The 72089-nt window shown below is 42.9% G+C and overlaps 2 protein-coding genes and 1 non-coding gene across 4 annotated transcripts; 1 reads left to right on the top strand and 2 right to left on the bottom strand.

The window, feature by feature from the left end:
- Positions 1-19793: 19793 nt before the first annotated feature.
- Positions 19794-21336, bottom strand: LOC104587809 (uncharacterized). Its single transcript, XM_010245534.2, has 3 exons — positions 20637-21336; positions 19982-20459; positions 19794-19848 (listed from the first exon to the last, which is right to left on the bottom strand). Exons 1-3 carry the CDS (start codon positions 21334-21336, stop codon positions 19794-19796), a joined length of 1233 nt encoding a protein of 410 aa, XP_010243836.2.
- A 61-nt stretch (positions 21337-21397) lies between these two features.
- LOC148802367 (small nucleolar RNA R71) lies at positions 21398-21504 on the top strand. Its single transcript, XR_016083268.1, has one exon. It is a non-coding gene; the product is annotated as a small nucleolar RNA R71 (small nucleolar RNA).
- A 16233-nt stretch (positions 21505-37737) lies between these two features.
- LOC104587804 (cyclin-dependent kinase C-1-like) lies at positions 37738-59301 on the bottom strand. Of its 2 annotated transcripts, XM_010245529.3 has the most exons (13): positions 59161-59301; positions 58784-58927; positions 57577-57658; positions 57367-57457; positions 57219-57248; positions 56870-56979; positions 56705-56777; positions 56493-56613; positions 56243-56360; positions 52743-52882; positions 52551-52608; positions 38810-38880; positions 37738-38710 (listed from the first exon to the last, which is right to left on the bottom strand). In XM_010245529.3, exons 2-13 carry the CDS (start codon positions 58891-58893, stop codon positions 38170-38172), a joined length of 1545 nt encoding a protein of 514 aa, XP_010243831.1. In that variant the 5' UTR covers positions 58894-58927; positions 59161-59301; the 3' UTR covers positions 37738-38169. The 2 variants fall into 2 exon arrangements, with proteins under 2 accessions (XP_010243831.1, XP_010243830.1); XM_010245528.3 differs by lacking the exon at positions 59161-59301 and having other exon boundaries at positions 58784-59110.
- Positions 59302-72089: the final 12788 nt, after the last annotated feature.

The following is a 72089-nucleotide window of genomic DNA, read 5'->3' as shown; positions in this document are numbered from 1 at the left end:
CGAATCCTTGTTATTTTGTTAATGGCTCGGCAGTCCACACACATACGCCATGTTCCTTTTGACTAAGATAACCGGAACCGAACATGGGCTAAGACTCTTCTTTACAAAACCCTTTTGCACAAACTCATCCACTTGCCTTTGTATCTCCTTTGTTTCCTCGGGATTAGCTCTATAAGCAGGTCGATTTGGTATGACGGAACCGGGTATGAATTGATTCCACTGTAATATATATCCATTTGAATATGGCATATCTCCAATATGGAAAACTATGTTAATATTGTTTAAGTCCTTGATAAGCTGGTCTGTAGTATTAAGCGAGCCTGGCTAGTAATTGTTATATTCATTAGAACCATCACGCTCTGCCTTTCCCATGTCTCCAAATATGATGATTTGCTATAATGAATTCTGCCCAGGGTAAGGGGACGACTTGAAAGAATGAATCTTGCTCCAAATGTATGAGCCATTAAATAATCGGTGACCAAGCTTGTAAGTATACACTGAATTAGGCCATAAATCTCTCGGGAAACTTGTATGTATAAAACTAGGATCACGCCAACCAACTGCCCGTGCTGGTGCACAACACATGCCGTTCCGCTGAAATGTCAAGAGTTCTGCGATTTGATATGGCGGAACTAGGTATGAAGTCTATTTGATACTCAATAACTCTTAAGGGAGGTAATCAATGGGGAATCTCCTCGGGAAATAGGTCATCAAACTCATTATCCTTCACATGGCATATTGTGTGAAAAATATGCTCACGTTGCTCTTCATCACCATCATCCTTAGGCTGTATACTTAGGGCTCTCCTTGTAACAAGCAAATCACCATGAACGAGTTCTGCAACTTCAACATCAGAACAATCCTCCAATGGTGGCATCTCATCCTCACTTGAGCTAGCACTTTCTATTTCTCCATTCTCCAGCACAACCATAACTCTTTTGTTTGGGCATTGAGAAGCAATATGCCCGAATCCCTGGCACCTAAAACACTTGACATCACGTGACTTAGAAGAAGTTTTAGTTTCGGTTTTACCTTTATGAACAACAATCAAATCCTTTTGCTTTGTTTCCTCTTTTGTTTTTGAGACAGCCTTGTTGTCCTTCCAATTAGGTTTCCATGAAGGACCAGATCTGTACCCTTTGGATTTGATTTGCTTCTCCACTTTAATGGCTTTGTGCAACAGCTTCTCCATCTCCACACAGTGTTGTAAATCCACCACATTAGCAATCTCCTTATTTAAGCTGCCAATAAATCTAGCCATTGTTGCTTTTTGGTCCTCCTCTATGTTTGCTCTAATCATGTCTATCTCCATCTCTTTGTAATAGTCCTCTACACTCATGGAACCTTGAACCAGCCCTTACAACTTTCTATGCAAATCTCTATAGTAATGGCTAGGTATAAATCTCTTGCGCATTACCAATTTCATCTCTTCCCATGACCGAATTGGCCTCTCTCCATTCCTACACCTATTGATCACCAATTGATCCCACCATATGCTTGCATAATCAGTGAACTCCACGACTTCTATTCCACTTTCTTCTCCTCGGAGTAATCATGGCAATCAAATACGTGTTGAACCTAGCGTCACGCACCGCCCGGCAACGCGCCACGGTACAGTCTCCCAGCCGCACGCCTAGCGGCATGCACCGCTCGGCAGCGCGCCGCGGTACAGTCTGCCAGCCGCATGCCTAGCGGCACGCACCGCCCGGCAGCAGCATGCACCGCATAGCAGTAGCACTCGATAGCAGCACACACCACACGGCAGCGGCACGCACCGCACGACAGCAGCACACACCACACGGCAGCAGCAAGGTGAGACACGCACGCGCCAGTGGTAGAGCAGGGCCCACATGACAGCTCATCCAGGTGGGTCCACACCTATCCAGCCACAGCAGCCCTGCTCGCCAATGCTAGCTATACCTTTCCCTTATCCCCTATTTTTGTGTTCCCCTTAGAAGTAGGAGTTTGAGTTTCGATAGAAGTTTAAGTTGCGATAAGAGAGGGACTACCCTAGCTGAATACAAGAAGGAAACCCTCCTATAATCTCCTATTTAAAGGAGTTTTGAATTTGGAACAAGGCATTGAATTTTCGATCTTTTCAGTCCATCTTTCTCACACTTGTTGTTCCAAATCTGATGTTCAATTACAGGGATTAATTCGGCCCACCTGTAAGGCCCAGTTTTAAAGGGTTAAAACTGCAAAATCCCACTGCTGCGAGAAAAGCTGTATGGGCCGAACTGCTAACTGTGATTCAGCCCATACACCTAATCGACATTAATTGTTAATGCTAGGTATTTAAATGGGCTTTACAGCAGTTGATTGATTGGATCAATTCCTCCTTTACATGTGATGACTGGATGTTTGATGTGCTGTGACCATGGGCCATAAGCACTTGGCCCATGAAGACTCGTTAGTGGCTCTTGCACACACCATGGCTGAATGCACATCATTGCCATGGTGTCCCTTAAGGTCATTGGATGACCCCTCCTTGCTTGGTGGGCCCCACAACCCTGAAAAGGGATGCGTACGGAACCCCTAGCCGATTAAGGGCCACCAGAAATCTGACTTTGTGAAAGTCAGTGGGAGCCACTCTGGTTTGACCTAAATTAAAACTAGGGCGTAATCTCGTTCCCTCCAGCAAATATGAGTGCAAGCGATAGGGAGATCCATATGATGGACTCTCTAAAGGCCTTCCGTCATTAGCACAATGATGGGTCCTTTAGTAATGAGGAAACACACCATAAAATTGGGCTATCCATTTGCTATTGGATCTGTCAAAGTGTTTCATATGATGATAGGGGCGTCATAGACCGATGTGGGAGAGGCTTCACCAGAAAATGGGAACTCTCTCACGGTACCTTGGCGTAACCTGAATATGATGGGTAAGCACTCACTGGACAGAAAGGTTTACTTGAAAACGGCTCTGAACCTTGTCTAATAGAGGCCAAAGGGAAGCTCATTTGATGAGTGGATATGATCTGTCACAGAAAGGTGGTGGGGTTATGCAGCTGAAACAGTTGGTTTCACGCACCCCATGTGATTTCCCACATTTCCAGAGACATTTCGTCGTCTTCGTCGCTGAGAAAGGAGGGAAATCTCAGAGATGAACAAATGGGAATGGAACATAGATTAAAAGTCATGTCTATGTAAGTAACATGAATCAATCTAAGGTTGTGGACTAACGTCTTTGCTATTTTATCAGAAAATGGCAAACGGTCAATTCGCAAAGCTTTTAGATGATAACAAGCTTAAGGGCCCAAACTATGCCGACTGGTACAGAAATCTTATGCTGGTCCTAACTTCCGAAAAATTAGATAAGGTAGTGAAAAATCCTGCCCCGGAGCATCCGGGTGATAGGGCTTTTGAGGCCCGTAGGAGGGATTACCAAGATTGGGAGGACAAGAACTCCCTAGTCCGCTGCTTTGTCATTGCCTCATTAGACAACTCAATACAGAGGCAGTTTGATCAGATCGAACTAGCCAAGGACATATTGGACAGTCTAAAGACAATATATGAAGAGCAGAACCGTTCTACTCGACAGAAGGTCCTGAAATTGTTCATGACCGCGCAGATGTCCAAGGGGCAGAAAATTCATGACCATTGTCTTCGGATGATGGGATACATTAACAAACTAGAAGCTCTTGGATCCGGGCTAGATCTTGGCACACAAGTGGATGCCATCCTAAATTCTTTACCCTCTTCCTTCATTGCGTTCACAATGAACTACAACATGAATAAGCTAAATGTCAGCGTCCAGAAACTCTTTAATATGTTGCAGAGGGCCGAGGGTCTACTCAAGAAGGATGAGCTTGTGGTTATGCTTGCTGAAGCTAACAAATCGGGCAAAAAAAAGAGAAAGGCAAAGAAGCCCCAAAAGAAAACTGCCAAGCCTAAGAAGCAGAAGAAGAACAAGACATCTGATGTCTGTCACTTCTGCAAGCAGATTGGCCACTAGAAGAGGAACTGTCTTGCCTACCTGGAATCTAAGAAATGTAACATCGAAACTTGTGTCATAGAAACTAATATGTTAGTTACTTCTGTGTCCTGGTGTGTTGACTCCGGGGCTTCAATTCATGCGTGTAACTCACTGCAAGGGTTCAAAGTTAGCAGAAGATTGAGTGAAGGCGAAGTGACACTATTCTTGGGAACGACTACAAGTGTTGCAGCTGCGGCGATAGGAACCATAGAATTAGTTTTTAGAGAAGGAGTACTTGTACTTAAAGATTGTCTGTATGTACAGAACTTGAGAAGAAATTTAATTTTTGTTTCTAAACTGTGTGCTGATGAATATACTGTTTATTTTAGTAATATGATTAGTATTAAATGGAATAACAAATTCATCGCATGCGGGGAACTGGAGAACGGTCTCTATGTTCTACATCCTTCTTTGGAAACTAACTTAACCAAAACTATGTCGGTCGAAAATCCCAAGAAAAGGAATCGTGATACATTAAATCCCACATGCCTCTGGCATTACCGACTTGGCCATATCGATGTTGATCGAATCACAAGGCTGGTAAAGGATGGCCCTTTGGATTTTCTAACCGTAGAAAATCTTCCCACTTGTGAAACTTGCCTACAAGGCAAGATGACTAAGCGGCCATTTGACAGTAAGCCTGAAAGATCTGCTGGCACACTTGACCTAATACATACTGATGTATGTGGTCCCCTGAGTGTTAGGACACGAAATCAACACGTGTATTTCATCACCTTTACAGATGATTTTTCACGATATGGTTACGTGTACCTAATGAGACATAAGTCTGAATCTTTTGAAAAGTTCAAAGAGTTCAGATAGGAAGTCGAGAAACAGTTAGGGAGAGAAGTTAAGGCCCTTCGATCGGATCGAGGTGGCGAGTATCTCTCTGACGAATTCAGGGACTTCTTGAAGGACAATGGGATAGTGTCACAACTAGCTCCTCCTGCTACACCTCAACTCAACGGTGTTTCAGAGAGGAGGAATAGGACCTTGTTGGACATGGTCCGGTCACTTCTCATACGCTCAGAATTACCCACATCCTTTTGGGGATACGCATTAGAGACTGCTATCTACGTGCTGAATCGGGTTCTAACCAAATCAGTACCGAAAACTCCATATGAACTTTGGACCGGAAGGAAGCCAAGTGTAAGACACTTGAAGATTTGGGGTTGTCCTGCACACGTTAAAAGAATAAGTGCGGACAAGTTGGAATCCAAAACCAGTCGTTGCCTGTTTATAGGCTACCCAAAAGATTCGGTGGGTTATCTATTCTATGACCCAAGTGAGTAGAAAGTGTTCTGCAGTCGAAACGCTCAATTCTTAGAAACCGAATACATCCTGAACACCCATCGTCATGAAATAGTTCTTGATGAGGAGAGCTCAGGAGCAGTGGGAGATGTCCCACAAGTTCCAGGTAGTGACCAACCTAGAAGGTCCACCCGGGTATCCAGACCACCAGTCCGATATGGTTATGACCAGGATAGTTACCTGGTGGAAGCCTTGACTAGTGAGGAAGATCCCGTAACTTATGCGGAAGCTATGTTAGACATAGATTCCCAGAAGTGGGTGGAGGCCATGAGAGCTGAGATGGACTCAATGGAGACCAATGGAGTCTGGACTCTAGTAGATCCGCCCTCCGGGGTAAAAGCAATTGGTTGCAAATGGATCTATAAGAGGAAGAAGGGCCCCGATGGTAGGATTGAGACCGACAAAGCTCGTTTGGTGGCGAAAGGGTATACTCAGAAAGAAGGCATCGATTATGAGGAAACCTTTTCGCCCGGGGCCCTGCTTAAATGCATTAGGATCCTGCTAGCTATAGTAGCGTACCATGACTACGAGATTTGGCAGATGGATGTCAAAACCGCATTCCTGAATGGAGATCTTAATGAAGATATCTACATGCAGCAGCCACAAGGCTTCAATTCTACTAGTCAAGAACACATGGTATGTAAACTCAATAGATCTATATATGGACTTAAGCAGGCTTCTAGGAGTTGGAACATCCGTTTTGATTCAGCCGTCAAAATGTTTGACTTTGAGCAGAATCCGGATGAGCCCTGTGTTTACAGGAAGTCCAGTGGGGATAAGATCACCTTTTTGGTGTTGTATGTGGACGATATCTTACTCATTTGGAATGATGTAGGAATGTTGACTTCGGTCAAAGTATGGCTGTCACAGTAGTTCTCCATGAAAGATCTTGGAGAAGCTTCATATATACTGGGTCTTCGACTCTATAGAGATAGATCGAAGCGGATAATTGGATTATCCCAGGCTGCTTATATTGACAAAATTGTCAAAAGATACAGCATGGATAACTCCAAGAAAGGAAATGTTCCTTTCAGGCACGGAGTCACTCTCTCCAAGAAGATGTCTCCCAAGACTTCTGAGGAGATTGAGGGCATGAGAGACGTTCCCTATGCCTCAGCCATAGGGAGCATCATGTATGTCATGCTGTGCACTCGCCCGGACATTGCTCAGGTAATGAGTGTGGTAAGCAGATTCCAGGCCAACCCAGGGCAGGAGCATTGGACTGCTGTGAAGAACATACTCAAATACCTTTGAAGGACAAAAGAGTTTTGTTTGGTATTCGATGGTAGTTCACTGCATGTTCTATGATATACCGATGCCGATTTCCAGTCGGATCCAGATGATAGAAAGTCTACATCAGGGTATGTTTTCACGATAGGATCGTGTGCTGTTTGCTGGAAAAGCAACAAACAGGGGTCCACTGCAGATTCCACAACCGAGGCCGAGTACATTGCCGCAAGTGAAGCTGCCAAGGAAGCCGTATGGATGAAGAAATTCATACACGAATTGGGAGCGGTTCCGTCCAGCACATCACCCATCCCGTTGTTGTGCATCAACAATGGAGCGATCGCCCAGGCTAAAGAGCGTCGGGCCCACTCAAAGTCAAAGCACATCGAGAGGAAGTACCACGTACTACGGGAGATCGTTGGTAGAGGGGACATCCTAATTCAGAAGGTAGCATCAGCGGATAATGTGGCAGACCCATTGACCAAGCCATTGACACAGAAGGTGTTTGAGAAACACGTGGAAAGTATGGGACTCCGGCTTGTACCAGATTGGACCTATGTGCAAGTGGAAGCTGTTAGACAGTTTTGTATGCTCTTAGCTTCAATCCGATTTGATGTACTTTTGTTATTTAGTGGAAATAAATAAAGTGCATGTTTGATTCATGTTGTTTGGTACAATTCTGTGTAAGACCCTAAAACTGGACACTTATAGAGACTCGTGTTAGTTTTAAATGTTCACAGCCATTGGATAAGTCTGGGGAGATTTATCCTGCCAAGGCTGATACTGGTGTGCCACCAAGTGTTGGGATGGCCTGTCTCAACCACCAGGGTAAGACCCAAGGCACATGCAGTATGGGATTACTCGAATCCTTGAACCAGACCAGATTTCCAGTATTGCCATGGACCTTGGAGATAGATGGGCAAAATTGGAAAGTTACACCTGACCCCTACACTCGATTATGACACTTCACTAGGTGTCGGATCGGGCTGTCTTTGATATGCCGATCAGTGAGATCCTTAGATGGGGATCAAAACCTGGGTATGTTGGGACAGTCTGAGAATTCATCTAAGTGGGTGATCATAGTGACAGGATTAGCCCCTTTGTCGGACAAAGGTAATGATCGGGAATGCACTCTCTCTGATGGAAACCAAACTGCCGGCAGTTGATTTCAATCGTTGGAATTTTGTTTTGCAAAATTAATATATTTATATATATATATATATGTACGGTTTCGAAATGTTTGCAAATGGTTTTAATTCCCGGGATCCATGTGAGTGGAGAATGCGGCACTGTTCCTTGCAGCCGAGGGAGAGGTCCTCTCTTGTCAGGCAGTGCTTGATCATTATGGGCTGAGAGGTTAAGTGTAAGACCATTTAGGATAATACCTGATGGGCTAATCTTGCACCTGCCCACAGTCCCTGGGTTTTTATAAGATGGCTTGGCCTAGGGACCACTTAATGTAAGTGTTGGGCCCATAGGGTCCATGTGATGGACTCAGGGGTTCACTGAGTTTTTCAGTGAATTCGGCTGGGCCTTGTAATAAAGGCTAGGCCGAACCCATGTGGCTGGTGTGTAGATCAATGCTTGGGTTCCACGCCATACGAAGAAGCCCAATTGGGTAGCAAATTGGAAACTAATTAAGCACTAAACACTTAATGGGCCAAAAGCCCATTTCGAGCTGGGCTGATATGATCACCCATGTATGGGGCGAATCTGAGATTAATGTTAGTAAAAGGATAGGGCCTTTAACCTTATCCACTCTGGGAGACCAAATTCAAAACAGATTTGAATCTGGTAACCTCCTGATAAGAAAAAAAGAAAACTCCCTACGAATTGAGATTAGATTTCATACAGACACCAGAGAGAAAAGAACCAGTTCAGCCCTCTTCGTCCCAGGAGTTATCCTCCAGCCACCGCCATTCCCTCTTGCAAGATTTGATCTTTGCAGCAATAGGGAGTCAAGAAACCAGTTCTTGGCATTAGTCTTGCGAAAAAGACTGAGAAAGATTCAGTGTTCAGAGTTTCCAGAGGATTCTTGCGAAGGATCCAGTGTGTAGGACGCACCCTGCTGGTTCCGTTCCATCCACAGCTGTGTCATCTTCAGCAGGAGCGGATCTTGGTTTCTTCTTTGGGCGTGAACACCAACTTTGGGAGATACTGCTTCTCTAGATCAGGTATATTCCTCCCTTCTATTTTTTTGGTTCAGATCTGGTTCGATTATGGTTCAAGTAAGATCCTTGAATATAGTATTCTAAATTTAGGGAATATGATTCCCAGTTGGAAGAAGGTAGGAAAATTTTTGAAATTCGCCCACCCATTTCGCAACCTTATTGGCGTCCATTAGATGGATCCTACCATTCTTTCAAGCTGTTCGTCTATTATGACGTATTTGGCTGCTTGGCGCACCCTTCTGGCCGCATTACAATTTGCAGGGAGGGTCCCATGTAGCAAGAAGCTCGTGAGCGGGTCAATCCAGCTCGGCTCTGCCTGAACGACAGGAGCGACCTCCTCTGCCCCCCCGAGAATGCTAGGCCGAGGTAGGTCCTCTATGTACATGGTTGTCATGGTGATATCGCTGGTGCTAGCTAACCTGGACAAGGCGTCGGCCTCAGCATTCTCCAACCTCGGGATTTGCCTGATGAATTGTGACTGGAAGTTGAGCAGGGCCTCTCTGAGTTTGGCTAAGTAGGCGACCATGGTTGGCTTGTGAGCTTCGTATTCGCCAGTGACCTGGTTGAACACGAGCTGGGAGTCGCTGCAGATAACGATATGCTTGGCTTTTACTTCTCTGGCCAAGGCTAGTCCAACTATCAATGCCTCGTATTCCGCTTCATTGTTGGATGCCGCGAACTCGAAGCATAGCGCGTACTCAAATTTCGTGCCACTTGGGCCATGCAGAACTATTCCAGCTCTGCTGCCTTGTTGGTTCGAGGAGCCATCTACGTGAAGGATCCAAGGCTCCTCATCCCAGTTCGCGCTTGGCCTAACTAGGAGAGATGCACACCAGCTGCTACCTCACGGGGCTCAGACTCAACCGGCCTGGGAGCTTCGGGCTCACTCGAACTGAGGACCTCGTGCTCAACCGGCCTGGCGACTTCGTAGCTGAATGTGCACTCGGCGATGAAATATGCTATGGCTTAGGCCTTAATAGCAGTTCGCGGTTTGTACTAGAGGTCGTACTCGCTGAGCTCAATGGCCCACTTCGTCAATCGACCAGAAACCTCGGGCTGAAGTAAGACTTGCCTCAGAGGTTTGTCGGTGAGGACGATAACAGTATGAGCCTAGAAGTATGGGCGGAGCTTCCGAGCTGCGATTACTAGTGCGTATGCTAGCTTCTCTATCTCTGGATATCTCGTCTCTACTCCCTGCAATACTTTACTAACATAATAGATGGGTCGTTGGACCCGATCTACTTCCTTTATTAGTACCAAACTAACGAGTTCGTTGCTTGCCGAGAGGTACAGTTCTAGAACGTCGCCCTCCTCGGGCCGAGTTAAGATCGACACACTAGCAAGGTATTTCTTGAGCTTGTCAAATGCGAGCTGGCAGTCTTGGGTCCATTCGAACCCTTTGCTCTTAATCGCCTTAAAGAATGGCAGACAGCGGTCCACCGACTTGGACATAAAGCGGCTCAGGGCGGCTACGCGGCCATTCAACCTCTGAACCTCAATCAACTTTCGGGGTGGTATCATATCTAAGATGGCCTTAATCTTATCCGGGTTGGCCTCAATGCCGCGCCGGTTAACGATGTATCCTAGGAATTTACCCGAGGTAACACCGAAGACACACTTGTTTGGATTCAACTTCATGTTAAACTGTCTCAGAATTTGAAAAACAGAATGCAAGTCTTGTATTAATTCGTGTGAGAATTGAGTTTTGACGACCATGTCGTCTACATAACATTCTACTTTTCTGCCATTTAATGGCTCAAACAATTTATTTACAAGCCTTTGAAAGGTTGCCCTAGTGTTTTTCAACCCGAAGGGCAAAACCTTGTAACAATATAGACTGAATTCTGTGATGAAGGCAGTCTTTTCTTCGTCTACCGGGTCCATCTTGATTTGGTTATAGCCCGAATAGGCAACATAACACTTGCGGGACTCGAGCTGGTCGCCACACGCTACCCCCACACCAAAGTCTGTAGGGAACTTCATTACCAAATGATAAGTGGAGACCACCGCCCATAGGACATGGGTGATCGACCAACCTATTATGGCATTGTATGGGGAGGGGGTCGCGACCACCAGGAAGTCGTGGTTGAGTCTGACTACGCAGGGCTATGTGCCGACTTCTACAGGTACTGTCACTTTCCCAAGGGGCCTGACCTCTTCTCCGCTGAAGCCCACCAAAGGAGTGTTCGCAGGCCTCAAGTCACTTCCCTGCAACTGAAGCTGGTGGAAAGCGACTTTGAAGAGAATATCTGCCGTGCTACCTGAGTCAACGAGGAAACGCCTGACCTCGAAGTCATTGATCCTTAGCTTTATGACAAGCACGTCGTCGTGAGGGTAGTGGACCCCTCGCACTTCGTCCTCCGTGAAGAAGATTGATTCTTCTGTCTTCGGCCGCTTCGGATGATTTTTCTCTTCCCTGACAGCGTTGCGAACTGACGTCCGAGCTGCTGCTGAGGTACAACCCGCAACGATCGAGCCTCTCACTATCAAGTGGATGGTGCCCCGAACCGGCCTCTCTTTCGGAGGCTGCCTCTGTGACTGTTCGGCCGGCTTGCTGCTAGACTCGGGAGCATCCTTACCGTGCTTCCCTTGCCGACCTGTCTTATTATTATTATTGTTATTATTTTGTACAAAATTCCTTAAATATCCGTGACGGATGAGCTCCTCTATCTCGTCGCAGAGGTTCTTACAGATTTCGGTACTGTGATCGTGATCTCTGTGAAAACTACAGTACAAGTTCTTATTTCTCTCATTGGGATTCCCCCTCAGGCGGGGTGGCCACTTCACATACGGGGCGTCCTTGATTGCCCTCAGGATTTCGGCCCGCTTCGCGTTCAGTGGGGTGTAATCAGTTCGGTCCGCTACAGGGACTCGGAACGACTGACCCGACTTTGCCACCCAAGCTGCATCCTTTTTTCTTTTGGCTGTCCCTTTGACTGGAAGGCTCTCCTTTTCTCTTCCTCTTCTCGGGTGCGCCCTCGCCCTTTTGGTTGATCTCTTCCTCCGTGGCTATAAATCTGTCAGCGAGCTTAAGGAATTCGGTCCGCTACAGGGACTCAGAACGACTGACCCGACTTTGCCCCCCAAGCTGCATCCTTTTTTCTTTTGGCTGTCCCTTTGGCTGGAAGGCTCTCCTTTTCTCTTCCTCTTCTCGGGTGCGCCATCGCCCTTTTGGTTGATCTCTTCCTCCGTGGCTATAAATCTGTCAGTGAGCTTAAGGAATTCGGTTATGGTCGACGGTTGGTTGACGACCATGTGCCATTTGAACTCTTTATGCGTCATGCCTTCTTGGCTACTGCAAGGCGCACAGCGGGGTCTAGGCACAGTATCTGCATGCATGCATCGTTGAACCGCTTGATATAGCCCCGGATGGACTCTCCCTCTCTCTGTACTATGTTGAGGAGGCTTTCTTTAGTTTGCATGCACCGCTTACTGGTGACGAAGTGGGATGTGAAGGCTTGCGCGAACTGCGCCCAACTTCTTATCGATCCGGGTGCTAGGTTTCGGTACCATGTGCGGGCCACTCCTTTGAAAGTGGTGGAGAAGGCCACGCACATGCATGACTCACTGTCTCTCGCCAGGTGCATCTGTGACTAGAAGGCGTCTACATGATCATTTGGGTCAAACGACCTGTCGTACTTGTCGAGAGGGGGGAGCTTGAAGTCCTTAGGCATTGGAACAGCTAGGAGCTCGGGAGACAGGGGGGATGGAACTGAAAGGAGGGGAGCCTTAACTTCACCCAAGCTTACCTCTTCTCTACCTATGAGCTCGGGTAGGTTGTAGGTGGCAGATCGGCGAGCTCGGGGGCGGCGTCTCTGCTTCTTGGCGGGCTCCGCACTTGTGTTGCTCACCTCCGTGCTGTCAGGAATGGTTTGTGCAGGAAGTAGCTCGGGCCGCTGGTGATGGCTGCAGACAGAGGGATCCTGCTTGGAGTCTGCAACTAGGATCTCAAACCGGTTCTCCAGAAGCAGGGTTTCGAACTTTGACTGCCGAGGTGATGTAGAACTAGCGAGCTGGGGTCCTCCCGACCTGACCGCCCGCGGTAAGACCGGGGTGGCCGGTCTTTCTTGTTTGCCGCAGGAAGAGGCATGGCTCTTAGGGGGGTTTTGGGAGGCTTCTCCTTGGCGAGAAGGGCGTTCATCCTGGTGGCGAGACCTAGCTCGCTATGAGGCTGGGTGCCAAGGAGGGAGCTAAGGCTGAGGCAGCTGAGGGAATTGCTGCTGGTAGTGGTACTGGGAGACGTGGTGCAACACTTGTTGCTGGTAAAGCTGGTGTTGCTGGAGCTGCTGCACTTGGGCTTGCATGGCTCGCATGCACTGCATCAAATCGTCGAGCTGGTTCTGGCTAGTCGCTAGAGGGATGACAGTCAATTCAGCAAAGGTCATTTCAACAGAGGAGGGAATGGTGAACTGCCCAATGCAGACCGTGGGAACCTGAGCTTGTTCCCTGGCGTTATCCATCTCCATGCTACGCCCGACGTTGCTCAAAGAAGCCATGAGTGCTGAGTTTTCAGAGAAGAAAAAACTGTGAAGGTTTAGAGGAAGGCTTTTAGAAGTGGTTCCCATAGACGACGCCAAATGATGCGGCATGATCCGGTCACTCCTAACTGGCACTTGTGTGGCTCTTGAAAGGTACCTGAGATGGAGAAGAAGAAGAATCCCCGGGGGCTTGCCCGATGGGAACACTCTGATGCTTAAGTTAGTATTCAGTGGAAGAAGCAAGGAGAGGATCAAGGCTAAGAGTGTAGATAGCGTGAGTGATGGAAGTTACCTATGTTCTTTGAGAGTAGGCTCCTTATAATAGAATTTCGTTGCATCAGGCGCACTGGCCTCTGACAGGGCAGGTGTAACCGCCACTGTCAGCCTGCCGCAGCCGTAATAGGCAGGGCTGAGACGGAAAGCGTGGGGCTGTCATTGCAAGGTACGTGCCTGTCAGGTGTAAGGCACCCTCTAAAGGTGATAGGCATGACACTATCTGACGAGGGACGTGGTTGTTGTCCCCAGATTTGTCGGGTACGGTGGTCGGGCAAGAGATCTTCCTGCGATATGCCGAACTGCTCTTTCGCGAGTTACCCTGTGCCGGGCTATCCCGCAAGCGGTGAGCTGCCTGTGGAAAGTTATGCCGAGTTGTCTGGCCCAAGGTGTCTTCACCTTGGGGTACCTAGAGGCGGATCAGGGTGTTCCTGTCTGGGAGTGGCCTGAGGTTCACTAGGAGGAGCTCGGGTATTAGGAAAGGTCAGGGGGCCCCGAGCTCAGAGGCAGCTTGGGGTGCCTTAGCCTCGGGGAGGAGGTGCAGGCCAGGCGGCTCCCGGCGAGTAGCCTATCCTGCCGAGTTTCCAGGCTGAACTCGGTGGGACCTTCCCTCCGAGTTGCGGCTACGCTTGCTGTGCTGTCACGCTGAGTCATCGCTTGAGCAAGGTCACACCCACGTGTACCCGTGCTACGAGGTCGGGCCAAATCACCCTTCATCAAGAAGTATTTTGTATCAAGTTTCGTAGCAATGGCCGCTTTTGTCATTATACAAAAGTTTCGGTTTCCGTCTGGTGATATCCCGCCAGTAGTTATAGGGACGTCATTGAATACAATCGTGGTGCGCTTAGAAGACACTAGCAAGTGCACTAGCCGATCAAGTAATATAATGATGAGTAGAGTATCGTTCCCACAGGGATTAATCCAACAACTACTAGTATTGAATCAACCTTTTGTTATCTGACAAACCAAAAGATTAAACAAAGAAAAACCTAACTCCTAATTAGCAAACTACCCTAAGCATTCTCGGATCAGACCGCCTTTAATGATGAGAAGAATTACTGCATGCAAATACTAGCAGAATCGGTTTAGCAATTAAATCATTAAGCTGTCCAACCGAAGTGAATTCAGTCATGGATTGGCTAAACCCTAATTGTATGAGCAGCCTCTCTTGAACACAGCCCACTCTATCTATGAGCAACAATTCCTATATCTCTATCAGAAATTTAATCGCGATAGATGCATTAAGAACAAGGATTTCGACAGAAATTAATTCTAGTTGAATGAATGCCACACAAATCATGCATATTATCTCTAAGATGCATTCAATCCATTTTCTTGATCAGTTGACCTGATTACCTAAACCCTTTCTCAAGCAATTCAAGCAATCTAAGAAACAAGAATAATTCGGCCAAGATTACTCTATTAATCGAAAACCCAAATCAAGAAATCCCAAGAATGAATCACAATCAATCGGATCTGCTTAAATTTTTAATTACAAATCTGAATTAACACCCATCTTGATTCAAAGAATAGAAAGAAGGAAAGATTCAACAAAGACCATGAAACCCTAATTGAATCTAGGTTACTGAATTCGCAGAATCAAAGAAGAAGACAACCTAGGATTTCTACATCAATCTTCGATCTTCTCTTCAATTCGTATTCAACAACCTTCTCTCCTTCTCCAACACTTCTCCTATTGAATTTTGTCTTCAGGGGTCTGAACCCTAATTTCCTTTTTTTCTTCTCTTTTATACTCTTCCTTTCAGCCTCTTTCAATTCTCTAAAGTCAGCCGCCTTTTGGAGCCACCCTTAGGGCTGCGATTGGGCTGGTGTTCTTGGTGGGCCGAACTGCTGTTGGGCTGCTCTCCTTGGTGGGCCGAAGTGTTCTCCCATAGGGTTTTGGCTGAGCCTTTCTTCTTGATGGGCCGAAGTGCTTCCCTTTTCGCCATATCAACATGTCTTCACGCTCTCTTCACCCTAGACTGTCTGAAACTCCTAGTTTCCTGAAATTCTGCTCAATTAGGGTAAAAACCATTGAAACTCATCATCAAAACCATTTATAAAGCAATAAAAATAATGTGTAGCATGCGCACACATCAAACACCCCCAAACTTAAGCTTTTGCTTGTCCTCATGCAAAGATATTACCCATAAACTGATCATTCCCTAGATTATTACCATCTACCGAATGAATTTTAGGATGAGAATGCATTAAGTGGTCGGGAATCCTGCATAAACATTTTGATTCATCCCCTTGATTGGCCACTCTTACCACATACATAAGAACAAAGGAAAGGAAGAACATGAGATTCTTCATGCTCCAGCACTCAAGTCCGTTCAATATGTATAACAGCTCCTTGACTGCCATAATTAACCATCACCTCGAGCATGGTCTCAAATCCTGTCAATGCACTAAATTGAACTTCCAACTATATTTTTGTCCCCTTGAACCTCAGCCGTCACTAAAATATTTAAATGTTTTTTTTTTGTGTGAGTGCATTTTATACTCCATCTCACACGGGTCACAGGCTAGAGGCAGATAACAATACTCATATTCTAAGTTGCTAGTTTTTCTATTCAACTTGAGATAGCGGAGTTGGGACTGAACTCATACCATAAACTGCTAGTCTTACTATTCAATTTATGACAGCGGAGTAATTCAGACTTTGTCCTTTCTTCTTCTCTTTTCTCTTCTTTGTTTTTTGAATCAATTGTTGAAGTTCATGCATTAACAGTCCATGATGCACTAATAGCTCGAATGATCATTAAGATTTCAATCAAGTGCACTATACACATGAGTAGAGTTAGTGCTGGTCATGATGAAAGTCCTATTCGACTTCCTCATCCTCATGTATTGTGATAAAATTGGATACTTCACAAGAACAAATTCTAGCAATTATAGTGATTTCCTTTGACTTCATCGTATTCCCTCTTGGAATTCACCTTATAGACAACAATAATATTGAGGGAATTTCCAATTCATGCAGCCTATCAATGTATTTATGTATTGGGGTGATTGAGGTGTATAGCTATATCCTCCCCCACACTTATCATGAACATTGTCCTCAATGTTCATATAGATAGAGTGTGAAGATGAATTCAGCAATGTGAGCAATGGGACTTCAAGCATTTGAAGGGGTTTAGAGAACTTCCCTGAAGAGCATTCTGAAATCTGGAATGGCTCCTTCATTGGACCCTCTAGCTGCTAAGGATCAAAAGAAACTAGGAGGAGAGAATGAGAAACACTAGGAGTGATCAACAATCTACAAAATTAACACCCTAAAAACTTGAATGATATGAAAAAAAAACAGAAAAACAAATAAATAAAAAAAAAACTACTCATCAGCATTGGGTTTCCTCCCAATAAGCGCTTGTTTTCTGTCTGAAGCTCGACATTCCAATGGCATCAACGATCATCTAGGTATACAGTTGATGGGGTAGGCACCGTTCCATCCACTATATATGGTTTGAGGCACTGACCATTAACCTTAAATGTGCCTTGTGTCGGGTGTGTCACCTCTACAGCTCCATGAGGGAAAACTTGTGATATGGTGAAAGGTCCAGACCACCTCAATTTTAGCTTGCCTGGGAACAACCGGAGGCGTGAATTATACAATAATATTTGATGTCCCACATGGAAGTCTGAATTCATCCATCTCATTTAGTTGGATTCGTCTCTGTTCAACTGCGGCCTGCAAGTCAAAATTTAATAGCTTCAGGGCCCAATATGCCTTATGCTCAAGTTCAATAGGTAAATGACATGGTTTTCCAAAGACCAACCTATATGGGAACATGCCGATGGGTGTTTTGTATGCAGTCCTATATGCCCACAATGCATCATCTAGCTTGACTGACCAGTCCTTCCTAGACGAGTCTACCGTCTTCTCTAAAATTCTTTTTAGTTCCCTATTAGCTAATTCGACTTGGCCACTGGTTTGAGGGTGATATGGGGTTGCTAATTTATGCGTGACACCATATTTTCGCATCAACCGCTAAAATTGGGTGTTGGAGAAATGAGTTCCCCTATCACTAATTATGGCGCAAGGAGTGCTGAATCGAGTGAATAACTTTTTGAGGAAATGCACTACTCTCCTAGAATCATTTGTGGGTAAATCCATGGCTTCCACCCATTTGGACACATAGTCAACAGCAACTAGGATGTATTTATTTCAAAAAGAATTTGGGAAGGATCCCATGAAGTCAATACCCCATACATCAAAGATTTCACAGATATATGTATTAGTGAGAGGCATTTCATTCTGTTGAGAGATGTTACCTGTCCTCTAGCATTGGTCACATGTGGACACATACCTGTGAGCATCCTTGAACAAGGTGGGCCAATAGAAACCTGATTGTAACACCTTGACTGCAGTGCGGTTGGCTCCAAAATGGCCTCCTGCTTCTCGATCATGGCAATATCGGAGTACCGACTCCATCTCCTCGTCGGGGACACACCTCCGAATGATCTGATCTGCACAAAGTTTATACAGAAAGGGGTTCTCCCACAAATAGTGTTTCACATCAGAGAAGAATATCTTCCTCTGCTGATATGAAAGGTTAGGAGGGAGAACGTTTCCAGCAAGATAATTTGCAAAATCAGCATACCAAGGGGATGTATCTACCTGAATGGAATAGAGCTGCTCATCCGGAAACTCATCTCGAAGGGTGCTAGTTATCTTCCCTTCCAAATTTGCATTCTCTAATCGGGAAAGATGATCTGTGGCTAGGTTCTTGGTACCCTTTTTGTCACGGATTTCAACATCAAACTCTTGTAGCAACAGGATCCACCTGATCAGCCTTGGCTTTGCATCATTCTTTGCAAGTAGATGTCTGAGTGCTGAGTGATTTGTATACACAATGACCTTGGACAAAATCAGATATGAACAAAATTTATCAAAAGCAAAAATTACCGCTAGTAGTTCCTTTGCTATCGTGGTGTAATTCTGTTAAGCTCCATTCAAAGTCCTGCTAGCATAGTAAATTGGCTGAAAATGTTTGTTCACTCTTTGTCCTAGAACAACTCCAACTGCTGAATCACTCGCATCGCACATCAACTCAAAAGTGAGTGTCCAATCCGATGCTATTATGATCGGGGCATTAATCAGCTTGTCCTTCAAGATGGTGAACGCTTCTAGACATTCCTTTGTGAAATCGAATGGCACATCCTTTTGTTCGATGTTGGTGGTGGCAACATCTGTAGAATCCTGCATGTCCCAAGAAGCTTTTCACAGACCAGACGGATGTTGGTGGTGGCAACTTCCCAATTGTCTCCACCTTGGCTTTGTCCACCTCAATCCCTCTCTGTGAAACCTTATGCCCAAGCACAATACCTTCTCGCACCATGAAGTGACATTTCTCCCAGTTCATCACTAGATGGGTTTCCTTGCAATGCTTGAGTACCTTTTCCAAGTTATGTAAACATGCGTCGAAGGAAGAACCAAAGACTGAAAAGTCGTCCATGAAAATCTCCATAAACTTCTCAACCATATCAGAAAATATCGCCATCATGCACCTATGGAATGTTGCTGGAGCATTGCATAAACCGAATGGCATCCTCCTATAAGCAAAGGTACCATAGGGACATGCGAAGGTGGTCTTCTCCTGATCTTCCGGTGAAATCAGGATCTAATTATAGCCCGAATACCCATCTAAGAAACAATAGAAACAATAGAACTCATGTCCGGCTAGCCTCTCTAGCATTTGATCGATGAAGGGTAGAGGGAAATGATCCTTGCATGTGGCTTCGTTTAATTTTCTGTAATCAATGCACACTCGCCACCCGGTAACCATCCTAGTCGGTATGAGTTCATTCTTCGCATTCGGTACCACAATCATGCCACCTTTTTTTGGCACTACTTGTACGGGGCTCACCCATGAGCTATCGAAGATCGGATAAACGATACCCATGAGCTACCGTCTAATAGCTTGATGACTTTTGCCTTCACCACATCCTTCATGTTCGGGTTCAGGCGTCTTTGGGGCTGAACCGAGGGCTTTCTTCCATCTTCCATCAGAATTTTGTGAGTGCATATGGACGGGTTGATACCCTTGATGTTTGCTATCTTCCAAGCCAAAGCTATCTTGTGTTCCCGTAACACCCGCAACAGTTTTTCCTTCTGCAAAGGGGTCAAGGCTGCTGATATGATCACTGGTAGGGCTAATGGTGCTTCTAAGAAGGCATACTCCAGATGCGGTGGGAGTTTCTTCAGCTCAAGGGTGGGCGGCTCTTCGATTGAATGCTTGCTTTTTGGCATCGAGGGTCTGTCCAAGCTCTCCAACTTGATGAACCCCTTCCCTTGAAACTGCGGATTGGCATTCAGGTACGCCACCATGCTTTGCATCTCTTCGTTTGCTTCCATTATGGCTTATCCTTCTTGTATGCATAGCTCAAGGGGATCGGCCGACCTGTTAACCTGAAAACAACCACCAACCGCATAATCAATAACATCTATCATGTAACATGAATCATCACTAGAAGATGCATGTTTCATAGAATCAGACATTTTAAAAATTACTTCCTCATCTTGAATCCTAAGGCTGAGTTGCCCTTCTTGGACATCAATTATTGCCTTTCCCGTAGCTAGGAAGGGTCGCCCTGGGATAAGTGGGACATCAACGTCCTCTTGCATGTCTAACATTATGAAATCTACTGGAAAAATGAATTTATCAACCTTAACAAGCACATCTTCTATGATTCCCCTAGGATGCTTGATGGACCTATCGGCTAATTGCAATGCAACTCTAGTGGGTTGGGGTTCACCCAACGATAATTTCTTAAAAACCGAATAGGGCATCAAATTTATACTAGCTCCTAAATCACACAAAGCCTTGTTAATTTTCAAACTGCCTATAGCGCAAGGAATAGTGAAACTCCCTGGATCTTTCAGTTTCTGAGGCAGCTTGTTGAGGAGGATTGCTGAGCATTCTTCATTAAGTGCAACTGTAGCCACGTCTCCCAGTTTCCTTTTGTTCGCCAATATTTCCTTCAGGAAATTTGCATAGTGTGGCATCTGGGCTAAGGCATCTGCAAAAGGAATATGTAAACTCTTGAAAATTTCAAGAAACTTATCGAATTCCTTTTCCATTTTGTGTTGCTTAAGCCTATTGGGAAATGGTACTTGCAGCTATTGACTTGTCTCCTTCTTAAAATCAGACTGCTCTTCCTCTTTCTTTTCGGTTTCTAGGGTTGCGCCCATCTTACCTTCTTCCTTTGCTTTCTTCTCCACCTCTTGCAGCTCCTTACCACTTCTCAAAGTAATGGCTTGCACCTGCTCTCTTGGATTTGCTTCGGTATTGCTGGGTAAAGCGCCTTGGACTATAGAGGATATCATCTGTGCCAACTGCCCCACTTGAGTTTCCGAGTTCTTGATTGATGCCTCTTGGTTCTGAAATCTCGTTTCCGCACTTGCTATGAACTTGGTCATCAGCTCCTCTAGATTAAATTTCTTTTCTGGCTGAGTGAAATTTTGATGGAAGGGTTTCACCACATTTTGATTTGACCAAGACAAATTGGGGTGATTCCTCCATCCGGGGTTAAATGCACGAGGGTATTGATTACCTTGCTGCCTTTGCAAATTCCCTATGAAATCTACTTGCTTGGGGGACTGCATGAATTGATTTCCAACTTGACATTCAGTGCTTTTATGACCTCCCCCACACCATTCACAGACTACGGTTTGGACATGCATGGCTGCCAATTGCATTTCATCTATCTTCTTGCTGAGGGCGCCGATTTGTGCAGATAGTGTTGTATAGGTGTCTACATTGTGAAGACCGGGTTGTCTCCTAACTTGGGCTATTTCAGAATGCCACTGGTAATTGTTTGCAGCCATCTCCTCAATGAGTGCATGGGCAACTTCAGGGGTCTTGTTATTAATGGATCCTCCAGCTGCAGCGTCCATAATATTCTTATTTGCTTCGGTCAATCCGCTATAGAACATCTGAACTTGGAGCCATACGGGAAGTCCATGATGAGGGACCTTCCTCAGTAATTCCTTGTAACGCTCCCATGACTCCTACAATGACTCCCTATCCTGTTGAAAGAAGGTGGTGATATCATTCCGCATCTTTGCAGTCTTGGACGGAGGGAAATACTTGGATAGGAAGCGGCTAGCCATTTCATCCCAAGTAGAGATCGATCCAGCTGGTACAGAGTTCAGCCAAATCTTAGCCTTGTCCTTCAATGAGAACGGAAATAATCTAAGCCTCACCGCATCATCACTAACTCCATTGTGCTTGAATGTGTCACATATCTCCAAGAAGTTGGCGATGTGAGTGTTTGGATCTTCATTAGCTAAGCCGCAGAACTGAACTGTGTTCTGGATCATCTAAATGATTGCTGGTTTGATCTCGAAGTTGTTAGCAGCTATTGCTGGTCTCACAATGCTCGAGGCTGCCCCGGTGAGGGTTGGTTTGGCATAGTCCATCATAGTCCTTTGCTTGGCCATCTTTGTACTTTCAGCTTTCTCTTGCCTAGAAGCTCTAATGCGACAACGGAGAGTTCGTTCAATCTCTGGATCGTAGGTGATGCTCTCCTTTTCACTTCTACGTGTCATAAACTGTACAAGTCAAAGTCATAAAGATACTAATATACACATATCATGAACATATTGCACAAAATCAGATTAACAATAGTAGAAGGTTCCTAATATTGTTGTGATAATCCCCGGCAGCGGCGCCAAAAACTTGGTGCGTTTAGAAGACACTAGCAAGTGCACTAGCCAATCAAGTAATATGATGATGAGTAGAGTATTGTTTCCACAGGGATTAATCCAACAACTACTAGTACTGAATCAGCCTTTTGTTATCTGACAAACCGAAAGATTAAACAAAGAAAAACCTAACTCCTAATTAGCAAACTACCCTAAGCATTCTTGGATCAGACCGCCTTTAATGATGAGAAGAATTACTGCATGCAAATACTAGCAGAATCGGTTTAGCAATTAAATCATTAAGCGGTCCAACCGAAGTGAATTCAGTCATGGGTTGGCTAAACCCTAATTGTATGAGCAGCCTCTCTCGAGCACAACCCACTCTATCTATGAGCAACAATTCCTATATCTCTATCAGAAATTTAATCGCCATAGATGCATTAAGAACAAGGATTTCGACAGAAATTAATTCTAGTTGAATGAATGCCAAACGAATCATGCATATTATCTCTAAGATGCATTCAATCCATTTTCTTGATCAGTTGACCTGATTACCTAAACCCTTTCTCAAGCAATTCAAGCAATCTAAGAAACAAGAATAATTCTGCCAAGATTACTCTATTAATCGAAAACCCTAATAAAAAAATCCCAAGAATGAATCACAATCAATTGGATCTGCTTAAATTTTTAATTACAAATCTGAATTAACATCCATCTTGATTCAAAGAACAGAAAGAAGGAAAGATTCAACAAAGAAAAACCATGAAACCCTAATTGAATCTAGGTTACCGAATTCGCAGAATCAAAGAAAAAGACAACCTAGGATTTCTGCATCAATCTTCGATCTTCTCTTCAATTCACATTCAACAGCCTTCTCTCCTTCTCTAGTCTTCTCCTCTTGGATTTTGCCTTCAGGGGTCTGAACCCTAATTTCCTTTTTTCTTTTCTTTTATACTCTTCCTTTCAGCCTCTTTCAATTCTCTAATGTCAGCCGTCTTTTGGAGCCTCCCTTAGGGTTGTGGTTCTTGGTGGGCCGAACTACTATTAGGCTGCTCTCCTTGGTGGGCCGAACTACTATTGGGCTGCTCTCCTTGGTGGGCCGAAGTGTTCTCCCATAGGGTTTTGGCTGGGCTTTTCTTCTTGATGGGCTGAAGTGCTTCCCTTTCTGCGATATCAACATGTCTTCACGCTCTCTTCACCCTAGACTGTCCCAAACTCCTAGTTTCCTGAAACTTTGCTCAATTAGGGTAAAAACCATTGAAACTCATCATCAAAACCATGTATAAAGCAATAAAAATAATGTATAGCATGCGCACACATCAAATTGACCAGATTGAGAAGCGAGTTGTTTTGCTGGCCCACGTGTTTTGGAAAGCTGGTCTCAAGGGGTCTCTGTTTCTTTTTGTGCAATCTCTAAAAGATTTAGCCAACGCCTCAAGGTGGTTGAGTCGATCTTTCAAAGGAGACAAAAAAGTTAAACGTCCTTCTTGATGAGTGCGGTCGTCAACGGAAAATAGGATCATAGTATGAGGTGGAGTAGGAGCTGTTAGATTTTGAAGCATGGAAGCAGAGTTTGGCAGAGATAGCCCGTATGAGAAAATGGTATATGGTGTGAAATGTATATGAACTCTATACCATATAAATTACTCAGATTTTCTAATGAAAGGCTATATCTGTTTTTACTTTTGTATAGTGTAACTTAATTTTCTGTTTGATTTATAGCCTTCTATAATTTTGGCAACATAGAAGTGTTGATGGGTCTGTCTTGATTGAGCACATGATGGTAGGCCTTAGTAGGTTGAATGTGGTGCTAGTAAGCTATTCAGGCATTGTGTGTCCTACAGATGCGGGTTCTATAATATTTTCACATTGGCATCCCTGTACCAAAGCCCCTTAGTGTGTTTGAGGTTGCAACGATTAGATATCAATATTTCTGAAAAAAGTAACTATATGTAAAAAGGTTGGATTTTATCGCATACGAGAAACTTGAATACTGTCCCTCTTGAGGAAATTGAATTTTGTTGCATTTGAAGAAATTGAGTTTTACTATGCTTGTGAAAGTTAGAGTATATCACAGTTTAGGAAATTAAATATTTTTCAAAGTGAGACTACATCGCACACAAGAAACTTAAATCCTATAAAAGGTCATCACGTGTGAAGAGTTTAATGCATGCGTTGAACCTAAGTACTATTGCATGACGAAGAGATGTATTTCATCGCACATGCCATAACTAAGTACTGTCACATAAGAATAATAGACTTCATTGCACATACCGAAGTTAAGTACTACCGTATGGGAAAGATAGAGTTCATCGCATATGAAAAGTGAATATCGCACTCGCGAGAGTTAGAACTCACCGCAATTGTGAAAAGAATTAAGTATCATCACACAAGGGTTAAGTGTCACCTTGTTTGAGAGTATTATTGCGTTATTAAAAAAATGAGTGCCCCTGTGTGCAAGCCGGTAAAGCTTCATTGCATATTGAGGTGACAAAATGTCATTGCACTCTTAAGAGAGCGCATTTGCATCGCACACGCGTGGGAAAAATAAATGATGTTCAACTGAGAGTTAATTATCATGTATATAGAGATTAGGGAAGGGAAGGGAGATCCATCATATGGATGGTTGAACCTTGCAGGGAGGTTGGGAGAAATTTCAAAAATTTTCTTTCTCCCTTCCGGGAATCTAATTCCCAAATTTAGAAAACTGCATTTTCAAGGTACGTTCTTGAAACAAACATGACCAAATTTGAAACCAAAAGAGGAAGAGGAATACCTGATATGGAATCCATGCAAAAGCTACTCCCAATGTAGGTGTTCACACCCAAAGTGGTCACCAAAACCCGCCTCCATTGAAGATGACACAACCTATGTTGAGGCAGGATTAGCAAAGGGGTTCTTCACCAAGAATCGAGTAGGGAGTATGTGGGCACGACTTCATATTGTTTCTTCTACCAAGAAAAAATATCAAGAACTATTCTTGATCACTCCAGGAGGTGGTGATCAAACTAGGTAGGGCAGCAAGAGCAGAGGGAGAAAAAGATTGTAGAAAGAATTTCTTCTTTAAGAAGAATTCGCCCTCCTATTTATAACCTTCTTTGGATCAACTTCCTAATCCAATTAGGAAAGAGTTCTTTGATCAAAATCTTTATTTGGATTTGGACTCTTAAATGAATAAGACTTATCTTTTCTTTTAGCTATTACTAATTAGATTATAAATCAGAATTTGCCGATTTAATTAAATCACTTAAGCTCAGTTCAAAATGGGCTTTAGGCCCATTTAGTCTCATAGCTCACTTTCCCTTTAAATGCTGGCTAGTTTGGTTCTCCTCATATGGTGTGGGACCCTAGCATTGATCTCCACAAAAGCCATGGTTTAGCCTAGCCTCTGTTACAAGGCCTGGCCGAATTCGCTGTTGAAGATAGTGAACCCCTAAGCCCATCAACATGGGCTCTTAACAGGCCCAACATTTACACTAAATGGACCCTAAGTCCAGGCACCTTATGAAGGCCCAAGGACTATGGACTTATGTGAGACTAGCCCATCAGGTTTATTATCCCTAAATGGTCTTACACTTAACCTCTCAGCCCTTAATGATCATACACTGCTCGACAAGAGAGGACCTCTCCCTCGACTGCAAGGTACAATGTTGCACTCTCTACTCACATAGATCCTGGGAATTAAAACCTTTTGCAAACATTTTGGGAAACCATAATATATATGTATATCTCTATATAAATATATTTTGCAAAACAAATCTTAACAATTTGAAATCAACTGTCGGCAGTTTAGGTTTCTATCAGAGAGAGTGCATTCCCCGATTATTCACTTTGTCCGACAAAGGGGTTAATTCTGTCACTATGATCACCCACTAAGATGAATTCTCAGACTACCCAAACATACCCAGGTTTTGACCATTTCTAAGGATCTCACTGATTGACAGATCAAAGGCAGCCCAATCTGACACCTAGTGCAATACCATAGTCGAGTCTAGGGGTCAGGTGTAACTTAGTCAATGGGTTTCTTAAACACTTTCTGTGTCGAGTCGAGTCCAAGGTCCAAGGATAACTGGAAAATGGTTCAGTTTCAGAGTTTCAAGTAAACCCAAGCCTTAGTCCCAAACAGTCCATGTGTTTCTCAAACACTTTCTGGGTCAGTGACTTAGTCAATGGGTTTACCACATTCTTCGTTGATGCTACCTTCTAATAACAATCCTCCCATAGGTCCAATGTTGTTACACAACAATGGAATGGGTGATATGCTGAATTCCTAATTCCAGAATGAACAACTTCATTCCTTAGGTAGCCTCACTTATGGCAATGTGCTTGGCTTGGGTCGCGGACTATTCTTCTTAATACTCTGGGCCCCATCATAAAGATGCAACCAGATGTAGACTTTCTACCATCTAGGTCTGACTGGTAGTCGGCACCGGTATACCCTAGGATCTGTAGTGAACTACCATCGAATATCAGACAAAACTCTTTTGTCTTTCGAAGGTATTTTAGTATGTTTTTCACAACAGTCTAGTGCTCTTGTCCCAGGTTAGACCGGTATCTTCGTACCACACTCATGGCCTGAGCAATGTCTAGCCGAGTGACAGCATGGCATACATGATGATCCCTACGGTTGAGGCATAGGGAACCTCTCTCATGCCCTCAATCTCCTAGGGAGTCTTCGAAGGCATACCCTTGGAGAGAGTGACTCCATGCCTATAAGGAACATTTCCTTTCTTAGAGTTCTCCATGTTGTATCTCTTGACAATCTTGTTAATGTAAGAAGATTAGGATAATCCTATTATCATCTTCAATTTAAACTCTATAGAGTCGAAGTCCCAAGATGTAAGAGGCTTCTCCAAGATCTTTCATGGAGAATTGCTGTGAAAGCCATACTTTCATCGTAGTTAACATTCCGACATCATTCCCAATGAGTAGAATGCCATCTACATATAGAACAAAGAATGTAACCTTATCTCCCATTGTCTTCCTATAAACACAGGGCTCATCCGGATTCTGCTTAAAGTCAAACTATTTGACGATAGAGTTAAACCGGATGTTCCAACTCCTAGAAGCTTGCTTAAGTTCATATATGTATCGATTAAGTTTACACACCATGTGTTCTTGACCTGCAACAATGAACCCTTGTGGTTGCTGCATGTAGATATTTTCAATAAGATTTCCATTCAGGAACGCAGTTTTGACATCCATTTGCCAAATATCATAGTCATGGTGTGTTGCTACAGCTAGCAGGATCCTAATGGATTTAAGCATGGCCATGGGCGAAAACATTTAGTCATAATTGATTTCCTCTTTCTGAGTGTACCCTTTCGCCACAAGACGAGCTTTGTAGGTCTCAACCTTACCATTGGGGCCCTTTTTCCTCTTATAGATCCATTTGCAACCAATTGCTTTCACCCTAGGGGGTGGATCTACTAGAGGCCAAACTTCGTTGGTCTCCATTGAGTCCATCTCAGCTCTCATGGCATCTATCCACTTCAAGGAATCTCTTGAAGGGATGAGATATCCATCGTATGGATGCCTAAATCTTGCGGAATAGAATGGGTGAATTTCAAAAATTTATCTCCATCCTATTGGGAATCGTATTCCCTATTTTAGAAAAATCATATTTTTCAATGATCAATCTTGAACCAAGAACCGAACCAGATCTGAACAAAAACAGTAGAAGAGGGATATACCTGATACGGAGAAATAGTATCTCCCAATGGAGGTGTTCACGCCCAAGGAAGGAACCAAAAACTGCTCCCACTGAAGATGGTGCAATGCAGGATGGAGCAGAATCAGCAGCGTTCTTCAAAAGAACTAGATCCCTCGCAAGTATCAGCTGGACGGCACGTGAGCACTTCTTCCAATCAGCCCTTTCACAAAGGACTGATATCAAGATCCAATCTTGATTACTCCTACTGACAAGAGGAGATCAAACTGGCAGATATGGCGAAGGTAGGAAGGAGGTGGCAAGAGAGATTTAGCGTAGTGATGTTGAATTCTCTCTTCTATGATTTCAGCTCTAAAGAGGATGTGAATATGAATGTCTTCTAAAGGCTGCCGCCCCCTCCTCCTTTTATAAGCTTAAAGGGATCAGCTCCTAATCCCATTAAGAGTTGCTGATCCAAATCATATTTGGATTAGAATTCCCTTTAAGTGATAAGGGTAAACCCTTATCTTATCTGCAGATTAGATCAGCCCCCTCCTAATCCTATTAGAAGGTTTCCAGATCTGAATCACATTCAGATCTGGACTCTCTGAGTGGATAGGGTTAAGACCCAATCCTATCTGCTAATCTAATCTCAGAATTCACCCCTCATTTAACTGATCAAATCAGCCCAGTTCGAAATGGGCTTTAGGCTCAATAAAGTTATGTGCTCACTTAGCCTTCCAAACTGTTGCCCAGTTGGGCTTCCTTGTATGGCGTGGGACCCAAACATTGATTTACACATCAGCCACATGGGTTCAGCCCAGCCTTTGTTACAAGGCCTGGCCAAATACACTGTTACGGACAGTGCACCCCTTGAAACCCATCACATGGGCTCTATGGGCCCAACACTTACCCTAAGTGGTCCCTTGGCCAAGCCACCTTGTAACACCTAGGGACTGTGAGCAGATGCAACATTAGCCCATCAGGTATTACCCTCAATGGCCTTACACTTAACCTCTCAGCCCATAATGATCAAACACTGCCCGATAAGAGAGGACCTCTCCCTCGGCTGCAAGGAACAGTGTTGCACTTTCTGCTCACATGGACCCCGGGAATTAAAACCTTTTTACAAACGTTTGGAAACCAATATATATATATATATATATATATATATATATATATTTTTGCAAAACAAAATTTCAATGATTGAAATCGGTTGTCGGCAGTCTTGGTTTCCATCAGAGAGAGTGCATCCCCGATCATTACCTTTGTCCGACAAAGGGGCTGATCCTGTCACTATGATCACCCACTCAGATGAATTCTCAGACTATCCCAACATACCTAGGTTTTGACCCCCGCTAAGGATCTCACTGATTGGCATATCAAAGACAGCCCAATCCGACACCTAGTGCAATATCACAATCGAGTCTAGGGGTCAGGTGTAACTTTCTAGTTTTGCTCATCAATCTCCAAGGTCTAGGGCAATACTGGAAATCTGGTCCGGTTCAAAGATTCAATTAATCCTACATTGCATGTGCCTTGGGTCTCACCCTGGTGGCTGAGACAGGCCACCCCAACATTTGGCAGCACACCACTGTCAGCCTTGGCAGGATAAATCTCCCCAGACTTATCCAACGGCTGTGGACATTCTAAACTAACACGAGTCTCATAAGTGTCCAGTTTAGGGTATTACACAAAAACACACCACAGGAACATGAATCAAATATGTACTTTATTCATTTACAATAAATTCATAATGTACATCATTCTAATTGGAGCTAAGGGCATACAACTGTCTAACATCTCTACCCAACATATCTTCCATATAAGTCATGGGATCTTCCTCACTATTCATGGCTTCCATCAAGTAACTTTCTAGATCATAGCCGTAATGAACTGGAGGCCAAGATACCCGGGTAGACCTTCTAGGTTGGTTGTTATATGGAGCTTGTAGGACATCTCCCACTACCCCTGATATCTCCTCGTCAAGAACAACTTCCTGATGATGATTGTTCAGGATGTAATATTCTTCCAAGAAATTGACATTTCGACTGTAGAACACATTTTGCTCTTTTGGGTCATAGAATAAATATCCTATAGAGCCTTTGGGGTCTACAAATTGGCAACGATTGGTGTTGGATTCCAATTTGTCAACACTTGTTCTTTTAACATGTGTTGGATAACCCCAAATCTTCAAGTGTTTCACACTTGGTTTCTTATCGGTCCATAGCTCATATGGAGTCTTAGGAATGGATTTGGTTGGAACCCAATTCAGCACGTATATCGTAGTCTCTAATGCGTACCCCCAAAAGGATGTAGGTAGTTCTGAGTGTACGAGAAGTGATTGGACCATATCCAATAAAGTCCGGTTCCTCCTCTCTGACACACTGTTTAATTATGGTGTAGTAGGAGGAGCTAATTGTGAATCAATCCCATTATCCTTTAAGTTGACTCTGAATTCGTCGAAGAGATATTCACCTCCTTGATCTGATCGAAGGGCTTTAATCTGTCTTTCAAACTGTTCCTCGACCTCTTGCCTGAACTCCTTAAACATATCAAAGGATTCAGACTTATGTCTCATAAACGTGTTGGTTACGTGTCTTAACATTCAGGGGACCGCATACATCAGTATGTATTAGGTCAAGCGTGCCTGTAGATCTTTCAGGCTTTCCCGTAAATGGCCATTTTGTCATCTTACCCTAAAGGCAAGGTTCACAGGTTGGAAGATCTTCTACAGTTAGAAAAACCAAAAGACCATCATTACCAACCTTGTGATATGATCTATGTTTATGTAGCCAAGTCGGTTATGCCACAGATACGTGAGATTAACTGTTTCACGTGTTCTTTTCTTGGGGATTATTTCCGATGTAGTTTCGGTTAGGTTGGTTACTAGAGAAGGATGGGGAACATAAAGACCGTTCTCATGTTCTTTGTAAGTAAGGAATTTGTTATTCCATTTAATACTATCACATTTCTGAACAAAATAGAATAACCATCCATACACAATTTTGAAACAAAAATCAAATTTCTTCTCAAATTTGGCACATAAAGACAATCTTACAGAGTTATAATTCCTTCTTTGAAATGTAAATCTATAGTTCCTATAGTTGTAGCTGCAACTGTTGCAGAAGTCCCCAAGTAAAGAGTCACTTCTCCGTCACTCAGCATTCTGCTTGTCTTGAAGCCCTGCAATGTGTTACATGCATGAGTAGAAGCCCCGAAGTCAATACACCAAGAATGAGAAGTGACCAACAAATTGGTTTCTATGAGAAAAGATTCAAAATTACCTTGTTTCTTGGCCTCTAGGTACTGAGGACAATTCCTCTTCCAGTGGCCGGTCTGTTTGTAGAAGTGATAGGCATCCGATGTCTTGTCCTTCTTCTACTTTTTAGGTTTGCTTACATTTTTCTAAGGCTTCTTCTTTGTCCTCCCCATTTTCTTTCCTGAATTGCCACCTTCAACATGCATGCATGGCTATCGACTTGTCCTTCTTTATCAGTTTTTTCAGCCCTCTACAACATATTACTGAGTTCTTGAAGGCCAACATTTAGCTTGTTCATGGTGTAGTTCATGATAAACTGATTGAAGGAGGGAGGTAAAGAATTAAGGATGACATCAACTTTGGTGACATGATCAAGCCTGGAACCAAGAGCCTCCAGTTCATTAACATAACCCATCATCTTTAGACAATGGTCATGAACCTGTTGGTTCTCAGTCATTTTTGCAGTCATAAATAGCTTTAAGACATTTTGCCGAGTAGAACGATTCTGTTCTTCGTACATTGTCCTCAGACTATCCAGGATATCCTTGGGCACTTTGATCTGATCGAATTGTCTCTGTATTGGATTGTCTAAGGAGGCTATGATAAAGCACCAGGCAAGAGAATTATTCTCTTCCCATTCTTGATACTCTTTCCTTCGGACCTCAGAAGCCCTATCACCCGGACGATCCAGAGCAAAGTTTTTAGAAACCTTGTCCAATTTCTCGGACGTTAAAACCAGCATAAGGTTACGAAACCAGCTAGCATAGTTTGGGCCCTTAAGCTTATTGTTGTCCAACTATTTGGTGAATTGTCTGTTTGCCTTTTCTGATAAAGGGCAAAGCGAATTATTAGTCCACAACCTAATTTGATTCATTTTATCTACATAGAAATGACTTTTAATCTATGTTCCATTTCCATTTGTTCATCTCTGAGATTTCCCTCCTATCTTAGTGACAATGACATCATTATGTCTTTGGAGATGTGGGAAATCACATACAGTGCATGGAGCCAACTGTTTCAGTTGCATAACTCCACCACCTTCTGTAAATGATCATGTCCACTCATCTTATGAGCTTTCCCTTTGGCCTCAGTCAGACAAGGTTCATAGCCATTTTAGGTTAAACCTTTCTGTCAAGTAAGTGCTAACCTATCATATTCGTGAATGCCAAGTTACCATGAGAGAATCTTCCATTTTAGGATAGGCCCCTCCCACATCAGTCTATTGACACCCCTATCATCTTATGAAACAATTGAACAAACTCACCAGCAAATAGATAGCCCAATTTTATGGTGCATCTCCTCATTACTGATAAGCCCATCTTCATGCTAATGATGGAAGGCATTTAGAGAGTTCATCATATGAATCTCCCTATCATATGCACTTATATTTTGCTAGAGGGAACAAGTAATTACGCCATAGTTCTTATTTAGGTCAAACCAAAGTGGCTCCCACTGACTTTCTCAAAGTCAGATTTAGATGGACCCTAAACGGGCTAAGGTTCCGCACGGTTCCTCTTGGGGAGGAAGCTGATGTGGGGTCCATCAGGAAGGGAGATCATCCAGTGATCTTAAGGACACCATGGCAACGATGTGCATTCAGCCATGGTGCGCACAGAGAGCCATTAATGAATGAACATGGGCCAAGTGCTTATGGCCCATGTACGTAGCACATCACACATCACATACATCCACATGCATGAGAATTGATCCAATCAATCACATAAACTATAAAACCCTAAATAATTCGGTTAAAACAATATCAACCCATTTGCAGCCCATAACATTATCTAGGTATATGGGCTAAACTGCAAAAAGCAATTCGGCCCATATAGCATTTATGCCGATTTGGGCTAATGTAGTTTCAACTTAATAAAACTGGGTTTTACAGGGGTGGGCCGAATTAGATCTTGTAATGGGCCATCAAACCCTTGGCCCATAATCAAAATTTAGGGCTGAGAACATACCCTATTGAACCACAAATTTGGTCCAACCAGTTTGGTCCAAACTAGGTCAAATCGGCCTAGGGTTTGGTGTCTATTGCAAGATCCAATTCAAGTAAATGATTTGAAAATTAATTAAAGATAATAAAAGACAATCAAGAATCAGCAAAACAAGAATCAGAGGGCTGTTCGTGTGGCTGCAATCTTGCAAGAAAAAAAGTTAGTTTGCAGATCGCAGGTTCCATATCTGCAAATCGCAGATGACTGAATTTGGTTATGCAAAATCTTCTCCTTTTGCGCACTTCCTACAATTCTTCCAATGAAAAAAATAGAAAAACCTAATTTTCTATTAATTACATCAGAATAAATCCTATACATTTCAGCAGGGTGCGTAGTTCTTGGCGTCAATAAAGATTTCGTTCTCCACCATATGAACAACCCAAAAATTGAGAAATAAAAATAGAACAATTCTATAATTATTGCAGATAAATAAAAAATTAATTTTCAGACCATACGCCAAAAAACTGGGAACCAATTCACAGAAAAACAGCAATCTACGTAAATCGGGTAGAACCAATTCTACCCATTTGTGCAGGTTCAAATCAGGTCTGATTTGGTTCAAGAATTAAACCATGCCTCTGATACCACTGAAGGAAAGGGAGATCCATCATATGGATGGCCGAACTTTGCAGGGAGGTGGAGATTGAATTGAGTAGGGCGGCAAGAGCATAGGGAGAAAAAGATTGCAGAAAGAATTTCTTCTTTAAGAAGAATTTGCCCTCCTATTTATAACCTTTTTGGATCAGATTCCTAATCCAATTAGGAAAGAGTTCCTTGATCCAAATCTTTATTTGGATGTGGACTCTTAAATGGATAAGACTCATCTTATCTTTTAGCTAATCCTAATCAGATTATAAACCAGAATTCGCCCATTTACTTAAATCACTTAAGCCCAACTCGAAATGGGATTTAGGCCCATTTAGTTACATAGCTCACTTTCCCTTTAAGTGCTGGCTAGTTTGGTTTTCTTTGTATGGCGTGGGACCCTAGATAGTGAACCCCTGAGTCCACCAATATGGGCTCTTAGTAGGCCCAACATTTACACTAAATGGTTCCCTAGGTCCAACCACCTTATGAAGGCCCAAGGACTATGGACTTATGTGAGATTAGCCTATCAAGTTTATTATCCCTAAATGGTTTACACTTAACCTCTCAGCCCATAATGTTCATATTCTGCCCAACAAGAGAGGACCTCTCCCTCAGCTGCAAGGTATAGTGTTGCACTCTCTACTCACATGGATCCCGGGAATTAAACCTTTTGCAAACATTTTGTGAAACCATAATATATATGTATATCTCTATATAAATATATTTTGCAAAGAAAATCTCAACAATTTGAAATCAACTATGAAAAGTTTAGGTTTCCATTAGAGAGAGTTCATTCCCCAATCATTCACTTTATCCAACAAAGGGGTCGATTCTGTCACTATGATCACCCACTCAGATGAATTCTCAAACTGCCCTAACATACACAGGTTTTGACTCCCTCTAAGGATCTTACTGACTGGCATATCAAACTTAGCCCAATCCGACACCTAGTGCAGTACCATAATCGAGTCTAGGGGGTCATGTGTAACTTTCTAGTTGTGCCCATCTATCTCCAAGGTCCAGGGCATAACTGGAAAATGGTATGGTTTTAAAGTTTCAAGCAAACCCACATTGCATGTGCTTAAGGTCTCACCCTGGCAGCTGAGACAAGCCACCCCAACCCACTTGGCAACACATTAGTGTCAGCCTTGGTAGGATAAATCTCCCCAAATTTATCCAACGGCTGTGAAGATTCTAAACTAACACGAGTCTCATAAGTGTCCAATTTAAGGGTATTACACAGAAGCACACCAATATAACATGAATCAAATATGTACTTTTATTCAGTTACAATAAATGTCATAATGTACATTAAGCTGATTGGAGCTAAGGGCATACACTGTCTAATAATTAGATTGAGTCGCTCCTAGTATTGCCAGGATAGTCTATTGCACATAAGAAAGTCCAAATGCCAAGATGCTTTATCGTGTCCAATAAGATTGACGTCTTCCTAGGTGTTCCATGGTGATTATACATATTCGAAGAGAAATTATTGGGTTCTGTCATCGTCCCTTGTATCTGACATGCTCTCCCTGGGGTTGCCAGGCTAAATCATTGCAATTTGGAATGTTACCCGCTTTGTATGTAAGAGCACACTTGGGTTGCCACTACCTTCCTGGGGTTGCCAGGGTAACTCATCACAATTTGGAATGTTACCTGCAAAGCTTTGCCATCACTCTTGGGGTTACCAAGGCCTTCCTAGGGCTGCTAGGGTATGTAAGAGCGTACCTGGGGTTGCTAGGGCCATTGCATGGAGCATGTGGCATCCTGGCCAAACCAGGGTATGTGTAATCCAGTTTGGGGTTGCCAAACCTCCCCCGGGGTTGTTGGGTCTTTGCATGGAGCTTGCAACATACATGAGACGGGCATAGCCAAAAATAAGGGTGGCCACGAGTCGAGCTTCTCACGAGCTATTCGAGCTCGGGTGGCTTGATTTAAACCGAGTTTCGAGCTGAGCTCAAGCTTGATATATAGGCTTGTTTTCTAATCGAGCCAAGCTTGAGCCCAATACTGAAGCTCAGCTCGTGAGGCTCACGAGCCTAGTTTAATAAATAAATATTTTTTTATTATATACATACATACATAATTTTTATTTTATATATAATATTTTTATTTTTTGTATAATAGTAAATAATTTTTTGTATGTAAAATAAAAACATTTTTATATGTATATTTTTAATTTTTTATATGTATAATAATAAATATTTTTTGTAATTCTTAATTTTTTGTATGTAAAATAAAAAAAAATATTTTTATATGTATATTTTTATTTTTTTAGAAAAAACTTGGCTTGCAATCGAGCTTGAGTCGAGCCGAGCTCGAACCTGTGAGCTTTGAACCAAGTTGAGCTCGAGCTCAAGTTTCTAGCTCAAATGAGCTTGAGCCTAACATAGTTTCAGCAAACCGAACTCAAATAGCCAAGTATTCAGCTCGGCTCAACTCGAACCCACCCCTAGCCAAAAAAACTTGGCAACAAAAACAGTAGCATGCTGAATGCTTTTAGTTTACTGTAACATGTAGTTTTGAACAACCTCTTAGAGGGTTGTTTTGTCTTTTGATTTTGTTAACTGGTCAATAAATAGGGTGACTCACACCCAAGGTCAGACAGTGGGTCTTTTTGTTTTGACTACCTGGAGTGACTTTAATTTGATAATTAATAATTTACAAGAAAATGACCAGCCCAATTAGAACTAGTAATGCTTTGTAAAAACCAACTTGGTTCCGGGAAAAGGACTATCAGATCCCTGGATACAGACCCTTCCTTACGTTTTACCCAAAAGAAGTTCACCGGATCAGATTCCTCCAAATATAGGAACACAAAAACCCTCCACACATCCCGTCCTTAGCACGGATTACTCCGCCTGTCAATGTTTATCACAGCAAGTTTGAATCCTAAAGTTCCAATATTTCATTCACCTCCCATATTTATATGCCTATATTTACATATGATCAAATGATTCATTATAACGACTCGCAATGTGTATCCTAATATGCTCACGTTCATTCTTAGGTTTTGTAGATCACAGTCTACTATCATATTGGCTACGCACACTACACCCGTGGGGCTAACACCACATAATAACTTAACCCCAACACTGAGGCTAATTTGCTTGTAAAATTTTTCAGAATTTTGGGAGCTAATTGTTTGTAAAATTCTTTGGAATTTTGGAAGCTAATGGCTATTGAATGGCAAGAATGCTAGGCTACTCATATATTCACAAGCATTATTAATTTGTAATCGAATTCAAGTTTGTAAAGTGTAAGTACCTAATTCATAATTGTGATCAAGCGCCTCGCATCCTAAAGTTTTAAATTAACAAACCGCATAACACGGTTGGCAAAATTGTGCTCTACTTTCTTTGCAAGTAACCCACCTCTTGGAAGGACTGAACCTAATTAAACATGGCCGTACCTGTTACAATTGCTAGCTGAAATTTAAGAAATTTTCAACCCAACCCAATAACAAGTTTCTTAGTATTTTGAAATCTGAATTTTCGGATATATATTGCATCAAATTTGAACAAATTTGAAACTGGATTTTAGTGCTGAACATACATGATACGAAGTTCATAAAATGTAACTCTCAGAGTGATAATACTGATGGCACAGCCGTATGAGCAAAATTGATTCAACAACCCTCATTATGTAATTTGAACTCTTTTAACACTTTAGGATTTGATGCAGTAATGTGAATCTGATTTTCTCAAATAATTTTATTCAAAATTACAGCAGAAAACTGATGGGAATCATCCTTCACTATGAATGGTTTGAACTAGAATTTTTGAAAGGGAGAAGAGAAAGAGAGCAAGAGATAATCTCTCTATTCCCTTATATAGAGCTCTATATCCTATTGGATTAGGTAAAACCCAAATCAAATTTGGGGACTCCAAAGAACAAAATTATCTAATTGAGTATATCTGTATATGCAGAATGTAGATGAAAGTGGTGCAATAGATGTAAAGGATAAGGCGATCTATGTACAAGGTTCACCAAAATAAATTCCACATCTGTGAATATATTTACCATTGTGAATTCATACGAAGTTCATGACAAGGAGAGAACATAAAAAATCAGACTCAAACATGAATAAATTACCATTGTGAATTCATACAAAGTTCAAAATAAGCAGAAAACATCAAAGTCAGAGTCAATAAACCATGAAATCCACTTCCATTGATTATTTAACACTGAGAATTCATACAAAACAAGTCGAAAAGCTAACTTACATTAGTGAAAAATTTAATCATGTCCAGATTACATTAAAATGTATCATACCAAAGGTTTCAGCTCACTTGGACCTTTCTTTTTCTTTTTTTTTTTCTTTTTGTTTTTTAGCTCACTCAGACATTTCAAGTAAAAAAATTAAATGCATGTTCAGCACAGTACCATCACCACCCTTTTTTGGTAATCATGCTCCAGCATTTGGCTGACAAAGCCTACTCACACAGAAAACACAACCTTCAGGCTTGAGTCAAAAAGTAGCTTTTGGCCTTAATGTTCCTTGTCCTTTCTTTTTCTTCTTGTTATTCTATTATCAGCCCGGTTCATCCAAGTGTTTGTCCAAGTCGCATCTGTTTGGTACTTCACTGCTGCCAACCATACTGTTGATTGCGATTACCACCCATCATGTTTGAGCCTCGACCAACACCAGAACCTCCATATGGACCACCTTGGGGATAATTTGGAGCACCAACTCCATAACCGCTACTGCCTCCTCGGGGTCCTGCACCCGGCATGGCACTGGCAGCGTATGGAGGACCACGTCCTTGAGGCGGATATGGGCCACCACTGTAACCTCCACCTTGGCCTCCACGATTTGGGTGATTGTACCCCCCACTAGGATTTCCACTCTGGGGATATCTACTTGGTCCTCCTGAAGGACCACGAGGCTTTCCATAGTGGTGGCTAGGTCCTGTTACAGCTGTAGGCTGGGAGCTATGCATGGGTTGGTTAGGTCCTGGTCTGAGTTGAGGATGAGTTTGCCCAGTTTGTTGAATGGGAGGTAAACGTGCATGTGGCTGGGGGTGCTGTAGTTTCTGCCGTTTAGCCGTTTCTTCATGTTGGCGCTGCTGTTGACGCTTTTTCTTTGTCTGGAACTCATGTGACGATTCATATTTGGGCAGGCTGAAATGAAAAAGGAAATACCATTAAACCAGAACAAAGCGAGGGTCAACTAAGATTTGGGAAGAATATAACTAACTACACATGCTATGGAAAACAAACCTCTTGGGATCACAAGGCAATGGGTCAGTCCAGAAATACTCTGCATCAAGTGCATCCTTGGCAGATATTCTCTATTTATATAAAAGAATGAACAGAAAAATTAGTGAAACATTTATTATTACCACAAAATAGTAAGGAAACAACTTCCATAAATAATATGGAGAATATTGAAAAGCAAATGGAAAATTTTGACATAAGCACACAACAACAATAAACAAATTACACAAATTAAAACCATTTTCCATTTGGATGCTAAGCCAACAAGCACAGAATTAAAAATTGAATATAGTTTAGTTCCTGACAACAAGATCCGCTGCTTCTAAATGAAACCTAGGAGTCATCTTCTCCAACCTCTCGTAGGATTAATTTGTTCAAAGAAATTAAGTCTCATTTATTTAGCGGACAGGTATAACAGAATGCCAAAAGTCTGTTGGATCAAGGTCAAACGTGTAAAACTGTACAATAATAAATAAGACATACAATTTACAATTGGATGTGTTATCTATGATTATGAACACCAATATGCTGCAATGAACTATGAAAACAAAGTGTTATGTTGTATGATAGACAAGAAAATTCAGGCATGGCAAACCCTAAAAATCTTTAAGTGTGGAAACACAGCAACAAAGAAGGATACATTTTTCTGTAAGTTGCATTATTTGTATTATAAGCACAAATGCATGCAAGTAAGCCGGGGTCATTGCTTGATGCAGTGGTAAAATCTCAGGCTGAAAAGTGTGAGAATGCCAGTTGGAGTCTAAAAGTGGATTATTTGTGCCAGAAAAAAGAAAAAATAAACCCAAAGGTTAGCCTCATACCCAGTGCTCACCTCCCAAGACCCTGATAGTGAGGACCAACAATGGGACCTTTCATCATGAATTAAGAATCTAGGATATTTGCTAATGAAGAATCAATATGATGGGTTGCATAATAAATGTTATTAAAATCTTACAGTTTACAATATGATTCGCGATTTGAATCATGAACCCCAAGGGTTTCAATTCAAATCTTATGTCTAAATCTTTTTCTTGTGAGTTTTGTTTGAATCCTATGATTTGGTTCACAAATCTTATGATTTATGCGATTCCTGTGATTCATAAATCTTAAGAAGAGAAGACAGAAGTGCAATATTATCATAAAATCTGTAACAATGTTCGCCGGACCACAACATGCTTCCAGGTACAAGCATCAGGTCCTGGACTGAAACTTTTCTTCAGAGGCCAAGATGGGAATCTAACGGGGGAAGGAATAAGTTTAGACATTGCAGAAGGGAAGCAGATCTTCAACAGAACAAGGGAAACCAACCTGTCTGGTTGTCTGAAGAAAATGTATGCCAACCAGAAACATTTTTTTCTTGGAGGTAGAAGCCAGTGGAGTAGAGAAGCACAAAGCTTTTCTTCAGTCTTGCTTGGTTGGATGTTTCAATACAAGGGGTCTGAGAGAGGAGGAAGTACAACAATGGGCCTTCAAAACTTGGAGTTGAGAAGACTGGACGATGAACTTTCGCTCTTCCTCTGGTAGGTTTCTGCCTACCTCAGGAGCTTCTTCGAGGGAGCTCAGTCCTACAGAAAGAAAGAGAAGAGAGGAATGGATTGATGCTCAAAAAGGTAATCCTCTTAACTGCAATTCTATTATTTATAGCCCATTACATCACATGGGGGACTGATTCAGTTGTAACTAACTAAGCTGACGTGGCCCTCTCACATAGGTATTCGGATAAGGCTGTATGGATATCACGCTGCTGGGCACAGCAGTGGTAGTGGGCCGAGCTGTGTTCCTATCAACTCCCCCTCCTTGATATCAATCTTGTCCTCAAGATTGACATGGGGAAATTCATGCTTCAATCGAGAATATTCCTCCCAAGTGGCTTCCTCTTCAGGAAGGCTTCTCCATACAACCAGGGCCTCTTCGATGTAGTATCTCCCTTTGCGAACCCAGCGGAAGTCTATCAGCTTGCGGGGCTCCATGATCATGACTCCCTCATCAGTGAAGGCTGGGAGGGTTGACTGAGATTTGTCCCCTTGATCCACTTGTTTCTTGAGTAGTGATACATGAAAGACGGTGGAGTTTGGAGGATGGTGGGAGCTCTAGCTTGTAGGCGACTGACCCGTTTCTGTCCAAGATTTTGAAGGGTCCATACAACTTGGGAGCTAGTTTCTGCCATGCTCGCTTGGCTACTGAAGTCTGCCGGTAGGGCTGGAGCTTCAAGTAGACCATGTCTCCAGGCTGAAATTCCAAGGGACGATGCTTGCGGTCATATGTAGCTTTCATTATCTGCTGAGCTCGCTGTAAATTGCTCTTAAGCTCCTGCAAGATTAAGTCCCGGCTGGTCAGATATTTGTCTACTGCAGCTACAGTAGTAGACCCCGTCTCATATGGTAGAATGGCAGGGAGGTCTCTACCATACAAAGCCTTGAAAGGTGTCATACCGGTAGTCACATGGAAGGTGGAGTTATACCAGAGTTCTGCCCAAGATAACCACTTCAACCACTGTTTTGGCCTTTGTCCAGCGAAGCACCTCAAATAGGTCTCGATGCACCTGTTGACTACCTCTGCCTGTCCATCAGACTGGGGGTGATAGCTTGTGGAATGAGCTAGGTGTGTCCCTTGGATTTTAAAATACTCCTGCCAAAATCTTCCCATAAATAGAGGATCCCGGTCGGAGATGATGGAAGCTGGTGTTCCATGTAACTTTGTAATGTCCCTCACAAACATATCTGCTACTTGTGCTGCTGTGAAAGGGTGTGACAAGGCTGAGAAGTGAGCATACTTGCTAAGCCTATCGACTACCACCATGATCACTGTCTTGCCTTGAGAGGGTGGCAAACCAGTGATGAAATCCATGGTGTCATCCCAAACCTGATTTGGTATCTGAAGGGGCTGAAGGAGCCCAGCTATCTGTTGAGTATTGTATTTCTGCTGTTGACAGGTTGGGCAGCCAGCCACAAAGGCCTGTACATGCTTCCTAATCCCCTTCCAATAGTAGTGTGCTGCAATATGCTGATAAGTTCTCAGTGCCCCGAAGTGACCTCCACCTACGAAGGAACCTATGAAAGAGTGGAATAACCGTAGAAGCTCCGCTATGTGTGAGGATGATGAAGGTAAAACCAGTCTCCCCTTATAAAACAAGAGAGTGTCCTTCACAGTATAGCCCGGAGTCTTGGTTGGGTCCTCGGCCCATCTCCTTTTCATAGCGGCCAGCTCCTCATTACTCAGTATCTCATGTTTGAGTTGTTCCAACAGAGGGTATATGGGTCTGGATTCTTCCATCAACTGTAGTTCACCTTGTCTTGATAGGGCATCCGCTACCCAATTAGAAGCCCCAGTTTTGTATTCTATTAAATAGTCGAACCCCAACAATTTCGACACCCATTTTTGCTGCTCTTCCGTAAGGAGATGCTGTTCCAACAGATATTTGAGGCTCCGTTGATCAGTTCTGATGATGAAGCGTCACCCCAGGAGGTAGTGGCGCCATTTAAGGACTGATAGAACTACAGCCATTAACTCCTTAACATAGGGGGATTTGGCCTTCGCTCGAGGGGAGAGAACCTTGCTGAAATAAGCTAAGGGTTTACCCCCTTGCATCAAAACAGCTCTAATGCCGGCACCCGATGCGTCACATTCTGCCACGAAGGGTTGCTCAAAATCTGGTAGGATCAATGTCGGTGGAGTGGAGACTGCTGTCTTCAAGAGGCTGAAAGCTTGTTGGGCCTCCTCTATCCAGTAGAAGGTGTTCTTCCGGAGGAGTTGAGTTAGCAGAGCAGCTATCAGCCCATAATCCCTGATAAAATGTCTGTAATACCCGGCTAGGCCTAGGAAGGCCCGCAGTTGTCTTACTGAAGTGTGCCTGGCCCATTGCCTTATGCTGGCCACCTTCTCAGGACCGGGCTTCACCTCCCCTCCCTCCACCACATGACCAAGATAATGCACTCGTCCCTGCCCAAAAACACATTTGGAGGGCTTGGCCGAGAGCAATTCCGCCTTAGCACATCAAATGTTAGCTTCGAGTGTAAAAGATGTTGCTCCAAATCAGAGCTATAGATAAGAATGTCATAAAAAAATACTAAAATGAACTTACGAAGGTAGGGCCTGAATATGTCATTCACAAGTGATTGGAAAGTTGATGGTGCATTGGACAGACTAAACGGCATGACTAAGAACTCGTAGTGGCCATCATGAGTCCTGAAAGCTGTCTTATGCACATCGTCACTGTGAACCCAGACCTGAGATCCAGCTTCGAGAATACCTGAGCCCTTTGCAGCTCGTTTAGCAACTCATCAATCAAGGGAATTGGAAACCAGTCCTTAACAGTGATGGAGTTCAGTGCCCAGCAATCCACACAAAACCGCCAGGAACCGTCCTTCACTAGTAGAATTGGGGAGTAGGGACTGTTGCTAGGTTGTATGAACCCCTTTTGCAGGAGGTCTTGGACCAAGTTCTCGATTTCCTAGCCCTGGTAGTATGGGTACCGGTAAGGCCGTAAATTGGCTGGTTCCGCCCCTGGTACAATGGGAATCCGATGGTCATGAACTCTCTCGGGAGGGAGCCCTTGTGGTTCATGAAAGACATCGGGGTACTTGGCCAAAACTGCTTGCAGCCGTGGATCGGGACTGCCCATTTTACCTTCATTGTTTGTGGGCTTCAGATGTGGGCCAGGTGTGCAGGCCCCTATGAACATCAAGGTGGGTCAGCTTTGGTCCCAACTGGTTTTGATTATAGAGCTGAGGGTAGCTGGTTGTGGAACCAGCAGCCTAGAGCCGCTTAGAGTTATGGTGCGATTCCCCCTTTGAAATTCCATGGTTAGTTTGGACCAGTCACAAACCACCCGCCCTAATTGTTGCAACCACTGTACCTTTAGTACAATGTCAGCCCCACTGAAGGCCAAGGTGTACAGATCAGCGCGAAAGATTTCCCCCTTCGATGGCTAGCTCCATGTCTTTACAGACCCCTTCACATGGTATTTGACTACCATTGGCCACTTGGACATTGAATTTAGAGGTAGGTCTAATGGTCACCCCCATCTGAATGGCCAAATCATCTGAAATGAAATTCATGCTACTCCCACTGTCCACCAAAATTGATACCTCCCGACCCATCATTCTACCCATGACACGCATAGTTTGGGGTGATGTGAGGCCTGTGAGGGCCTGTAGAGAAATCTCAGGTGGGCCGAGCCCGATTATCATATCAAGGCTGGTTGGGCTGTCTTCTTCAAGGCCTTCCACCACCTGCTCTCCCTCTTCTGGGCCATCTGTTTGCAACAAGAAAGCCTGTTGGGCCTTACATTTGTGACCTGGGCCGAACCGCTCGTCACAGTTATAACATAAGCCTTTCTCTCTACAGGCCTGCATCTCGGCCCATGTCAATCTTTTGAAGGGGACGATGGGCTTTAAGCCCTGGTTCTCTGGTTTAGCGGGCCCAGCAGTGGCTAGATATGGGCCGCTTCTATCTTCAGGGCCACGCCCCATCAAAGGTGTTCTCAAGAGAGATCCCTAAAGGCGGGCCCAATGATCTTCTGAGTCTGCCAAACTTTTCTTCATAAAATCTGGCCAGGCCTACAGCAGCCACGACCATCGGAGGTTGCATGGATTTCACCTCCACTCGGATATCCTCCCTCAACCCGCCGATAAAACTGCCCAACAGAGCATTTTTCAGCCAACCCTGTACCCTCGAGAATAAACGCTCAAACTCCACCTAATATTCCCTCACTTTCCCAGTCTGTCTCAATTTCGCTAGTTGTTCATCGTAGTTTTTGAACCCAGTGGGTCCAAATCGCACACATAGGGCACCGGTGAAATCAGCCCAAGTCACTTGGGGGTGTGACCAGCGAAACCACTGGAACCAGAGAATTGCTTCTCCTTCCAGATGGATAGCTGTGATTGATACCCTCTGATTCCCTGGTATTTCATGGTATTCGAAGTATCTCTCAGCCCTATAGATCCATGGTACAGGGTCCTCACCTGAGAAGTTCGGGAAGGTGATTTTGGTCTGCCGCAACACTCCATTTCCTCTAGACCTGTTGCTAGGCTGGCTGCTGCCCTCTCCTTCCCCATCCGCGTTCTCACTGACAGGCACCTTCTCCAGCTTGGCTAGGACCGCTAATAGTGTCGCCTTGATCTTAGTAATATCCCCTTCCAGTTTCTCGATTCTATCTTCACTAACAGAAGCTCTCGTTCCCACCATGGTGTCGTCCCAAGATCGGGCTCTGATACCACTTGGTGGGTTTCTGCCTACCTCAGGAGCTTCTTCGAGGGAGCTCAGTCCTCCTACAGAAAGAAAGAGAAGAGAGGAATGGATTGATGCTCAAAAAGGCAATCCTCTTTACTGCAATTCTATTATTATTTATAGCCCATTACATCACATGGGGGACTGATTCAGTTGTAACTAACTAGCTGACGTGGCCCTCTCACATAGGTATTCGGATAAGGCTGTATGGGTATCATGCTGCTGGGCGCAGCAGTGGTAGTTGGCCGAGCTGTGTTCCTATCATCCTCCTCCCTACAAAGGAGGATGCCAAAAAGGTGGTAAACATGGGATAAAGATGTTTCAGAGGAGCCCTCTTGCATCTTGAGCCATGGAAAAGGACAACTGGTACTAGGCAAACTTCAAAAGACTTGCTTGGTTTCATCTGGGTTAGGGTTTATGGCTTACCTTACACCTCTGGAGTAACAATATCGCCAATCACCAGAGGCATTGGGGATCTGTGTTGGGGTTACCTGGATGTTACAGTTCAGAGAATTTCAGAGGCAAGGCGGAGTTTTTTCAGATCAAGGTTTGTTGGTCAGGAATTCCTCCCCTGACAGTTAATGTAATGGCAGAGAATGTGATGTTTATGGTCACAATCTGGCCGGAGATAAAACCGGAAAAGATGAAGATTTCAGTGGACTCTTTAGAGGCAGTACAAGTCAAGCAAAACTTAATTAAAAAGGCTTCAGCTGGTTTTTCTATAAAAAAAAAAAAAAAAAAAGGTTATCAGAGAGAAACAAAAGAGTCAGGGGGCAGAGTTGCATTCTTCTAAGGTGATTCTAGTCACTAAGAGGAGAACCAATGAATAGGGCTATGCCGAAGCTGAGGAAGAAGGAGAATGGCAGACAGTACGAAGGAGAAGGAGAAACAATCAGCATCACAGGTTGTCCCCTAGATCGAACGGCTAGGAAAAAAAGGTAGAAGATTCCAGTTTGTCGATGAGGTAAGCTTCCTTTCAAATTTTAAACCGAGTGGCTGAGGAAGATGAAGGGGACTTTTTTGACAAATTATCAGGTGTGGCTACAGATCGGATCAAGGCTGGCGGGTGGGACCCGAACCCGTTGCCTCAAGGCACTTTTAATTGGTCAAGCCCGAAAAGCTGGGGACCTAGCCTTATTCGTTTTAGAAGTCCTCCTAGGTTGTTGCAGTGTTTTAAAAGTGCAAGGTGTAGGGGTCAATTTGTGCCTAAGGCACAAGGCAAGGCATGCACCTTTTTAAGTAAGGCACAAAAATTGAAAAATCAAAAAAGAATTGTCAGAAAATAAAAAATGCCAAAAAAATCAAAAAATTATTAAACATAATATTAATAAAAATATAAACTTAAATTTTAAAATAAATGTTTTAAAAATCCTATTATCTAAAATTAAAATACATAAACATAACATGTAAAGCATATTCAAATGAGAATTTAAAATAAAATCAAACATATAAAACATTTTCAAGCATGTAAAACCCACAATCTCTTTTTTTCTCAATTGCATTATTTCAAGTAGCTAATGTGATGTAAAACATATTACATTCCTGATTCTACGAGTCACCTTTGTGCCACGCCCCTCGAGGCAAGCCCAAACAAGTCCACGTTAGGGTCTTAAATTCTTAGTTCTCACACAAAAAATAATGATTTTATAGTTTTAATTGCTTTTGGAGAAGGTGACCTTAGGCACTTCCGAAGTAGTAGGTTTGGTTGGGGCTAGGGGTGCTCACGATTCGGTTAAACCGTGGGCTTATTTTTTGAACCAAACCGGTATCACTGGTTTTTGAAAAACTAGTAGCCGAAACCGAACCATCAGTTAACCAATTGACCGGTTCGGTTCGTTAGTTTTTCAATTGTTTATATTTTCAATATATATTATAAAAATATATAAAGATATGACAAAAAATCAGAAATATATATAAAATATTATATTTTAAATAATAAATAATATATTACATATTATAAATATATGTTTATATATAATGCATATTTATTAATTTATAATATATAGAAAATATAAAATATATATATAATATACACAAATATACCAAAAATATATAGAATTATATGTATACCGATCAGTTCGGTCAACCACTGGTTTTCTATATTGGTTAACTGAAACCAAACTAGTACCTTTGGTTTTTTTAAAATACTGAACCGAAACCAAACCGATCGGTTAGGTTAATCGAATTTTCAGTTCGATTTAGTCTTTTGATTTTTCTTGCTCACCCCTAGTTGGGGCTATGTCACCTATTGAAGGGGTTTGTTGTGACAACTCAGCCAGAGGCTTGCCCCTTGTTATTCAGGATACACTAGCAAAGATCTTGCCAAAGAACAAAGAACCTTTTGCTCCTCAGTCGTTGCTTCAACAACACATGGTAAACCTGAGATAATGCAAACGAAGATGAGGTTTTGGCGTGGGTTCTTTCGAAGTTGCTTTCTTTTGGGGAGAGTTTCTACGGCTTTCTTTCAAGGGCCTGGAGGAGGAAACAAAAGCCTTGTTAGTGGCAATCAAATGTAGGCACATGCTAGAAAAAGGAAAAAAGAATAGGAGGCAATCCAAAGAGTTGCTTCGTTTGGCCTGGGATCTAAACGATTGTGCTGGGAGTGGAAGCCAAAATAATAGAGCTTTTAGAAGAAAATCTATGGAAACGTAGGATTGATCTCTTGGAATGTTCATGGGCTAGGCTCAAGTAGAAGGAGATTGGTGGTGGGAAACTTTTTAAGGAAAGGAAGCCCGACATGCAGTTGCTGCAGGAAACTAAACTTTAAAAGTTTGATACTGAGAAGTGTGGGGTTTTGGTCCTTGCAATTGGCTAACCATTCTGGTGGTCAACACAACAGGTGGGATAGCTCTAATTTGGCTCCCTCTCAACTTTTCTTTTGTGGTGTCAGGAGTGACTCCAACCTAAATAAGTTTTTTAGGAGGAACTAGATTGGGTGAGAAGAAAATGGAGTAGGCCTTGGTTAATTGGTGGAGATTTCAATGCTATTCTCAAGATGGGAGACAAAAAGGTTTGCACAAGAACTGATAGGAGCATGAGGTTGCTGCTTTCTCCAATTTCATGCAAAATTAGGAATTAAATGATTTGCCTTTGGCTGGAGCTTCTTATACTTGGACCAACAATCAATAGCAGCCCTCTCTGGTAAGGCTAGAGAGATTTGTAAGTCTCTTCTGAGTGGAAAGACTTTTATCCCAATTCTATTCAAGAAGCCCTTCCAAGGCCAGTGTCAGACCATGTGACACTGCAGCTAGACACAAATGGCAATAAGAAGACATGTACAACCTTTCAGCTTGGAGCATTGCTGGTAGGGGGCGGAGGAGTTTGACTCCAACATAAAGAAGTGATGGTCAGAAGCTTCTTTTGATGAGATTAAATCATTAGAAAGCTAAATGCTTAAAGACTATTGTTGATTTGGATTTAGAAGAGGAAGTGGGACCTTTGTAGGAGGACCTCAGGCAAAAGAAGTTGCTTGCTATGAAGGATTATGATGTTTTGGCTTTTGAAGAGGAGGTTAAATAGAGGCAGAGGTTAAGAATTAACTGGTTGAAGGCATGTGACAACAATACTGCTTTCTTTCACAAAACTGCTAATGCAAGGAGAAGAGCCAATTCTATCAAGAGGTTATTTCTTGATGGGCAGGTGATTGAAGATGAAGGAAGTTGACAAGACCATTGTCAGTTTCTATGAGAACTAATACAAGGAGCCTTGTAAAGTTAGGCCAAAGTTAGATAGTTTGCATTTCCACCATCTTTTGGGACAAGAGGTGAAGCTTGAAAAACCCTTTACAAAGGATGAAGTCAAAAAATCTATGGACAATTTGGAAGGGGAGAAAGCCCCTGGACCTGATGGTTACACCATCTTGTTCTACAAAAAATACTGGGAAATCATTAAACAAGATTTACTTTAAGTATTGGAGGAATTTCACAATTCAACTACTCTAGAAAGAAGCTTCAATGTAACTTTTGTTTCCTTAATTCCCAAAAAGAGTCGAGCTATAGAGCTAAAGGATTTCAGGCCCATCAGCTTGATTGGAAGTTGTATGTACAAGATTTTAGCTAGAGTGCTGGCCACAAGGCTAATGAGGGTTATGAGCTCTGTCATTTCTATTTATCAAGGTGCTTTTGTTTGCAACAAGCATATTCATGACTGCGTTCTTATAGACAATGAGCTTATCAATTCAAGATCAAGGAATGGTAGGAGTGGGTAGGTGTAAAATCGATATAGAGAAGGTTTATGACCAAGTAAACCGGGCTTTTCCAGATTACATGCTAGATAGATTGCATTTTGGCCAGAAGTGGAGAAACTGGACGAAAGTGTGTCACTATTCCTAGTTTTTCAATCCTTGTTAATGGGGCAACCAAAGGCAAGTTCAAAAGCTCAAGGGGGGCTTAGACAAGGTGACCCACCATCACCCTTACTGTTTTTGATAGTCATGGGGGCTTGAGCAAAATGGCACCGAAAACCTCAAAACTGGGTATGGTTGTAGGCTTTGAGGTTTGTCTTGGTGGATCAAAGGTCACTTCGCTGCAGTTACCCACGACACACTCTTTTTTTGTGAGGCTTCAGCGGACCAGGTTCTTAATCTTTTTCCCTTTTATTTTTTGATCAGCAACACAGAAAAAATATTTCATTAATTAGAAGAAAACAGAATTACAACAAGATGTTGTGAAAGAAAACCAGCTTTAGAAGCTGTCCCAACAAAAGATTACATTTTAACCCAAAACATGTGTTCTATGTACCCCTTGCTTGGCTAAGCTATCTGCCAAGCTGTTGGCAGTTCTCCTCACCCATCTCACTCCAATTGACATGTCCTATGACAACCATTTGAATCTTCTGAAATCATTCCTCAAATGCCATGCCACCCCCTCCCCCTTAAACAGCAACTTAACCACAGTTTTCTAGTCTTCCTCAACAATCAGCCTACCAATACCAAATTCTTTTGCCTTCTCAACCCCATAAACTGCAGCCAAAAACTCTGATCTTGCCACATCACCTTGGTCCACAGGGCCAAGTCTCAACAGATCTTTGTCTTGTAGTTGAGGATGCAGCAATAACACCCCAAGCTCTAAAGAAATCTTAAATCTTGAAATCTGAGAACAGCTTCAAACTCTTTGCCCAATGTGCCACTCTCAAGGTTATTGTTTCTACCAAGGCTTCCTTGCTTCTTTCCTTTTCTTCAAACATTCTTGCATTTCTTTCCTCCCATACAGTCCAAAGTAGTGCTGCTCTTGTGCAGCCTACCAGGTTCTTAATCTTCAGTTCTTGCTCTGCTGGCTTGAAGTGCTTTCGGGTTTCAAAGTCGATGTTTCTAAAATTGAGATTTTACCAGTTGGGGAAGTTACTAAATTTGCAGGACTTGGCAGAAATTTTGGGGTGCAAAACAGATAGTTTCCCTTCTAAGCATCTGGGTCACTCCTTAGGGCAAAGTGTAATTCAAGCAATATTTGAAATCCTATTTTGGAGAAAACTGAGAGGAAATTGACTTCTTGGAAAGCTTGGAAAGCTAGATATCTTTCCAAAGGGGATAACTGGTTCTAGTAAAGAGTGTTCTGGCCAGCCTTCCCACTTTTTTCATGTCTCTCATTTTAATGTCCTCTGAGGTGGCACTAAAAATAGAAAAAAAAAAAAAAAGACGAGGGATTTTATGTGGCTAGGGTAGAAGGATTCCTCTAAATACCATCTGCTGAACTGGGATGAGATCGGTAAACCTATCTTTGGATGAGGGTTGGGGATTAGAAAGGTGAAACTGTTTAATTAAGCACTTTAAGGGAGCTCGTTAAAGATATTCTCTAATGAACCTCAAGAATTATGGAGAGTTTTAATTGCTGAAAAATAGGATTTCAATGATAATGGGTGGGACACAGATGGCTCGCTTCTGCCTTATGGGTGCAGCTTTTGGAAAGGCATTTACAGAGCTTACCCTCATTTCATCAAGGGCATTTCTTATAAAGTTGAAAATGGAAGAACACTGAGGTTTTGGTTGGACCCTTGGTGTGGTGATATTGCTTTAAAAGAAATGGTTCCTTCTTTGTTTGCTGTGGCTGAAGATATTGAAATTTTTATTGCTGATTGCCTTGAACAGGAGGGTGATAGATTAGTCCGGTCCCCTGTTTTTAGAAGAAATTTTAATGATTACTTCAGAATCAGCACCCAGATCTGCAATCTGAGGATTCTAGATGCTGGAAATGGGCAAAATTGGGTAGCTTTTCAGTCAGACCTTTCTACCCGAGGCTCATTGGAGATGAACAGTAGCCTTTTTCCTTTCAAGGCCATTTGGAAAGTAATAACTCCCCTTAAAGTTAAGTTCTACTTATGAGTGGTTGCAAAAGAGAAGTGCCTCACCAAGGAAATGTTATTGAGAAGAGGTTTCACCTTGCCAGACTTGCTCTGTCCTTTGGTGCAATTTGCAAATTGAGTCTTCAAATCACCTATTCATTTTGTAACTTCACTTCATGGCAGTCGTGTGGCGGCAGTTTCTCAGAGCAATTAATCTTGGCTGGTGCTGGCTGGAACCAGAGTCAATTTCCTCTTTGTTATCTGGGTGAAGAATCCCAAGAAGGTCCAAAGAAGGAAAGCAAGTGTTATCTGTTATTCCCTCTGCAGTTTTGTAGGCAATCTGGTTGGAAAGAAACAATAGGGTCTTTGAGCAAAATGCTAAGTCTGGGGTAATTAACTTCATAGTGGAAGAGTTTAGGAGCGGGTTGTCTTTGTCTGATGCTTTAGATGTTTTTTGTGCTAGTTCTTTTTTTGAGGGTGGACTATTTTGGGAGGTCATAATCCTGGCCTTTTTTGTATAGCCTCTCTTTGTACAGGACCTTGTACTGTTGATATTAATACAATACCTTACCTCTTAAAAGAAAATGTGATTCAAATCAGTTCAATTAAGAATTAGTTCACTACTTTGTCATTTTGTTTTGTTTATATTTAGTTTTGCCAAGGGTGACTTCATTTAAAGGCCTTCTAAAATTGATTTATTTATGTTATTTAAGGCCCTATATTGAGTTTACTTTCTATCATATGTTCGATAAAGAGCCATTATATGTGCATTATTTGACTGTCAAGCCAAGCTTGATTATATCATCTTAAACTTGTATTGTAAAAGTGGTAAAATTCTATTGGTTTAGGTACAGATATGGTAGATATGACTTAAAAATCGGGTAGGACATTTCATATATATTTAGCATTTTAGCATTATCTATATTTAACTTTTTGACAAATTTGTAAAAAATAGAAATTATCTTACAGTTCACAATTTGGTTTGATTCAACCTTCTCTATGATTTACAATACGATTACGATTTTCAGAACATTGTGCATAATATATACTGCATAAGACATTTTTATGTGCATTATGTGCATTTAAAAGGAAACAAACATAGACACATCCACAAGTGTCTAACCCTGTGTTTGAACATCATATTTATATCAGCATGTACTGTATAACTTTTGCCCAGAAGCCTCTGGCACATATTTGTACCCTTAGTGTGCCAGTAGGTACTGTGACATTTAAATGATACCTGAGATGGATCAAGAGTAAGCATTCTTTCAAGCAACTCCAAAGCATGGCGGTCAAAACTGGAAAGCCAAAAAAGAAAAACAACTGTCTCAAGGTCTTTTTGTAGTGAAAGATAAGTATAGAATCTTACATAATTTGACAAAAAATCAGATTCTGGCAATCATTTGCTAATACTAAAGATTTCCATACTTACTGTCTGAAAACTTCCCTAAGACGTCTCTTCATTGGCCTAGTTGGCTTGAAATTGTTATACCAAGGAATCTTGGAAACTCCAGGCCAATTGACCTCATCGGGGGCTCCACATAACTCAAATATCTTATTCAATTGCTCTGGCTACAGTAAGGATGAAAAGATTTTGAACCCAGTTCAGAGACTTCTGATCAATTATAATATATACCAGCAAACTAAGAGAAGGTAAAAGACACAAAGAAAATGAAAATTTTGAGACAAAATAATTACTGGCAGAAGTAATGCAAATAAGTGCACATATTTTCATGAGATCTTTCTACAATACTTGATAACTTATTCAGGAAAAGAAAATTTATGGTGTAAACATATTAGCATATGAACATCAGCATCCAAAATATTATTTAGAAACAAAAACTGTGCAAATATGAAATTTTCAGGAAGAACCGCTTTGTCGTAAACTAAGAAATTTTTATTTTCTTCAAATTCGGAGGAAGTATGGGGTGGTTTGGTGACGAGGGCACTACCTAGACCTATGTTGGATCATTGTCCAGTTAGACTATCTCAAGAAAGACTAGGAGGAGGGCCTTGCCCCTTCAGATTTGAAAACATGTGGTTGTTATATCCAGACTTTCAAAAGAAAGTGAAAGAATGGTGGGAAGAGGATCAGGTGGAGTTTAGATGGAAGGGATATAGATTTTATAAGAAGCTACAAAATCTAAAAGCCAGGATCAAAGCTTGGAACAAAGAAGAGTTTGGTAGAATTGAAGACAGAAAGGAGGCTATTAGTAAAAGGATTCAAGAACTTGATGTTGCTGAGGCAGAGAGAGGATTGAGGTGTGAAGAAAGGAGATATACAAAATTTTTCTATAGCTTGGCTAGTGGAATAAAGAAGAAGAACATAGTGGAAAGTTTGGAATGGAATGGGGCAATGCTGACAAGAGAGGAAGAGATTGCAAAAGCTTTTGTGGAGCATTTTAAATCCATTTATGACAGCCCCAGTAGAGTAAGAGAGACTCCAACCGACTTCGAGTGGCATGTTGGAGAAAGGGAATTGTTGGAACCCCTAGAAAGATCGTTTGAGGTTCAAGAAATAAAAGAGGCAGCTTTCTCTATGGAAAGATCAAAAGCCCCGGGCTCGGATGGATTCACTATGCCTTTTTATTAAGACTGCTGGACATCTTAGGTAATGACCTAGTAGAGGTCTTCTTGGAATTCTTTGAAAGAGGAAAAATAAATGTGGGTGCAAGTGCTACTTTCATAGCTTTGATCCCTAAGAAGGTGCCTACAATTCAGCCCAAGGACTTTAGACCGATCAGTCTGATTGGGAATTTGTATAAGATCATTTCTAAAGTTCTTGCACTAAGACTCAAGAAAGTCCTTCCTTCCTTAATCTCACCGAATCAAGGGGCCTTTGTGAAAGGGAGACAAATTATTGATCATATTTTAATAGCCAATGAATGTGTGGATTACAAAAAAAAAAAAGAAAAGGAGAAAAGGGCCTGATCTGTAAACTTGACTTAGAAAAAGCTTATGATTTGGTGGATTGGGATTTCTTGCTAGAAGTGCTGAAGAATAGAGGCTTTGAGGAGAGATGGTGTAAGTGGATGAAGGGTTGTATTACCTTTTGTCACTTCTCAATCTTGGTGAATAGAGTAGCTAGGGATTCCTGCAAAGAGGGGCCTTAGACAAGGAGACCCTTTGTCACCTTTCCTCTGCATCTTAGTAGTGGATGTCCTAAGTGTCTTGATTTATAGGGCTGATTCAAGAAATCTACTAAAAGGTTGGAGAGTTGGGAGGCAACAAGTGATTGTCACTCACCTACAATTTGTGGATGATATCATTCTCTTTTGTTAAGGGGAAATTGAGGAGATGGATAATTTGAGATTGGGGGTGATGCATTTTGAGAGTCTCCAATGATCCAATCTAAAAGTCAATTGGGACAAGAGTTGTGTAGCAGGGGTAAATTTACAGGATGATGAAGTATAGTTGGTGGCTAGGGCTTTAGGTTGCGAGGTAAGTGGTTGGCCTCTGGTATATTTAGGTTTGCCCCTGGGGGGGAATCCTAGAACAGAAAACTTTTGGTACCCAATTTTAGAAAGATTCACTAAGAAGCTAGCAGGGTGAAAGAGAAATTATATCTCACTAGGGGGTATCAAGTCCACTCTGGCCAACCTTCCGATGTATTTTCTGTCTACCTTTAAGCTTCCTGCCAAGGTTGCCAATAAGTTAGAAAAGCTCATGAGAGATTTACTGTGGGAACCGGGTGACTCAAAAAAATGACCATTTAGTGAAGTGGGAAGTAGTTTCTAGGAAGAAGTAAGCGAGGGGTCTAGGCATCAGTGCAGAGTTAATTTACCAGTCATTACTAGGATTACTATTTAATGGATTCTTTGTATTACTAGGATTACTTAAGAGTCAATTTCTTGCTTGTTTGCCTGCACTCTGTTTGTGTGTAGGATGATAGTTCAGAAACTGGGCTATAATTCTTAACTAAGAAACTTTTGTTAAATGTGATTAATCAATACCATATGGTAAAGATGAGAGACAGAGAGAGATCCCTGTGATGAAAAGGGAAGACCTGTGAGAGTTGCTGTTGTCCTTTGTAAGAGAAGGTTGGGGATAGGAACCAGCTGGATTCATGCGTTTCAATGTTGCTACTGTTGATATTATATGTTTTGGCTTCCTCCTCTTATTCAGACTTGGAAGAAAAAGGCTAGTTTTTCATGTTCCACATGACTTAGCTGATAAAATTTGGAATTTCAGAACAGGATGGCTGCAAAAGGAGAATAGTAACCTTTGGAAATTTACTAATGAGAAAAGGGAGTTTGAATGGGTAACTCAGGGAATAGAGATTCAGCTTCAATGGGTGAAAACAATTTCTAATTCCTTTGCAGAAGCTCTGGCTAAACAAGGGGTGGGAAGGGAACAATTATTTTGGGCAATGTTGTAATTGTTTTCTGTTTTCTTGGGGATGGTTAAGAGATTTTCTCTCCCCTTTGCTTCCCTTGTAATTACTTTTCCTCTAATTAATAAAATGTTGCTGTCAATGATCAGAAAAAAGGTTGGAATTTCAGAGGACTCATGTGCTTCCTTTTGGAAAAGGGAGAAAAGGAGATAAGAGGCCTGCTTATGGAACAAATTAAGTGTATCCTTAAATACATAAAATAAGGCACAACCTACATGCAGTATGGAACAACAACTAGACTGATTAAATGATCATATATTGGAGAAAGTCCATCTTGAATCTCAGTGCTCCAGGCCTTGGGGTACAGAGGTGAGGTTTGCTCTGCATCAGTGATTCTTGAAGCATGTACTTATCTTATGGTTGTCAGTTTTGTGCAATCATTTATCCACTACACATGATTCTCTTTGAATGGAGAAGTTTTATGGTTTATATCACATTAATTATATTTCTTTGATCATAGAAGGAACAAGTTCATCTCATATCCACCATTCTTAAAACTTCAAGAAACCCACATGAATTGAGGAGAATGAGTGCCCCACCTCATCTTTCCCAGGAAAGATTGGTTTTCCATGCAGAAGTTCTGCGAATATACAACCAACAGACCACATGTCAACAGCTGGGCCATACTTTGTGGTCCCAAGCAGCAACTCAGGAGGCCTGATCAAATCATTATGAATACAAAATAGCATTAGTTTAAAAGATATGTAATGGTGAATATTTACAGAAACAAATAGTAGATTATTAAATCTATATTCTGCATAACAGTGTACACAAAGTAGAATTATTTACCTATACCATAAAGTAATGACACGATTTGTAAGATGTCCATTATGGTCATTGGAGAATGACCGTGCAAGGCCAAAATCTGCAAGCTTCAGATTTCCCTCATTGTCTATCAGTAGATTAGAGCCTGCAGAAACAGATGCATTAAAAACATCAAACAATCTGTAAAAGGTTAATATGCATATCCAACAAATGATAACATTTGGGCAAGTTTCAACCTTTGATGTCCCGATGAAGTACTTGATTAACATGACAGTAATGAAGTCCAGTTAACAGCTGCCTCATATAGCACTGATAAGAAAATTCATCACTAAATCATTACTATCAGGTGAATGCCAATTAGTTAAGATGACAATTCTTAAATCTATATGGAATTGTGATACCTTGATCTGGGGAACTGAAAATCGCATCCCAGGACGATCAGAAAGACCAGTCAAATCATGGTCCATGTACTCAAAAACCATGTAGATCCCACCTTTGTACTTATTGCCATCTGTATTCAAGAAAACATGATTAACATCAGGGAAGTTCATCCTTTAAAGATAACAAAAAGCATTATACAATATATACTTCAAATTCAAGCAAACATGTATACAATATATACAATATAAAAGTGTAATAATGAGTAACTATATAATTGACTAAATTATTGATCAATGAGAAGCAAAACTATGATGGCATTCATTAATCTAGCCAAGCCAACTGAATTACATGTAATATTGAACTACTAACCTGATCTACCTTGCTCATCCTTTTCAGGACCTAGAAAACAAACCTAAAATTTATAAGAGAGTAAAATAGATCACATAAATGAGGCATTTCTTGTGTAGAAAGATTAATAAGTATCCAGTCAATACGAAAGATGAAAAACAAGAATTACCCTGAGAAGTAACAATCTCCTTCAACTTAATTACATTTTCATGATGCAGCTTCTTTAGAATCTTAATTTCACGTATGGCAGTAATTGGAAACTGCATAATCAAAGTGAATTATCATATTCATTCCAAAAGAAAAGATGCATAAAAGTAAGAATTTCATAACTGTCCTCTGCAAAAATCAACAAGGGGGTGGAACTGTGGTAAAAGCATACACCCTCTCTTTCATTATCCATTCGAATCTTTTTCAATGCAACAATCTCCCCTGTATTGATTTCCCTAGCCATGTAGACTTGACTGCAAGCACAAAAACAAAATAAAAAGTCATTCGAGGTTCTTCCAGGTTCATCAACAACCAGGTAATATTTATAATTATTTCCAAAAGTGCATTTTTAAGAGATTTAGGCAGTACCCCAAAATGGGAAGCTATATTCTTATGAAACAGATCAAATTAAATATAAATATATATTTCTACATGCAAACAGAAGGAATGCAAACTTCAGAAACTAGTGTAAAAAATCTCTCATATTTCTTTAAGGTGCCTCAAGTATAGTTGAATTGTTCTTTCAATGTTTCCAATTAGAAATTTCAGCATACATGGGGGAATGGAAGACAAAGCAGTGCACACAAAAACCAGTACTCTCACTGATTAGAAATCCAATTTTACAAGAAACAAAGTTTCTTATTCTCTATTTTCCAAATTGGAAAATGACTATCGTAAAGAAATATCCTACACATCAGGGAGATGTTCTAAAGAAAAGGCTAGCTTATCTATTATAATGACCAAGACAATGATGTAAAATTAGATAAATGACACTTCCCAGTAAGATCATATAAAGTGAAAACTATTTGTGGCAAGAACCTTGAGGGATCGCTCATTATTCTTAGTGAATACTCTTGGCATGGATTATGCTTCCTTGGAGAAAAGGAGAAGATGGTACAATAGAATGATGGATGGTGGATATATATAGTATACCATGCTTTGTGAAGGATTCTACTTTTCCCTCATTTTTCTGGCATCTAAGGAATGTTAATACATATTTCTAAAATGAAAGACCATATGCTGTTAACTAGTTAACGAAACATAACATCAATTGAGAAACTGCATCACTTCAAACCAAAATATGATGTTTAAAGGAACAGCTAACACAACAAAATAAACGGAATAAGAACTGGAAATCCTACCTTCTACTTCCAGCTAGAGGAAAATCCAAAAAAAAAAACTAGAAAAACTCCATTACGTTCATATTATGGGCAAATCATCTCTCATAGTCAGACCAATTGATGGAAACCATAATCATAAACACATCCAAATATGGGACACACGATTTTAGCAGACAAAATAGACAACGAGCTCTACTAAGACAAGTAAATAAGTAAACACATGGACTTTGTTGCTTGCCCTCTAATTTTCCAACTTACCCATATGTTCCTTCACCAATCTGTTCCAACTTCTCGAAACAGTCAACGCTTCGAGATCCCCACGAGGGGGACTCATTGAGATTGAGCTGCCCAGGGGCTGCCACAGACATCGAAATCACCTTTTTTCCGCACTATAATCGCCAACTATCACAAACAAACAAAATTGAATACACAAACGATTAACGAAGTTCCTAAGCGCAAGAGAAAGCCCAGTGTAGAAACCGTTAATCGAAAAGGGGATTGAATAATTCAAGAATAATAACAATACCCAGAAGAAGATTAGAAAGGAAAAATTAGAGAGAAACTAAACGAAGAGAAATACAGATAAAACAAGGGAGGAATTAGGGTTTATGTGAGACGCATAAGAGAAGACTTACCGGCTCAGCTACAGATAAACGGGCCCAACAGAGTCCCAACAATCCATTGCAGCCTTATATTGGAAACTTCTCGCAATGAATGACAAGGAAGATTGTTACCAATGTGTGGCTGCAGTATCTGTTGGGACAGTTTTGGGAGCGTTATGTTGTCAGCATATCTCTATCCACTTTTAGGGGTTAAGCAGAAGAGAAGCGTTAATTTTTACTTCGAGATTTTAGAAGTTTGATGGAGAATTTTTACGCTAAAATTATTACTTTCTGTTAGTAATTAGGTACGTGCATTGTAGGTGAAAAACTTTTCTTGATATTAATTACTTTAATTTTATATATAACATAGTGGAGATGGAAATTAAAAATTTACAAAAATAATAATATAATTAAAAATAAACTTAAATGTTTGTAGCAAATGTGCGCATGTGAAAATTTTAAATTATAATAACAAATTATTATTATTATAATTAAATTTGTATCCCATTTCTTTTATAAATAAAAATAATTTTATTTTAATAATTATTTTTAATTAATATGATGAATATATAAAATTATAAATGTTCTCAAATGTTTTCAACAAAATTTTATATTTTTTAACTTTGTGTTTTATATTTTTCTAAATATTTTTTATTCAATTATAACTTCATGAGTCTTTTGAAAAGTTGGATCATTGACCCACCATCTAGGTAAGAAAATAGCTTCGCTTTTGAATCAATTTTAAATTATATATTTCATTTACCTTATATAAATAATTTTTAATTATCACACTTAATTTTTGTTTGACATAATTAATATATAATTTTTTATATATTCTTTTGATTATTTATATTTTTTAATGATTTAATATTTAACCATCATATCATTGATTAATCCATTTGACCCAAACCAATAACCCACCACTCAAAAAAGGAAAATATTTTGATTTCTAGGCTGACATTAAATTTTATATTACATTTTCATCATTGATAAAATTATTTCTTATGTATAAAACTTATTTTTGTTTGATATAATGAATTTATAATATTAGAGATTTACCCAATATTTTATTTTTATAAACATATAGCATTAGATATGTGTCCAAAATTTTCTCTATCTTTTTTATTTTTGTGATTCTTTGTTTTCTATTTTTAAAATTTTATTATTTGACTATGACATCATTTAATTTCTAGGTTGATTTTTAATTTGGCATTCCATTTTCATGGTTAATAAAAATACTTCTTACATTACATACTTATGTTGTTTAGTATAGTGAATATCCAATATTAGAGATATCCCCTTTTTTTGTATTGTATATTTTATTTATTTTAGTTTTTTATTATTTAATTATGGAATTGTTTATTAACCCATTTGACCCAAATGGTTGAATTGCTTACCCACCATTGGGAGGGAAAAAAGTGATTTTGTTTTTAAAGTACTTTTGACAATATTTATTTTTATACTATTAAAATTAATGCTATGAATTTAATGATGAGAAATAAATATCTTAAATATAGGATTTAATGAAAGAATATACCTTAGATATAAGATTTGATGAGAAAGAATAAGAAAATAGTTTTATTTCCAATTGGTTTTAATTTTATATTCCATTTTCATCATTAATAAAAGCATTTCTTATTTATCATACTTATCATAGTTTAACATGTCAAACATACAATGTTAAAAATGTTTTCATTTTTTATTTTTATATTGTTTGCATTTTATCTATTTTAATTTTGAATTTTATTATTTAATTGTGGCAACGTTGATTGACTCATTTGGCCCAAAATGGTGTAATTTCTTACCACTACCTAGATGAAAATACTATTTTTTTCTAGGTAGGTTTTGAAAGTATAAGTTTTTATGTTATTGGAATTATTATTTTATTATGTATGGACTTAATTAATTTAATTTAATGATGAGAAGAAACAAAAATGTTTTAAAATATGATTTAATGAAGTTGAATGCAATTTAATACCTTAAATGTTGAATTTAATGAGAGGGAATTGAATGCATTTAATATCTTAAAATTACATCTTTTTAACTCATTTAATATCAATAACCAATTACCCTATTCGCCCTCATTTTTATCAATAAATTTAAATATGGAGGGGTAAATTTTGTCCTCAAAAAATTCTAGAAATACTCTAGAGGCTATTCGTGCTTTTTAAAGTAGTATAGATTTAACTATATTGAGAAAGTTTTACTTTGTCCATCCTCATCCATCATCAAAGTTTTATGCCCCGTTTAGCATTACTCCAAATAATCATTTATGGTGATTCTTTTGGGCCCTGTTTGGTATCACTCTTCATAATTAATTTTGTTGATTCTAAGGATTCTTTAGATGAGAATTTTGTTTAGGACCATATATTTCATATTTCTCATTCGTTTTTAGATGAGAAATTCGCTCGAATGTGTGATTTTCATTCGTTTTGTATGAAAATCTTGTTTAGGACCTTCATCATCACCTGCTAGAAGCTCATCATAAGTCCCATTGTTAATGCCATCATTGTTGGCATCAATGGTTGGCTCATAGTCCAAATAGAACAGTTCACATTCTTCATTATGAACTTGCAAGATATGCTAGTTATTAGAATTGGTATAATTTGTCTATCAAACGATCAAAGAATTGATTCAAATAAATTGGTAATTTTATGGAATTAAATGGGCTTTATTTATGGGTTTTACAGTTATTTAATTGATTGGATCAATTATGGATATCATGCATGAGATGTATGAATGTGAGAGGTGCTACGTCCATGGGTCATAAGCACTTGGCCCATGTTGATTCGATAGTGGCTCTTGTTAAACAGTGTATGCCCTTAGCTCCAATCAGATTGGTGTACTTATGACATTTATTGCAAATGAATAAAATACATATTTGATTCATGTTATTGTGGTGTGTTTCTGTGTAATACCCTTAAACTGGACACATAATGAGACTCGTGTTAGTTTAGAATGTTCACAGTCGTTGGATAAGTCTGGGGAGATTTATCCTGCTAAGGCTGACATTGGTGTGCCCGTACCAGTCAGACTGCGCCATATCCCTTACTGACGGCGCAGTCTCAGTCCTTTCAGCAGTTTGCGTCCACGTCTCTCAGCAGGCAAAGGCGTGCCTGCCACTTTGGAAACATGTCACTCACCCGGGTGAGACGTACGCCACAACGGCCACCTGCGCAGCCCTGGCAGGTAATGGCTGTGGCAGGTGCCCAGTGGCGGTTATGCCCGACTTGATGTGTGTCCCTATAAAAGCACTACGAGCAGAAGAGAAATTTCTTCTTGAGACCTCTAATCCCTCAAGTATAGTGAGAACGCCCTATCTACACTCTTAGCCTTCGTCTCCTTCTTGCTTCTCCTACACAGTACTAACTTAAGCATCGGAGTATCCCCATCGGGTAAACTCCCCGGGGATTCTTCTTCTTCCTCATCTCAGGTACCTTTCGAGAGCTACGTGAGTGCCAACTAGGAGTGACTGGATCGCGCTACATCATTTGGCGCCGTCTGTGGGAAATGCTTTGAAAAGCCTTTCTCTAAACTTTCACATCTTTTTACTCTCCAAAAACTCAACGCTCATGGCTTCCTCTAGCAACATCGGACGAAGCGCGAAGATGAATAACTCCACGGAACAACCCCAGCTTCCTACTGTCTGTATCGGACAGTTCACCGTCCCCCTCTCAGCGGACGGGATCCCTAGTTTAAACGTGCCTCTTGCAGGGGCACCCGTCGTTGCTCCACTCCCTACCACAGTCGGAACAACCTTCATTGAACCCTCGGTTGTGCCCCCAGCGGCCAGCCCGAACCAGCTGGAAGATTTGGTGCAGTGCATGCGGGCCATGTAGGCTCAAATGCAACAATTTCAGCAGTTTCAGGTCTATCAACAGCACATGTTGCACCAGGTCTCTCAGTACCAGTATCAACAGCAATTTCCCCCGCTACCACAACCTCAGCTTCAGTAATCGCAACTCCCTCCTCGGCACCCAACCTCACAGCAGGCTAGGTCCCATCGTCAAGAGGAGCACCTTCCCCGCCAAGGAAAGGCCCCCCCGGAACCCTCCAAGGAGCCAGGCCTCCTCTCGCAGCAGATAGGAAAGGGTGGCCACTCCGGCCTCGCCACGGGAGGTCAGGTCGGAAGGACCCTAGCTCGCCAAGCCCACATCGTCTCAGCCCTCCAAGCCCGATACCCCGTTCTTAGAGAACCGGTTCGAGATCCTGGCCGCAGGCTCCAAGCAGGAGCCCTCTGTCCATAGCCATCACCAGCAGCTTGAGCTGCTTCCCGCACACACCGTTCCTAATAGTACAGAAGTCAGCAGCATGAATGTCGAGCCCGCCAAGAAGCAGAGACGACGCTGCCGAGCTCGCCGGTCTACCACCCACGACCTGTCCGAGCTCGAAGGCAAAGAAGTAAGCTCGGGTGAAGTCAAGGCCCCCATCCTTTCAGTTCAATCCCCCAATCTCCCGAGCTCCTGGCAGTCCCAATTCCTAAAGACTTTAAGCTCCCCCCTCTTGACAAGTACGACGGGTCGTTCGACCCAAACGATCACGTAGATGCCTTCCAATCGCAGATGCACCTGGCAAGAGCCAGCGAGTCGTTCATGTGCGTGGCCTTCTCCACCACATTTAGAGGAGCAGCCCGTACGTGGTACTGGAACCTGGCACCTGGGTCGATAAGAAGTTGGGCGTAGTTCGCACAAGCCTTCACATCCCACTTCGTTACCAGCAAGCGGTGTCCGCGAACTGAAGAGAGTCTCCTCAGCATAGTGCAAAGAGAGGAGAGTCCATCCGGGGCTACATCAAGCGGTTCAACGACGCTTGTATGAAGATACCGCGCCTGGACCCCACCGTGCACCTTGCAGCAGCCAAGAAAGGCGTGACGCATAAGGAGTTCAAGTGGCACATGGTCGTCAACCAACCAACGACCATAACCGAATTCCTTAAGCTCACAGACAGGTTTATAGCCACCGAAGAGGAGATCAACCAAAAGGGCGAGGGCGCGCCCAAAAAGAGGAAGAGGGAAGGAGAGCCTTCCAGCCAAGGGGACAATCGAAAGAAAAAAGATGCAGCTCGGGGAGCGAAGCCGGGTCAGTCGTACTGAGCTCCTGTGGCGGACCAAACTGATTACACCCCACTGAACGCGAAGCGGGCAAAAATCTTGATGGCGATCAAGGACGCCCCGTATGTGAAGTGGCCACCTCGTTTGAGGGGGAATCCCAATGAAAGAAACAAGAATTTGTACTGCAGTTTTCATAGATATCACGGTCATAGTACCGAAAATTGTAAAAACCTCCGCGACGAGATCGAGGAGCTCATCCATCGTGGGTATTTAAGAAATTTTGTACATAATAATAGTAATAGTAATAATAAAGCAGGTCAGCAAGGGGAGCACAGTAAGGATGCTCCCGAGTCCAGCAACAGGTCGGCCGAACAGCCACAGAGGCAGCCTCCGGAAGAGAGGCCGGTTCGGGGGACCATCCACATGATAGTGGGAGGCTCGATTGTTGCGAGTTGTACTTTAGTAGCGGCACAGACGTCAGTTTGTGAGGCCGCCCGAGAAGAGCAGAACCCTCCAAAGCGGTCGAGGATAGAAGAGCCAATTTTCTTCACTGAAGATGACACGCGAGGGGTTCACTACCCCCACAATGACGCACTTGTGATAAAGCTGAGGATGAACGACTTCGAGGTCAGACGCGTACTTGTCGACTCAGGCAGTTTGGCCGACATCCTCTTTAAAGCTGCGTTCGACCAACTTCAGCTGTGGAAAAGTGACCTGAAATCTGCGGACACTCCTTTGGTGGGATTCAGCGAAGAAGAAGTCCGGCCCCTTGGGAAAATAACAATACCTGTGGAAGTCGGCACATGGCCTTGCGTGGTCAGATTCAAACACGACTTCCTGGTGGTCGCGACCCCCTCCCCTTACAATGCCATAATCGGTCGGCCAATCACCCATGTCCTACAGGTGGTGGTCTCCACTTACCATTTGGCTATGAAGTTCCCAACAGACTTCGGTGTGGGGGTAGCGCGGGGCAACCAGCTCGAGTCCCGCAAATGCTACGTCGCCGCCCTGAAGGGAAAGACCAAGGTGGCCGATGACCTCGAACTGGAGCAGCCTACGGAGCAAAGCGGAGAACGAGCCACACTCATGGAAGAAACAGTCGCAGTCCCGACCTCAACAGTTGACCCGGCTCGGACGCTTCAGATCGGTGCTTCCGTTCGAGAACCTCTACGATCCAAACTGTCTGAACTGGTAAGCTTCTTACTCCAAAATTTAGATATTTTTGCGTGGTCCGTGGTAGAGATGCCTGGTATAAACCCCGACCTTATAACTCATAAGCTGAACACTGATCCAGTAGTTAGGCCCGTTAGACAGAAGAAACGCAACCTAGCCCCGGAGCGGTGGAAAGCGGTCGACGAGGAGGTCAAGAAGCTCCTCGCAGCTGACTTCATAAGAGAAGTCCATTATCCGAGCTGGGTAGCCAACCCTGTCCTGGTAAAGAGGCCAACAGCAAGTGGCGCATGTGCTTCGACTACACCGACCTAAACCGGGTTTGCCTAAAAGATTGCTTCCCACTCCCCAGGATTGACCGCTTGGTGGACGCGACCTTAGGGCAGGAATTGCTAAGTTTCTTGGATGCTTATTTGGGCTATAACCAAATCAAGATGGGCCCGATGGATGAAGAAAAGACTGCCTTCATCACGGAGTTCGGTCTATACTGTTACAAGGTTATGCCCTTCGGGTTGAAAAACGCAGGGGCAACCTTTCAAAGGCTTGTAAATAAGTTGTTTGCACCACTAATTGGCAGAAAAGTAGAATGCTATGTAGATGATATGGTCGTCAAAACTCAATTTTCACATGAGTTAATACAAGATTTGCATTCTGTTTTTGAAATTTTGCGTAAATTTAATATGAGGCTGAACCCAAATAAGTGTGTATTCGGTGTGACCTCGGGCAAGTTCCTAGAATACATCATTAACCGGCGCGGTATTGAGGCCAACCTGGACAAAATTAAGGCCATCTTAGATAGGAGACCACCCCGGAAGTTAAAGGAGGTTCAGAGGTTGAATGGCCGCATAGCCGCCCTGAACCGCTTCATGTCCAAATCGGCAGACCGTTGCCTGCCGTTCTTTAAGGCAATCAAAAGCAAAGGGTTCGAATGGACCCAAGAGTGTCAGCTCGCATTTGACAAGCTCAAGAAATACCTCGCTAGTGTGCCAATCTTAACCCGGCCCAAGGAGGGTGATATTTTAGAACTGTACCTCTCGGCAAGCGACGAAGTGGTCAGTTCGGTACTAATAAAAGAAGTAGATCGAGTTCAATGACCCAACTATTATGTTAGTAAAGTATTGTAGGGAGCAAAGACGAGATACCCAGAGATAGAAAAGCTGGCTTACGCATTGGTAATTGCAGCCTGGAAGCTCCGCCCGTACTTCCAGGCTCACACTGTTATCGTTCTCACCGACAAGCCTCTGAGACAAGTCTTACTTAAGCCTGAGGTCTCTGGTCGGTTGACGAAGTGGGCCATTGAGCTCAGCGAGTACGACCTCCAGTACAAGCCGCGAACCGCCATCAATTCCCAAGCCTTAGTAGATTTCATAGCCGAATGCACATTTAGTTCCGAAGTCCCCAGGCTGGTTGAGCACAAGGCTCCCAGCTCGGGTGAGCCCGAAGCTCCCAGGCCGGTCGAGTCCGAACCCTGTGAGGTAGCAGCCAGTGTGGCATCTCTCCTATCTCGGCCAACCGGGAGCTGGGATGAGGAGCCCTGGATCCTTCACGTAGATGACTCCTCGAACCAATAGGGCAGTGGAGCCGGAATAGTTCTGCATGCCCAAGTGGCACGAAACTGGAGTGCGCGCTACGCTTCGAGTTCGCGACGTCTAACAATGAAGCGAAGTACGAGGCGTTGATAGCTGGACTAGCCCAAGCCAGAGAAGTAAAAGCAAAGCACATTGTTATCTGCAGCGACTCCCAGCTCGTGGTCAACTAGGTCACCGACGAGTACGAAGCTCGCGAGCCAACCGTGATAGTTTACTTAGCCAAAGTTAGAGAGGCCCTGCTCAACTTCCAATCACACTTCATCAAACAAATCCCAAGGTTAGAGAACGCTGAGGCCGACGCCCTGTCCAGACTAGCCAGCGCCAGCAACATCACCATGAGAACCATATACATAGAGGACTTGTCTCGGCCTAGCATTCTCGGGGGGGGGGGGGGGGGGGGGGGGGGGGGGGGGTGGGGGGTGAGGGTGAGGGTAGAAGAGGTCACTCCCATCGTTCAAACAGAGCCGAGCTGGATTGACCCACTCCCGAGCTTCCTGCTACACGGGACCCTCCCTGCAAATTGCAATGCGGCCAGAAGGGTGCAGCACCAGGCAGCCAAATATGTCATGATAGACGAACGACTGTACAGGAGATCCTACACGCTCCCCTATCTACGTTGCTTGCAACCTACCGAGGCCGAGCTCGTACTCCACAACACTCATGAGGGGTTGTGCGGCGGGCACTTGGGGGGCAGGGCCCTCACCCAAAAGGCACTTCGACAAGGGTATTATTGACCAACAATGAAGGCAGACGCTATTGAGCTTGTTAAAAAATGCGACAAATGCCAGAAGCATGCCAATATTCACCACCAACCTGCCGCCGATCTCAAATATCTCACCAGCCTGTGGCCCTTCGCACAATGGGGCATTGATCTACTTGGGCCATTCCCGCCGGCAATGGGTGGGAGGAAGTTTTTAGTAGTAGCAGTGGACTACTTCACCAAGTGGGTAGAAGCTAAACCCCTTGTAACGATCACAGCCCGGAACGTCCAAAACTTCTTTTAGAAGAACATCGTGTGCCACTTCGGGTTACCTCGGGTATTGATTTCTGACAACGACAAGCAGTTCGAGGACATCAAATTTCAAGACTGGTGCCAAGACATAGGAATCCGATATAATTTTACTTTAGTCGTGCACCCTCAAGCAAATGGTCAGGCAGAAGTCACGAACAGAGCCATCCTCCGCAGACTGAAAGCACGGCTGGACCGGGCTAAAGGGTTGTGGGCAGATGAATTACCTAGCGTCCTATGGGCTTACCGGACCATGGAGAAGACCGCCACGGGAGAAACACCCTTCAATCTCACCTACGACACCGAAGCAGTGATCCCTGTAGAGATCGAGGTGCCTATGCTGCGACTAGAAGCATACGGTGATCAGACGAATGAAGACGAGCTTCGTACCAACCTCGATCTACTCGACGAAGTAAGGGACCTCGCGTATATCAGGACTACAACCTACCAGCAGAGAGTAGCTCGGTACTATAACGCCAGGGTCAAGAAGCGGAACCTCCGCATCGGCGACCTAGTTCTTCGAAAAGTTATGGTACTTGAGCCCGACGCTGGCAAGTTTGGGTCTAACTAGGAAGGACTTTACCGAGTGAAACGAGTACTCGAGGAAGGAACGTATGAGCTCGAAACCCTCAAAGGGAAGCAAGTACCTCGGGCATGGAATATCGCCAACTTAAGACGATACTATCTGTAACAACTGAGTAGGCCGCAAGCCACTCCCAAAGCCTAAGGGCCAAATGCCGAGCTAACACGATCTCGGCACAATAAGACCCGGTCGCCTCTGAGGCATAAACGAATTTCAAAAGTGAACTATAAATCACTCCCAAAGCCTAAGGGTCAAAATGCTGAGCTAACACGATCTCAGCGCAATCAGACCCAGTTGTCTTCATGACATGGGCGAACTTCAAGTGAGGTGTAAGCAGCTCGGGCTTAAACCCCACCGCGCGTAGCTTGTTCTAGTACGATGATCAAACTAGAGGATAACCGACGAGCATATAGTTCGGGCAACGTGGTAATCACTTCATCGTGCACCATAAAGATGCCTTAAACAATTTAAGGAACAGTTCGAGGTAACAGTTATCGAGCAGTTCTACTTCGGGTATGTAGCTCTAATAGCTTGGGTGTTGAGATCGCCTTAGCAAAGATAAAGAGAGCACACTATACTTAGAAGAAAAAAGGGAGAACTTTCATTGTCATTTCAAAAAAAAAAAAGAGAGAGAGAGAGAAGAAAGAAAAATAACAATGCAATAACCGAGCTAAACAGCTCGGGAAAGTCTGACTATCACAGGGCACAACCGCCCGACAAAAGACTTGTGAAAGACCGGGTTTACGGCACCCGGAAGCCACCAGAAGTCCAGAGAATCACTGCCTCAGGGATCCGCCTCCTCATCCTCTGGGGAGTTAGGCTGCTCTTCTTCCGTTTGGTCCGCCGTCTCAGGAGATAGACCCTTCATAGTAATGCCGTCGAGGTTGAGTTCGGAGAACTTCTTCGGAACCAGCCACCGGCAAAGCTTAAACCCAGAGCGGTATGAACCTGAACCATATTCCGCCTGGAGGTCGTGGAATTCCTGGGAGTCATTAAAATCCCAGACTGCTTTCTCTCGTTCCGCCTCCACCATCTGATCAAAGTTCCGAGTCCGATTTAGAAGAGTGGACTCCAAGTCCCGCACCTGATGCCTGAGGAGCTCCCTCTCCGCCGCCATCCTCGATGATTCCTCCCAGTAACGCGCGCTCTCTTCAGAAAGCCGGGCGATTTGAGCCTCCTGGTCGTGGACGAGCAGCTCTTGAGACTCGCTCCCCTTGCAAGTGTGATGGAGCTCGCCTCGGATCCGGTCGAGCTCGCCCTAGAGCTTCTTGTTAGCAGCCCGCTGGTCGAGGGCGTCGACGCGATGGACGTGTGTCTGGAGAGCCATGGCATGGATGGCGGAATTCACCTGCCGACGGAAGAGAAGATCAGAGGACAGCGAAGAGGAGCAAAACAAGAGAGAAAAAGGGAAAGGGGTCACTTACCACCATGCAGTGGGCGGAGGCGAACGCGGCGAGGTCCCCGGGCTCCATATTCCCCCACTGAGCGACCTCATCGTTAGTAATCGCCTTCCGGCTCCTCCGGCGAGCCACAAGGTAATCGTTCACCCCTTCCCATTTGCCCACTGGGAACCGGGGTTAAGGGCGTGGCTGGAGGGGGTTACCGGGAGCTTCCCCCTACTGAGGGAGCTCATCCCCCCCGAAGCCGACCCCACTGGTTCCCTCGGGAGGGGGTGCCGGAATCTCGGGCGGAGGGGAGGATAAAACCGGCTCGGCAGACCCGAACTCAGTACCTCCTGAAGGGGGAGTCCGGTCGAGGCGTGTCCTCTTCGCATGGCGCCTCTGGCTGCTCGAGGGAAGGCGGCGCGAATTGGCACTAGACATAATGGCTGCCAAGAAGAGCATCAGTGTTAGTCCAACAAGGATGAAATATATGCATGCGAGTGTGAGTACGACATCGTTACAGAAACTATGTGACCTAAAAAGACAACCTACCTGGGCTCAAGTCGGCCTACACGAGCTTCTCCTTGGCCAAGTAGTCCGAGCAAAGGAAGCCTACTGATGCCCAGGACAGCATCGTTTTTCGAGTTTTGGGGTCCAGCTCGGCCCCAGGGTCCTGGATGGCACCCCTCCAAGTAGTTGGGAAGGGCCACCCCTCAGGGTTGCGAACCACAAAGTAATCTTGCTTCCAGGCGGGAATCTTATTCGGCAGTTCGTACAAGAGCTTATAGCCACGACAGGGAGAGAGGTAGTAAAAGCGCCTTTCCGGAGGAACCCCAAGAGCAACATTTTTTATACAAAGGATAGAGGCAAAAATATCAAGGTCCAAAGGAAGACAGTACTCGTAAAACAAAGATATAGTCCCAACCATATTTCAAATGGCATTGGGATGAAGTTGGTCAATGGTGATGTTAAAGTGATTTAGCACCTCCACTATCAAGGGGTGTAGAGGGAGACGCAAGCCAGCCTCGAGCTGTTCCTGGAAGATTACTATGTCGTTGGGACCATGCTCCCAAGGGAAGTTGCCAGTAGGGAGGTTGTAGACCAGGTCCCCAAGGAGGCGAAAGTAGCGGATTAGAGACCTGAGTCTCTCCGCTGTCATGGAGGAAGGGCCGAAAGTGTCGGGCTCCCTCCCCTAGAAGTAGATGCTACATCGCCGGAGGCCTCTCGAGCCTCCGGGATCTACTCCCAGGCTCCCCCCGAGCTCGAGAGAGCATTGTCATCCTGGCTATCGCCCCGGTGGTAGGTGTGGTATGAGTACCCAGACATGGCTGACAGCGATTGGGACTCACCAGAAGAGGCAGAACGAAGCAAACTGAGGAATTCGAGTAGGCTAGATGAAGTGCGCGACCTCAGGATCCGAAGACAACAAGAAGGCGTGGGAGAAAATGAGGCCCGGGAGGCCCCCCTATTTATAATCTCCACCCTTTCCAATTGATGGCCCGAATCAAAGCAGATCCAACGGCCCGCGGGCGCCCTGACCGCACGCCTTCTGAAAACCGAAGGTGATTGGCGGCACGTCTCCCATAATTAAGGTAATTGCGGCCGCATGACGTTCGGAGGTAAAAGCCACTTCAGCACGCTTTCGAAATCCGAAAAGTCAGGAAAGTCAGAAAATCTCTTGATTCCCACAAATGCATTAATGTGGGCAGTCAATCAAGTTTGAATTTCGGTCAAATCAATCCATCGCGCTTCACAAACTCCCTGCGCTAAGGCAGTGCTCTTAGCCCTAGGAGTGGGGGGCAATTGATGGAGGGTGATTTGACCACTCTTATGAAACGGTGACACGTGGACACTGAATCAGCACGAGAGACAGCTCTGCGTTGTAACCTGGTGCGACCAAGTGACGAGCCTGCAAAGCAGCTCGCTACGTTGTAGCTCATGAAAGGATTTCGCCGCAACGCGAACCCCAGGCTCCCCGAGCTACCTTTGAAGAGATAGTCCAAGTCAACTTTAGCTCGCCCGAGCTCCCAAGCAGACAAGTCATTCCAAGGACCAATTCTACTAAGGGTAATCCTGGAGAGTTCCAAGCTCGCTACAAAATAGCTCGCGAATGAGCCACATGAGCGCTCTTCAGGAAGCTTCTGACTGATAGACCGTACCAGTCAGACTGCGCCATATC

Source organism: Nelumbo nucifera, chromosome 2 (genome assembly GCF_055504915.1).
Source record: "Nelumbo nucifera cultivar China Antique chromosome 2, China Antique-T2T, whole genome shotgun sequence".
Taxonomy (NCBI): domain Eukaryota; kingdom Viridiplantae; phylum Streptophyta; class Magnoliopsida; order Proteales; family Nelumbonaceae; genus Nelumbo; species Nelumbo nucifera.
This window is presented reverse-complemented; position numbering and strand designations above follow the sequence as displayed.

Coding starts and splice junctions, on each gene's coding strand:
- LOC104587809 (XM_010245534.2), bottom strand. CDS start 21,336: ATGGACGCTGCAGCTGGAGGATCCATTAATAACAAGACCCCTGAAGTT. Junction 20,460..20,636: donor GAAGAAAGCAAAGGAAGAAG/GTAAGATGGGCG, acceptor TTCCTTTTGCAG/ATGCCTTAGCCCAGATGCCA. Junction 19,849..19,981: donor ATAATTGATGTCCAAGAAGG/GCAACTCAGCCT, acceptor GGTTGTTTTCAG/GTTAACAGGTCGGCCGATCC.
- LOC104587804 (XM_010245529.3), bottom strand. CDS start 58,893: ATGTCTGTGGCAGCCCCTGGGCAGCTCAATCTCAATGAGTCCCCCTCG. Junction 56,778..56,869: donor TTTCAGTTCCCCAGATCAAG/GTATCACAATTC, acceptor TTTTCTTATCAG/TGCTATATGAGGCAGCTGTT. Junction 38,711..38,809: donor TTGCCTTGTGATCCCAAGAG/GTTTGTTTTCCA, acceptor TTTTCATTTCAG/CCTGCCCAAATATGAATCGT.